Source organism: Martes martes, assembly GCF_963455335.1.
Source record: "Martes martes genome assembly, chromosome: 1".
NCBI lineage: Eukaryota > Metazoa > Chordata > Mammalia > Carnivora > Mustelidae > Martes > Martes martes.
The window spans coordinates 200034453-200095400 of record NC_137888.1 but is presented as its reverse complement, the minus strand read 5'-3'; the positions used below and the strand labels follow the sequence as shown (position 1 = coordinate 200095400).

General features: G+C 46.7%; 2 protein-coding genes across 2 annotated transcripts in view; both read right to left on the bottom strand.

The window, feature by feature from the left end:
- Positions 1-4066: 4066 nt before the first annotated feature.
- ELP6 (elongator acetyltransferase complex subunit 6) lies at positions 4067-15719 on the bottom strand. The gene is made up of 7 exons (XM_080824870.1): positions 15538-15719; positions 13939-14017; positions 12472-12542; positions 10093-10211; positions 8277-8478; positions 6402-6548; positions 4067-5287 (listed from the first exon to the last, which is right to left on the bottom strand). Exons 1-7 carry the CDS (start codon positions 15589-15591, stop codon positions 5159-5161), a joined length of 801 nt encoding a protein of 266 aa, XP_080680996.1. The 5' UTR covers positions 15592-15719; the 3' UTR covers positions 4067-5158.
- A 40261-nt stretch (positions 15720-55980) lies between these two features.
- The window catches only part of CSPG5 (chondroitin sulfate proteoglycan 5), a 12498-nt gene continuing 7530 nt past the window's right edge, over positions 55981-60948 (bottom strand). Inside the window, exon 5 of the mRNA XM_080826787.1 lies at positions 55981-56495. Coding sequence (XP_080682913.1) covers positions 56334-56495 — 162 coding nt within the window. The 3' untranslated portion in view covers positions 55981-56333. The remainder of the gene's footprint in view (positions 56496-60948) is intronic.

Here is a 60948-nt window from a genome sequence, read left to right as displayed (position 1 = left end):
AAAAAAATTTTTCCCTATTTAAAGGAAAAATAAGCAAGGTTGGCATTATTTGCAGATGTTAATATCTGAAAAAAGGAAAACACGAAAAAATATCTAAAAATTCAGGAATCTCAATTAGAGATTAGTTTAGAAAAACTAAAATAAGTTATACCTTTTAAAAAGTCAACTACGGGGGCACCTGGGTGGCTCAGTGGGTTAAGCGTCTGCCTTCAGCTCAGGTCATGGTCTCAGGGTCCTGGGATCCAGCCCCGCATCGCCCCATGTCTGGCTCTCTGCTCAGCAGGGAGCCTGCCTCCCCCTCCCCCTCTGCCTGCCTCTCTGCCTCCTTGTGATTTCTCTGTCAAATAAATAAATAAAATCTTGGGGCGCCTCGGTGGCTCAGTGGGTTAAAGTCTCTGCCTTCGGCTCAGGTCATGGTCCCGGGGTCCTGGGATCGAGCCCTGCATCGGGCTCTCTGCTCAGCGGGGAGCCTGCTTCCCTCTCTCTCTGCCTGCCTCTCTGCCTACTTGTGATCTCTGTCTGTCAAATAAATAAATAAAATATCTTTTTAAATAAATAAATAAAATCTTAAAAAAAAAAGTCAACTACATCCCTATGTCAAAGACACCATAGAAAAATCCACAAAATTGGGGGCACTTGGGTGGCTCAGTTGGTTAGGCATCCAGCCCTTCTCAGGTCTTGATCTCAGAATCATGGGTTCAGGCCCCATGTTGGGCTCCATGCGGGTGTGGAGCCTACTTAAAACAAAACAAAAAACCTAAAAAACTCTATAAAACCAGATCATTTCTTTTCCAATAATAAAAAGCACTTAATAAGAGAGTATTAATTTCTTCACTAATTTTTTAAATAAAATGATACAACTGCAATTTTAAAAATGAGAACAAAATATCCTTGAAGGATACTTTACAGAGTTTGATACCATGCTGGTGAAATTCATCTGGATAAATAAGTGGGGCTGGTACCCTTTTAATAAAGGCTCTTGAGAGCAGACATATACTAACATTTCAATACCTGGTAAAAACAAATTTCAGAAAAGCTCAATTTTAAGAACTTTACGTATAAATAAACCTAAACTACGTAATGAAAAAGGATTACTACTTTTCAGTAAATACTGTTGGGCTATTTAGTTAGCATGGAGACAAATTATAATACTGTAGCAAATTCCTTTTTTTTTTTTTTTTTAAGATTTTGTTTATTTGACGGACAGAGATCACAAGTTAGCAGAGAGGCAGGCAGAGAGAGAGGGGAAGCAGGCTCCCTGTTGAGCAGAGAGTCCGATGGCAGGCTCGATCCCAGGATGCTGGGATCACAACCGGAGCTGAATGCAGAGGCTTTAACCCACTGAGCCACCCAGGCGCCCCAATACTGTAGCAAAGTCTAAATCAGTTAACTTGAAGGATATTTTTTAAAATTATTTTAAGCTAGAAACAACAACAACAACAACAACGAAGCACAGCACCTTCATCCCACTCGGGAAGGAAAATACCACTCCCAAATCCTGAAGAACTAAGGTACCATCAGAGACAAAACAGGAGTAATTCCAAGGTCTTGTTCAAAAAGTATTGCCTCCATAACTTCTTCCCCAATTCTCTGCTCCCTCAACAAAAGCAAAAAAGTGACGAGGAAATAATCGCTCTTTCCTGTGACGATCAGCCTGTCACCGTCCATTACTTGAGTTGTTTTGATAGCCCTCAACATCTTCTCCTCTGGGTCACATTACTTAGACGCCTGTTTCCTAGCTCCCATCAGAGCACAGCAGGTGCCTTTAGGACTGTCTTTATCTTAATGGTCCCTTAAATAAAACTGGTAGTCCACAAATATTTCTTGAACTAATGCATATTGGAACAGAAAACAAATCTTTCTGAATATAAAGTGTTTTTAAAAGTAGAAAAATACATACATGAACAAATGATAAAATCCTTTCCAAAATATTACAAGGAATGGATAAAACAAGGTTGACCCCAGATTCTAATTGATAAGTGATTAAGGGTGAGGAATACATTCTCCACACATGGGAAAATAGAGAGAGAAAATCAGCCTAGTTAAAGAAGTGTCCATTTTCACACAACTCTACACAACTATTGAACTAGTAAAAGATAAGTTAAACCCAGTGTTGGTGGAGGAAAACTTGTAGATCACTGTTAACTGGCTCCATCATTCTGAAGGACAATATGATACCACGTGAGTGCTGGTCCATGTTTTGTTTTGCCTTTTTAATTAGGTCGGCTCCACGCCCACCATGAGGCTTGAACTCACAACTGGAAGCCAAGAGTCACATGTTCTACCAACTGAACCATCCAGGTGCCCCAATCCATGCTTTAATTAAAAAACTCCACTTCAGGGAGAAGACTAAAATTTCATCATCCCTCACTTTCATAGGCCCCTTCCCCCTGCTCTTTTTTTTTATTTTTTAAAGTTCATTTTCTTTTTAGTAATCTCTACACCCAGTGTGGGGCTTGAACTCACAACCCTGAGATCAAGAGTCACATGCTCTTTCAACAGAGCCAGCCAAGTGCCCCTTCCTGTTTTATTCATAGCACTTAGCACAGTCTAACTCTACAAAGATTACTTCTCAATTTCTTGCAGGCAGGGACCTGCTTTGTCATGGTCATACCCTCAGTGCCTACAGCAGCCTGCCATATAGAAGGTGCTTAATATTTGTTGAACGACTGTATGAATGTTCTCAGGAAACAAGTATTTGCCCCACCTTCAAATAGGTATAGCATATAAAATTCCTAGGGCAACCTGCCTGGCTCAGTTGGTGGAGCATGTGACTCTCAATCTCAGGGTTTTGAGTTCGAGCCCCATGTTGGGGATAGAGACTGCTTAAAAACAAAATCTTTATAATTTTTTAAAAAAGATTTTATTTACTTATTTGACAGAGAGATCACAAGTAGGCAGAGGGAGAGAGAGAAAGGAGAGGAAGCAGGCTCCCTGCCAAGCAGAGAGCCCGATGTGGGACTCGATCCCAGGACCCCGAGATCACTACCTGAGCTGAAGGCAGAGGCTTAACCCACTGAGCCACCCAGGTGCCCAATATAATTTTTTTTTAAAGATTTTATTTATTTGAAGAGGGTAGAGATAAAGTACAAGCAGTGGGGAAGGGCAGAAGGAAAGGGAGCAGCAGACTTGCCACTGAGCAGGGAGCCCGATGTGGGGCTTGATCCCAAGACCCTGGCATCATGACCTGAGTTGAAGGCAGACGCTTAACCAATTGAGCACCCAGATACCCCCAAAATAACATCTCTAATGAGATTAAAAATAATAAAAGAGTATTTGTAACACAATTTATAATTACAAATCCCAGAACCTACCCTCAGAGAATAGCTGAGCAAATTAGAATAATGACACCATAAAATGCTCAATAACCATTAAACATTAAAATATAGTGAACTCAGGGACACCTGGGTGGCTCTGTCAGTTAAGCATCTACCTTTGGCTCAGGTCATGATCCTGGGGTCCTGGGACAGAGGCCCGAGTCGGGCTCCCTGCTAAGTGGGGAGTCTGCTTCTCCCTCTCCCTCCACCCCTCCCCTCGACTTGTGCTCCCTCTCTCTCTCTCAAATGAATAAATAAAATCTTATATAAAAAACTTAATTAATTTACAAATTAACTAAGTGAATTAAGTAAATTTGTGAATTTAAATTGTAAATTAAGTGAAAAAACAGAATAACAACATTCATATAAAAAATGATTCGGGGTGCCATGCCCATTCAGAACTGTAGGTCAGATGAAGCTGGTATTAATACTGAAGAGTATTCATAAAAGAATCATTAGATTCTTCAATAGCCATAATTTTCAAATATTCTATCAGGTCTGTGATATTTTGGGAAGAAAAGCAGCTACTATTACTGGTTATCAGTAGGATAACCAACACAATGGTATGACTTGAAGGGAGGAGTAATGAATTGTTCCCTTTTACAAAAAATAAGAAATGTGAGAAGTGAAATTTTAAAAACGGATATAAATTTCCTCAGTCCCTGAAGAGCAGTGTTCTTGTTTCATTTTATTTATTTTTATTTTTTTATTTTTATTTTTTAAAATCTTTTATTTTATTTTATTTATTTGACAGAGATCACAAGTAGGCAGAGAGGGAGGCAGAGAGAGAGGGGGAAGCAGGCTCCCCGCTGAGCGGAGAGCCCGATGCGGGGCTCGATCCCAGGACCCTGAGATCATGACCGGAGCCAAAGGCAGAGGCTTTAACCCACTGAGCCACCCAGGTGCCCCTCATTTTATTTATTTTTAAAATCAAATTCATTGCGGTATAATCTGCATACAATAAAAATGTACCCACTTTAAGGAAATGCCCCTGGGGTCTACCCTGAGCCGATCTTGACTGACAGGCGGTGTGTGGCATCTATGGGACACTGGGGCTAGAGCTCACCTTTTTGGTCTTCACAGGTGAGGGAGGCAGCAACTTGCCAAGGCCCCATCCCTCCTGGAAGCAAGACACTCCTTACCCCTCTCACCAAGCCAGGAAGCATCACGTGCCAGGGACCCCAGAACCAGGAGGGAGTGAAGCCGTGAACCGAGTGGGGAGCCTGCCCCTGGTTTCTGGGAGGCTCGGTCAGCAAGTGCGGACTTCAGTCAGGTTCTGGTGCCTATAGCTGCTCTCCAGCCTTGAATGCGCTGCCAAGCCTCTTTAAGCTGGTTTTCTTACCCGACTGAACGGCAAATACCTCTGCAGGACGCAGGTAAAAATGAAATGAGACAGCCCATCACGAGGAAGCCAAGATATGGGGCTCTCCTCATGCCAGCCACGACTACCCACGGCATCCCTTGGGTGCCTGCCACCCGGGATCATCTCCTAGCTGACACATTCATACCCACTCTGGGTCTGAAAGGCACAACGGCCAAAAACGGGCGGTTGAGGCAAAAGTGTATTTAAGGGAAGGCTCCCAGCACCACTTTCACCCGGGTTCGACAAGTGGCGTCTCTCTCCGCAGAGGCCAGGTTACCACTCCCTCTGCATCTTCTGCCCAGGGCCCAGGGGAACGAGGGCATCCATCACGGCCCCATTCCACTGCCCGGCACCGCGATGGGGCTGCCGGTCCAGGCTGAAATGCCACTTCAAAGGTGTACAGGTCCATTCTGACCCATCGCTCTATCTTTCACATCTGAAAATGGTCCAAGGTCGTTCCATGTGCTCCTCAGTCAGGTCACAGAACAGCAGGAGACATTCCTTTGGCAAAAAAGGACACACTTTTGTCCTGTATCTTGTACTGGTAAGTGAGGCTCCGGTCCCGCTGGGCTGTAGGCTGTGATGGTGTCCGCCAGAGGATCCTCAGCTACAGGGACAAGGAGAAGAATGAAAGAAAAGCAGAGCTCCCACGTCCCTGCCTCCTCCATCACCTGCGACTGAGGCCTCTAGGGGGTCCCAGTCACCTGCCACGCAGCCATGCGACCCACTTCGGAAACAAAGCTTATTACCAGCTGACTAAAACTAACCCTTCGGTCTAGGAGTGGTATCTGCTCGTTACAGAAAATGTGTAAGAGATGGAAAAAGAAAAACAGCCATCCAGGGAAAAACCGCTTAAGTGCTTTTATGTTCTCTTTCGGTCTTTTTTCTGTGTGTGGTTTTGTTGGCTACACTGATTCTGAAAATCAACTCGTGAGAGTCAGTACATTCAATCAGGCTCAGGAAGGCTAGAAGTTTATTCTGATGATGTCTCAATGCTAGGCATGTGAGAACGCTCCGGGGGCCTGGCCTCAGAGAACCCCCTCTGAACCCTTTCTTCACACGGTGCACACAGGCGCCACCAACACAGCATCCCTGGGCTTGCCCTTTTGTTTTCTTTTCTAACTCTGGGCCAAAACTCTCACCCATGCTTAATGGGTCAAGAGTGGTCAATGTCAAGGTAACCTGGAAGCCGTGGCAGGGGCTTTGGGGGATATTCCGAGAGAGAAGTTCTAGAAGGCAGAGAACCCCTTGGGTGGGGGTAGAACCTGACCTCCTTCCCAAGACAGGACTCTAAGCTTCTGCTCGAGTTCTCAAACATTCTGGTCAGAGGCAGCAGCGGGGGCGGCAGCAACCCCAGCCATGGGTATGGTCCTCCCAGGTCTGTAGTTTAAAAGGAGCAGCACTGCCGAGTATACCAAGCCTGCTGTGGCCCTGCAGAGGCCTTCCGCTGCTGGACAGCAGAATTCTGCTCCAGATGGCGGTTTCCTTTTTAGAAGTCCTACCTCGGGCACAAATGGGACCACTGTGGAAAACATGCACTGCTGCACGAGGCTAGCCCCATCTGGAGCAGACTCTATTTTGCATTCACACAACTCCTGAAGTTTCCCTTGTACCCGAAGGAACGCCCCAACCTAACAACCCCTAGGGCCTGACACCATCCCACGTAAGGTCTCGGCTCAGGCACAGAAGCAGCAACTTGTGCCCCATGAGCCCCTGCACACCTGTCCGTGCACATCCCTGCAGAAGCCCGTAGCCAGGCCCTCGGCCCGCAGGATCAGGTGGCTCTGGTGACTAAGGCCATTCAAGAGGATGTCACTCTCCTCATCCTCGGCGTCTCCACTGTCGTGTACCAGGGCCACGATGTTTCCCTGCAACAGAGAGTCAAGTTGAGAAGCTGCTCCTCCAGGCAGGGCCATCAGGGGGCACTGGGGTTTCAGGGCCTCCAATCCTCTGCACGCTACTGCTGTGGCTAGGAAGGATGCCTGCTTATGCTCCAAGACCCTAATTCCAGCCTCGCGAGCACATACAACCAGCTCAGTCCCTCTTAAACCAAGCTCAGCTTGGCCTGTGGTCCTCCATGTTAGCAGAAAGTACCACCTTTCCGCCAGGCTCCCGTTCTTCCAGTCTGCGGCTCCTGAATGCTCAGCACGTGCCAGACCACAGTGGGGATCAGAGGGCAGTGGTGTAGGCCTGGAGACAACACAGGACACAGGCCAGGAGAAAAGGCAGCATGGGGGACTGAGGGAGCCCAGGAAGAGGCATCCTATCTGGCCCAGGGGAGAGGGTCAGGAGATGGACGCACATGAGCAGAGGCAGAAGGGCAGGTAGGAGTTGGCCAACCAGAACCACAGGGGGAGGTTGACCCGCTGAAGGGGATACCCTGTAAGTCCTTTCAGAGGCACACTGTCCAGTCATTAAAAAGAAGAAAGCAGACCTGAGTGTTCTGTTCTTAGGCAACGGACACCAAGATACAGATGTGATATGAAATGGCATGGCAGGTGACCAGCGACGTGAAGAAAAACACAGACACACACTACATAAAACACGTTCACAATTGCACAGACTCTCGGGAAAGATATCCACATGCGGAAAGAGACTGCTACTTTGTACCACTCTTTGTGCTATTTACTTTTTTCTTTCTTAAACTATTCTCAAGTTTTACTTTTTCAACTGAAAGAGGTATTTTTACAAAACGAGGGTAGCAGCAGGCCACAGAACAAGCTAAGCTGCAGGCAGTATGCCTGCCTCCGTGTGGCTGATCACTCCCTCCACACCGTTTCTGTTCCCTCCTCCTCCCATTCTCTCTGTCGCCCAGCTCCCGGCCCCATGACTGCAGCCCCGTGGCCCCTGGAGTTCCCCCGAGCCTAGCTGCCAGGCAGGCCCTTGCACAGGAGGGTTCAACATGCCTTGCGGGGAACATGCAGCCCCAGCTGACTCCACTAGCTCACCCCAACCTCTGCCCAGCACCACAGCCTGACCACGGCACTGAGGGCCACAGGCTCCTGCCAGGGGCACCATCACATGCTAAAGAACAGTCGCCGGGGGCCAGATGCTGTGTGGGTGTGTTGCAAGCTTCGTATCACTAAACTCCTGCCATTGGGTTCCCGTGAGGCAGGCACCGAAGCCATTCCTATATCGTATAGATGGGTCTACTCCCATGGCTCTGTGTCGGCAAAATCCCCATTTTTGCCTCATCATTTGACACTAACAGTTATATCCTATACTTGCATCACATCTCACAATGTTTTTACAGCAGCTTATACCTCAACTGATCTTCAAATCCCATGCAGAGTGACAATGACTTCTCTCAGGACACGAGGCAATGTGTGCCAGAGCTAGGACTACTGTAGTACCACACACGACTGACTATCGTCAAGACAGTACCAGTCAACCTTTTCATTTGGAGGCCTTTATTTTTTAGCAGTGGCAAGTAGGGGAGTGGAGGATGGCAGACCAAAAGATTTCTGGGCCTACCAGCATAAAGCCAAACCCCAAGGCGAATCCACAAGAAAGAGCACTGCAAGCAAGGGAGGTGTGGACCCGCCTGGGCCCATGGAGGTCAGAGGCGGGAGCACAGAGAGCAGGCCGATCAATACCTTTTGTTCCCAGCACACGGCAACTCTGCAGTAGTGCATGAAGTCCAACACAGCCACTGCCCCCAGGCCCAGGCTCAGCAGCACACTGAGGTCGTCCACCAGCAGGACCGGGTACCTCCATGCGGCCTGTCCGTCCTCCAGGGGCTTCAGAGCCTCTCGGACAAACTCATACAGGGGCTGCAGGTTCCCCGCATCAGCCTCCCTGGAACATCAAGCACGGCGCATCAGAGAGTTCTCTCTCTACGAATGTTTACTGGGACCGAGCAGCCTCACAGGAACGGGCTGGGAGGAGGCCAAGAACTGGATCGCAGGCCTTGGCCGAAGGGGTTCCTGATTTGGTTGGAAAGAAAAGGTATGCATGCGTACACGAGCGAGCTGTGCTTCAAACATTCCTTGAGGCCTAGGAGGTACAAAGCACCGGGGGACACAAAATAAACAGCCTCCCTGACCCTCAAGAGACACCATGCCACCCCTCCACCTAACAGCTAAAGCATCGGAAGATTAACCTGGATTAGGCAGGCAGGAGAAGCCTTCCCGGGAGGCCATCATGGGGACAAAAAGCTAAACAGCAATTCAGGTGACCTAGCGGTGAGGGACCAAGGTCTAAGGGCTGTTTGTGTACCGAACAGATTCCTCCTGTTTCTGAATAAGCCTCCCCAGTGACTACCCTGGGCGGCCACCTCCCAGCAACAGAGGCTCAAAAAGCACCAGAGCACAAGGCCTAGGCACCAGCCCACACCCCAGGTCTGAGCTCCGCTAACAGCAAGGACAGCAACTTCCCACAGCCTGGGGGTGAAGTGTAACCAGGCCCGTCGCTCAGACGAAGACACCCAGGTTCGGAGATGGTAAAGGCTACGTGCAAGATCACACGCACAGGGTCGGGGCACGGGGCCTTCTGACTCTACACCGCCTTCCAGCCACTGCATAAGGCCCAGTCTTGTGGGAGGCGGGGAGAGCTCCCGCAGGGACTCTCTTGTGGAGCAAAGGAGAGCAGCCACGTTGGGGGGCTACACAGAGCTGTGTTTACGTCTGACACTCATAAAGGACAAGAAACAGGAAAACCAGTCTCAGAATAGCAAACCCAGGATCAACAGATTTTTTCTTAAAGGGCCAACAGTAAAATTTGAGGCTTGTGGGTCCTATGGTCTCTGTCTCAACAACTTAGCCCTGCCGCTGGAGTGCAAAACAGCCAGGACAATATGCAAACAAGGGAATGCAGCTATCCTAATAAAACTTTATCTACAGGGGTACCTGGTTGGCTCAGTGGGTTAAGCCTCTGCCTTTGGCTTAGGTCATGATCTCAGGGTCCTGGGATCGAGCCCCGCATCAGGCTCTCTGCTCAGCAGGGAGCCTGCTTCCCCTCCCCCCGCCCCCCGCCTGCCTCTCTGCCTACTTGTGATCTCTCTCTCTCAAATAAATAAATAAATATATATTTAAAAAAAAAAAAACTTTATCTACAAAAACAGGTAGCTGACCCACAGGCCGTACTTTGCTGAGCCCTGTACATCGAGCCAAAAACAGAACAAAGGTGTGTGCTAGGGCTCTGAGCCAGGGCTGGAAAAAACATACTGTTCTGCCAAACTCCCAGCAAATAATGCTTTCTATAGCTTTTGGGTCAGCCATACGCCCTCTGGCCCATGAGGCCCATGAGCCAAGGGCTGTCTGATGAAGCCACAACACCAGGGAAGCGTCTGCCTTCTGGAGCCAGCTCCATCGACTCACACGCCACATGCCAGGGACAAGGAATCACAGGGCAAGCCTGATCTGGGTCCCCCACCCAGTGGGTACTTCTGGGCAGGGCTGCGGGCTGACTGACCTGAGGAACTGCAGGGGGTGTGGCTCTGCCTGAGACCGGAAGAAGACATCCACCGAAGACTTAAGTCCCTCGAGGAACACAAGCTGCCCACATTCCCGGGCTGCAGTCAGGCTGACACCCTAAACAACACGGGAGAGTGAATCACGGTGCCTTGCAGGCGAACCCACCCCAGCAGCCAGACTCCAGCTCACAAGAGGGCACAGGACACATTCTAAGCCCCGTAACCGTGCACCTGCCCATCTTCGGTTGGGGCCCATGCCTTCTTTCCTCTGGGTGTTCCCATCCCACTAGCCCCACTGTGCTCAGGTCTGCCTTTATATTTAATGGTCACTTCGCAAAGAACTAACATTTTGCTTACACGTCCGTTTGCATGACGGCTCAATACTTGGCTTTAATTTGCAATAGTATCGTGAAGTGTATCATAAACTCTTCAAATGTACATATTTACCAAGTTAAGCACATTTAGAAACGATAATAATGACAGTAAAATGGTGGGAGAATGACCAAGGTCTGAAAAACGCTGGCTGCAGAAGAAAGGGCCAGACGTTGGCTCTGGACCTCACAAACCCTGTCAGGTGCGCCTCAGCGGCACAGGACCTCAGTGGGGCTCTGAAGTTCTCAGTGATATAGCTCCCTGACCGAGCCACAGAGGACGATCTCATCAGCAGCAGGCTCTCCTTCTCCCTCTTCTTCAGAGGCGGCACTCCCACGAGAGCTAGGGCGACACGAACTCCTGACGCACTAGTTCGCAGGTGGACAATGTTTCTCTGCGAAGGGCAAGATAGGCTTCGCAGGCCACGATCTGTGCTGTTACTCCTCAGCTCTGTAGAGTGAGGGCAGCCACACACAATTCATAAACAGATGGGTCAACCCCTTCTCTAGTTCAGGCCTTTTTTTTTTTTTTAAGTTTATTTATTTATTTTTAAAAATAATCTCTACACTCGATATGGGGCTCAAACTCATGATCTCAAGATCAAGAGTCGCATGCTCTTTGGACTGAGCCATCCAGGGGCCCCTAGACCAGAACTTCTCAATAGGGCTCTTCATGACCTAGCCGACTGAGAAGCTCTTGAGTCCCCCGATTATAAGGCAGATCCCAAAGCGCCACTCCAGACTTCCAGAACCAGAAGATCTGCGGGCAGCGCCCAACGATCTGCATTTCGACAAACTCCCAAAGATAGATACAATCTAGATAGGCAGCCCGCTGCTCTATCTGTGCAGAAACAGGTCACATGGAACTCTCTAGACTCCTCATGCCCCTAGGCCAAGTCTCAAGTGTTCATTCACATCCCTGTGTCCTCCACTGGGCAGCGCCATCAGCCCCACAGTGACCCCTGGCAGACAGAAAGACTCCTGCTCGTCATCTTTGCTCTCGCTCATTACCGTTCCGCTAACAGCAGTTCAGTAACACACCCAGAGTATGGAGGCTCACACTCCAGCCCTCCACGTGCCCAAGGCTGTGTGTGCCAGTCCTGCTGTGTCGACGACGACTCAAAGGTGCCAATCTGGACATGAGCGAACACTGATTTCTCATCCAGAAACACAGATGCTGGGTCACAGAGACATGCTTCACAGACATGGAACGTAACGTGTTCTTAACATGACTGCTCTCTCTGAGCTCATGCTCTGACCTCTAACAAAGGAACTTCTTCCTTCTCTGCAGAGGATGGGAAAGAGTCTACCCTCCTCTCATCCTCTCATTTGTTTCTCCCCATCATAGTGACGTGGGCCAAGAGGAAAACTGACATTTCAATACATCACTGCTAATGAGTGGCCTGCTTCTTTCCCTCACTGAGGCGGGCCTACTAAAAATGAAACAAGACCAAAAACAAAAACAAAAACACAAAACAGTAAGCCCCCCCGGTCACAGGTCAGGGATGATGGCCTAGGCTAGGCCAGAAAGTTCACTAGCCTCTTGGCCATCTTATTCTTGCCTGCCTGCACCGATTAAGATGAAGGACAGGCCAAGATGAGATAAGGAACAGGTGACCAAAGCACCTCTCCCCGCATCTGGGGAGATGTAAGCTCTAAACTTAGAGAGTAGGAGGCACTCGGTTTGGTGGTAGACTAAGCTGTGATCTCCAACTCAGCAAAACTAAGATTAAAGCCCACACTGAGAAAGAGAAAATCGTAACTGGTCCAGAGTCAGTAGAGCTGCATTGGATTAACAACAGATGTGGTTCTATAAACTAAATTAATAAAACAGGAAGAGATGCTGCCTTAGCCCTTCAGATAAGGGGTTCAGTACCCTGTGATTTCCTTAGTCACTCTCTTGCTAAGTTCTCTACAACCCAGAGAGGGGACACCAGCCTTGGCCCCACTCACACCGGCGTGACCCACATACTCAGGGACTGCACCTCAGAGGTCTACAATATTTACCAGCTTCCTTCCCACGATATTGTAGTGACTGAAGGACTGGACGAGTGCCACAAAGCAGACTTTACAATTAGCTAGAAAACAAAACAAACAGATTTTTAGTGAAGTCTTCACTTACAATCACTCTCATACAGTTCACACTTCTGGATACAAAAGCACTGGGGCAGGTCTAGACAGACTCAAGGCCTTGCAATATGACATACCCAATTTCATTCTAAGATGCACATTTTCTCATATATGATAATAATGTCTTATTTCATCGAACCTGAGATGTAATTCTGTTCCATGTACTACTAGGTATACCTTACTTTGTTCTATTGTAAACCAATGGTGGTTTTTTTTTTTAAGATTTTTATTTATTTGATAGAGAGAATGATCATAAGTAGGCAGAGAGGCAGGCAGAGAGAGAGGGGGAAGCAGGCTCCCCACTGAGCAGAGAGCACGATGTGGGGTTCGATCCTAGGACCCCAAGATCATGACCTGAGCTGAAGGCAGAGGCCTAACCCACTGAGCCACCCAGGTGCCTCATCCAACTGTGATTTTTAAAAAACATTATTTGAGACGCGTGGGTGGCTTAGTCGGTTAGGAGTCTGCCTTTGACTCAGGTCTTGATCCCAGGGTCCTGGGGTCGAGTCCTACATCAGGTTCCTTGCTCAGCAAGGAGCCCGCTTCTCCCTCTGCCTGCCACTCCCCCTGCTTATGCTTGTGCTCTCCAATCTCTCCTTGAAAAATAAATAAATAAAATATTTAAAAATAAATAAATAAATAAATAAAATTTTCTGTTTACTGTTGGCATACAGAAATACAACTGATTTTTTAAAAAACTGGTCTTATATCCAAGAAGTTATAAGAGGAACACAAAGAGGCCCTAGCTACCTTACAGAACACAATTAGTTCTAATAATTTATCTGTAGATTCTCTTGCTCTTTCAGTGCTGACGATAACATCATCTGGAAAAGAAAACAATTTTCAAAGCTGTAAATTATTACAGCTAAGAGTGCCAAACGTCTACCCTCTATCCTGGCCTGGCTCAGCAGGGGCTCAAGAAGCAATCAGTTGATAAATGAGTCTCTTTTTCATCGGCTGTTTTCTTCTTCTAATCTGCTTCTGTCTATAAATTGCAGTGGCCCTACAGTTTCCCTCCCTATGTTCTTTAGGAAGCAACTTGTCAATGGATCCAGGGCCCAAGGACCTCAAGTACACAAGGACCAAGGAGCAACTAAATCAGGAGGCCACAAGAGTCTCTGTGAGACTGCACACACTGTTGGTGGAGAAGAGAAGATACGACATGGATACAGAGAGCACGTACCACCCTTTGGGAGGATGGGCAGGGAGCAAGACGGTCAAGTAACCTATGACCTAATAAACAGCCATCTGGCTACCCAAACACCAAAGCCCTGGTTGGTTAATACTATTCCCATTGCGTTTTACCTTAGGTTTCTTTTTCTACAACATCAATGAATCCTGTACCTTTGAGGTAGAAGGAGAGAAAGTGGTGCACAAGGAAGCTGCCGTCTGTCTTGGCATCACAGAGTAGAGTCAGTTTCCCCTAAAAGTTAAGAGGAACACAAAAAGGTGAATTAGACTCCCTGGAAAGAGGTCAGTATCTTACACGCACAGAGACACACACATGGATCACCAAAAAGAAGGAAATAAGTCAAAACAAGGCAAAGAAACAATACTTGAAGTGATTGCTTAAAGTGATTGATTAAATCACTTGTTATAGGTAAGCATATCTCGGCTTCTACTTCTCCAAGGCAAACAGAATGAAGTGCCTCATCTTCCTCATTCACCATGGTACCTCAGGGACCAGTCCTGGGGAGAACAAGATCCTGAACAAAAGAAGCTTTTACTGTCAGAATCCAATAAAAATCACAGCCTGCCAAGATGGGAACGGGCGTTCAAAAAACTAATCTGATCCAACTTAATTCCTATTTCTAATTCTGATACCAATTCTGACCAATAGGGTGGGGGAGAGGGGAGAAGTAGCAGTTGGCAGACCTCCAGTAACAAGGTTCTCATCCCAGTGGCCCTGGATGAGAGCTCTGGTCATGGAAAGTCCTGGAAAAGACTATATCTAAAGAGGGACTCCACAGGGGCTGGCTGCCTTGCTCCAGCCACCTCTAGTTCCCTGTCAAAGGGGAGGCTGGGATCAAATGGTATCTGATAGGACACTTTCATGTTGTGAGTCTTCTTTCACTTATAAAACTTGAAAAATTGCACTATCAGACCTTAAGGGTTACCTCCAGTGCCGTCATTTCCTGGTGTCCACTCTGACCCCCCATTCCTCCACTCCCGCCCTGGGCTGAGCACTCTGGAGGTGCCCGAGGTAACTAGGAAGGTCGCCAGTGCCATCTGCAGGCTTGGGCAACTGACACCACAGGTTCATAAAAAGGTCCGACTGGTACACATGGTGTCTTGGCTGCCTGGTGGAGCTTTCCATTTTCTTGGGAGGACAGAGTTTGTAAAACAAATCAGGTTGGGTTCCCGGAAGAAGGCAGGCCCGGGCTAAAATGTGAAAAATTTCGGGATGCCCCGGAGTACGGAGAAAACAAAGTGGCGGAGCTGTCGTGCCCCAGGCCGACTTGACAGAAGCCTACGCTGGCTGAGAGCAACTCGGAAGAGCAGGACTCAAGACCATGAGGAGGAAAAGGAGCAGCGTTCACTGAGACCTGCACAATGCCGCTGGGACAGAGAGAGAAACTCAGTGCGAATGAGAAGCTAGTCTGCTGGGGAACGGGGAGAATCAAACTCCCGACTCTCAGACAACCTCCTCCTCTGGGCGCCGGGAGCCAGTGACCACGCACAGGGCCCCCGGGTACAGGTCTGGGAACGTAAGCCAATGCAGAGGCAACCAAGCTTCCAGGGCACTTTGAGGGACGCCCAGCCTCCGTAAGCGCCCGCGCCGAGCCCAGGTCCCCTGTCGGCCCTCCCCGGACTACAACTCCCAGGCGCCTCGGTGCCCGCGGACGTCGCATCTTTCCCAAGAATCCACGTGCGCTTCATCCGGGGATGCGGTCGTCCGCCACGCTCCGGGACCCGCCCCCTTCCCGCCGCGCGGCGTTTTACCTGCTCCGCCCTGTCAGGGGTGGTGTTGAGAAGGTTATTGAGTTCTGGGAACATCCCGAGCTCCGGACACAACTGTCCCAGACCGGGAGTCCGGGCTGCGGCGGGGACGATGGAGACCAAAGAGCTGCACACCACTCGGGCCCGCGCGGCGGAAGCGCGCACGCGCAACACCGCTTCCTGGCGCCGCCGCAGCCAATCAGGCAGGCGCCTGGACCTGGGCGCTGCCGGCGCACGCGCGATGGTGCGCTTCCGGCTGGGGTAGGGGCGGGGGCGCAGGTCCTCCGGTGACTTCTTGAGGATCCGCCCGCCAGGCGGTGGTCCCCGAGTACCTGCGCGACGTGTCTCTTCTGCCTTCCCTTGGCCTCGCTCTCTTCCCAGCCCCGGGCCTCGGGACAGTACAGTCCGCCCCTCCACCCGTACCTGTCGAGCTCCTGCTGTGTGTCCCCCAAGTCTCCAAGTTCAGGCTACTTAGGGAGCGGGATGGGTGGGGAGGCCCGCGCTTTCTCGCAAAGCAGAAAACAAACGTAATAATCACGGAATTGTGTATGGAAAAGTTCTTGGGGGAAAAAAAAAGCAGAAGCTGGGTAAGGGAGTAACGGTGGGGTAAGGATAGGTTAGGAATTAAAGAGGTTATCTAGGTAGGCTCACTATGAAAATGTGATCGGAGCACACCTTGCATGCTGCCACTCACGACTTTTGCACCAACTGTGCCTCCCTCCTGGAATGCTGTTCTCCCAGACACTCAGAAGATTTTAAAAATCCCCCACTTGTTCCAGGTCTTTGCTCAGATATCACTAATCTTCGAGGCCTTCTCTGACGATTCTGTTTAAATTGCAAACTGTCCTTTCCCCTTTCCCCTGCTTTCTTTTTTCCATAGCATTTATAGCTAACTTACTATGTATAGTTCTCTTGTACCACAGTGAGCCTCAGAGCACCAAGGACAATCCTATAGTTCGACAAAATCACATTTATTGACTCATTGCAAGGAGAGAAGTAGCATACCAGCATAGAGTCCTGGGACCTCGGGGAGCAAAGGAAAGGTAGTTGTTTCAGGATTTGGGAAAGGATGGAGTTCAGGTGAAATTTAAATGAAGTGGTGTTTGTCGATAGATTGGAAGCAGAGCATAGCTGTGTGTACGGGGTCAACATCTGGCCAGGACTGTAAAGAGGAGCAAGGTTTCCAGTGCTTACCACAAGGTTAAGATACATGTGGATGGGGAGGTTGGGGGGGTGGGTAAAATAGATAAAGGAGGTAACAGTACACTTACATTTTTTTTTTCATATTAAAACACTCATAATTGAAATATTTTTAGGTGCCTGGGTGGCTCGGTCTTTAAATGTCTGCCTTTGGCTCAGGTCATGATCCTGGGGTCCTGGGATCGAGCCCCACACCGGGCTCCCTGCTACACGGGAAGCCTGCTTCTCCCTCTCCCACTACTTGTCCTTCTCTCGCTGTATCTTTCTCTGTCAAATAAATAAAAATCTTTAAAAAATATTTTAATTTTATGTACAATGAGTTGGCATTAAGGTAGGTATTTTGGATGACCCATTCAAGGAAGTTCACTTAATCCCGCTTAATAAAGCCTGTACCCTTCGCATATTGACGGAAACACTGGCAGCAAATATTGAGGCCATTTTTCTGGATCAGACCTTGCTGGTTTGAGCAGATGTGGCCAGAACCCTGGCCATCTTTCCTCAGATGGCTCCAGTAGAGCTCCTGGTGAGCCATCTTGTTCTCTCGGATGCAACAAGGCAGAAGGGAGTGTACGCTTACCTTGACGAGCAGTGAGAAATGTATAGTGAATCATTATATTGGTGAATCATTATATTGTACACCTGAAACTACTATAACATTGTATGTTTATACTTCAATTAAAAAAAAGCTTTTGGGGACACGTAGGTGGCTTAGTTCGTTAAGCATCTACCTTTGGCTCAGGTCATGATCTCGGGGTCCTGGGATCGAGCCCCATATTGGGTTCCCTGCTCAGCTGGAAGTCTGCTTCTCCCTCTCCCTCTGCCTGCCTCTCTGCCTACTTGTGATCCCTCTCTCTCTGTCAAATACATAAATGAAATAATTAAAAATAAATAAATTTCATGTATGTAATTACTCACTTATTTGAAATTCCCCACCTGGGCTGGAAATCTCCGTGTCAAAATTACTTAGATCATCCAGCCAGGAATGGGGCATTATATGCTTACTAGTATGTGAAAGAAGAGCAGCCCCCAGCATCCAGGGGCTAGTTCTTGGTGTTGTCCTGTTTGGCATAAACAATTTCATAAAACAACATCAGGCTGATTATGATGGGTCACGACAAAACTAGTCCACTCCATAGTTACGTTGAACACAAAACAAGAGCAAGTCCAAGCTGCAAACAACCAGACATCCCCGCTCCCAGCTAATGACTACTGCTACTTTACCATCACAGCTTTAGCCTCACTCTTGTCTGCCCTCCCTGTAGATGAGATTAAGGTACCTGATCATAGAATTAACCCTGTTTTGACAGCATCCAAAATCTTCCTCTCAATCACCTAACAAGCCAAATCCTGTAATTATGTTCTAACACTTTTTAAAAAAATATTTTATTTATTTATTTGACAGAGAGAGAGAAAGAGAGAGAGATCACAAGTAGGCAGAGAGGCAGGCAAAGAGAGAGGGGGAAGCAGACACCCTGCTGAGCAGAGAGCCTGATGCGGGGCTCGATCCCAGGACCCTGAGATCACGACCTGAGCTGAAGGCAGAGGCTTAACCCACTGAGCCACCCAGGCGCCCCAATGTTCTAACACTTTTTTAATTAAAAATTTTTTAAAAATTTATTTATTTGATAGAGAGAGAGAAACTGAGAGAGTATGAGAGGGGAGAAGGTCAGAGGGAGTATTAGACTCCCCACAGAGCTGGGAGCCCTATGTGGGACTTGATCCCAGGACTCCGGGATCATGACCTGAGCTGAAGGCAGTCAATTAACCAAATGAGCCACCCAGGCGCCCTTTAATTAAAAAAAGTTTTTAAAGATTTTATTTATTTATTTGAGAGAGAGAGAACAGGAGCCAGGGGTTGGGGCAGAAGGAGAGAGGGAAAGAAGTAGACCCCCAATGAGCAGGGAGCCCAACATGGGGCTCCACCCCAGGACCCTGGGATCATGACCTGAGCCATTTAACTGACTTAGCCACCCAGGTGCCCCTGTCCTAACACTCTTAATGATACACCCCATGATTTCCCATGGTGTACATTCTCTTTCATAGCAATGAATAATAAACCCAACTTTTCAACAATCCATGAATTCCTGGTGGCTGTTGCCTGGAAGGAAATGACAGGATTTCACAGTTTCAACTTCAGAAACTTTAGCAGTTTCTCAGTAAGAAAACAGGAGTCATGGGTGTCTGGGGCTCAGTGGGTTAAACCCCTCTCTGCTCAACAGGGAGCCTGCTTCCCCCTGCCCCGCCTCTCTGCCTGCCTCTCAACCTACTTCTGATCTCTCTCTGTCAAATGATAAATAAAATCTTTTTTAAAAAATTAGTTAAAAAAAAAAAAAGAAAACAGGAGTCACTCAAAGAAATGGGTTACTATCAGACTGCAGCGGCAGCATATCCTTGAGGGAAATACTGTTTCTGGTGACTGCTGGCTTTATCTGTGTTGACAATGGACCCTGGACAGGTTTTTAGAGTCTGAGCTAATGGTTCCTTTCTTAATATCCTTATTTGAATCATCACATTAGAAGGCAGAAGAGGGGTTTTTGTCTGGCCTATTCAATCTCATTCCTCAGCACCTGCTACATGCTCATTTGTATTTTTCTGTAATGATGGGCTGTCTTTTCACTTTCTTAATGGTGTCCTTTGAAGCAAAAAAGTTTTTAGCTTCAGTGAAATCCAACTTAGCTTCTTCTCTCCTTGTTTGCTTGCGTTTTTGGTGTCATCTAAGAATCCATGGCAAAATCCAAGGGACATTTACCCTTGAGTTGTCTTCTAAGAATTTTATAGGTTTAGCTCTTAGAGTTAGGTCATTGATCTGTTTTGACTTAATTTTTGTACATGGTGTGAGGTAAGGATCCCTTCAGCTGGGACTCTGATAGGGACTGTGTTGAATGTATAGATCAATTTGAAGAGTATTGCCATCTTAATAATGTTAGGTTTTCCTGTTCATGAACATTGGATATTTTTACATCTACTTGGATCTTTCATTTCCTTCAGCAATATTTTGTAGCTTTTGGACTTTGGTTAAATTTACTCCCATGTCTTTTTTTTTCGTTGCTGTGCTCTCGTGAATGGAATTTTTTCTTCGTCATTCTTCACGTCGTTCGTTGCAAATGTGTAAAAATACAATCGATTCTATATATTCAGTTGGTATCCTGCAACCTTGCAGAATTTGTTTATTCTAGGGTTTTTTTTTAGTGGGTTCTTTAGGATTTTCTGTATATAAGGTCTTGTCACCTACAAATAGAGATAGTTTTACTTCTTCTTTTCCTATCTGGATGCCCCTTATTTCATCTTCTTGCCTAAATGCCCTAGCTAGAACCTCTAGTACGATGTGGAATAGTAAAGGTGAGGGCAGACACCCTTATTTTGTTCTTGCTCTTAGTGGGAAAGCATCCAATCTTTCACCTCTGAGTATGATGTGAACCTGGGTTTTTCATGGGTGTCCTGTATCAGGTTGAGGACGTTCCCTCATCTTCCCAGCATGTTTAGCCCTTTTCTTCTTTGTGTTGCTTCTTTCCCCAGTCCTGGGCAGTTCCTCACACACTGAATACTTGAGGGTAACCCCCTGCAGGTCTTGAGGATCTCTCTCTGTGCAACTCTCTCTCTTTGCTGGTCCTCTGTCCTGTCTATGAACCCAGGCAACCTCAGTCTCCCCAGGCTCTTAGCGCCATCTTTCTTTCTTTTTTTTTTTTTTTTAAGATTTATTTATTTATTTGACAGACAGAGATCACAAGCAGACAGAAAGGCAGGCAGAGAGAGAAGGAGGGAAAGCAGGTTCCCTGCTGAGCAGAGAGCCCGATGTGGGGCTTGATCCCAGGACTCTGAGATCATGACCTGAGCCAAAGGCAGAAGGTTTAACCCACTGAGCCACCCAGGCGACTCTTAGCTCTGTCTTTTTAACTCAAAGAGTATTTCACCTTAGTTCCTCCTCCCTATTTGGAAACAAGGCAGTCAGCTTGGACAACCCCAAGGGTCACCTTATTCTTTGCGCATTTCTCAAGGATGCTGTCCTTGGTCACCTGATGTCCAATGTCTTTCAAGTTGCTGTTGCATGTATTTGTATACATCATCTTTTCCTTTTTTTCTTAAACAAGAAAGAAAACCTCGTCCTTTCTACCCCACTTTGGATGGAAGTAGAAGTTTGTGAATTATCTAGATGAACCAGAATTTAGAAAACTTTTCTTTTTGTTTGAGGCTTTTTTTTTTTTTTTCAGTTTGACAGAGATCACAAGTAGGCAGAGAGAGGGGAAAGCAGGCTCCCTGCTGAGCAGAGAGCCTGACCAGGGCTCAATCCCAGGACCCTGAGATCATGACCTGGGCTCAAGGCAGAGGCTTAACCCACTGAGCCACCCAGGTGCCTCTTTAAAATTTTTAAAAAGATTTCATTTATTTGTTCATGAGAGACAGAGAGAGAGAGAGAGGCAGAGGGAGAAATAGGTTCCCCACTGAGCAGGGAGCCCGATGCGGGACTTGGTCCCAGGACCCCAGGATCATGACCTGAGCCAAAGGCAGACACTTAACCATCTGAGCCACTGACGCGCCCTCATGTTTAAATCTTTAATCCGTCTGTAACTGATTTTTGTGTTTGGTGTGAAGTAAGGGATACACATCAGTTTTGGAAGTAGTATGTTCTATTCAATCTTGCTGTAATTTGATTGGTATTGTACTGAATCATTAGATACAGTTTGAGAATAGGTATCTTTTCAATATAAAATGTTGACTCCTCTTGTATTTGTCCATTTTTCTATCAATAGCGATGGGTTAAATCCAGCATTTTCTTTTGACAAAGAGTACCTCTGTGAACATACTCAGTCCTGTCTTTTGGTACCTCGCGAGGGTATGTATCTGGAGAGAAATGGTTGGGTCAGAGGAAAGGTGAACTTACCATGAAGCTTATAAATCTCATATTTTATTTACAATGTTGTCTTTTCTTTCTTTCTTTCTTTCTTTCTTTCTTTCTTTCTTTCTCTTTCCTTCCTTCCTTCCTTCCTCCCTTCCATTTGCTCGTTCTTTTCAATAGGCTCCATGCCCAGCATGGAGCCCAACGCTGGGCTTGAATTCAGGAACCTGAGATACAGACCCGAGCTGAGATCAAGAGCTGGACGCCTGGGGCGCCTGGGTGGTTCGGTTGGTTAACCGTCTGGGTGGTTCGGTTGGTTAACCGTCTGCCTCCAGCTCAAGTCATGGTCCCAGGGTCCCGGGATCGAGCTCAGTGGGGAGTCTGCTTCTCCCTCTCTTTCTCCATGTGTGTTCTCTCACTCTCTCTCAGATGAATAAGAAAAATTAAAAAAAAAAAAAGAGCTGGATGCCTAACCCCTGAGCCACCCAGGCGCCCCTCTATTTCTTTCCTTAATGAGAATTCCTCTCTCCCATTGTATAAGGTTCGGGTCCCCAGAGAGCTGGATTTGCTCCCAGTCATGGTTTATGCACATGTTGAACAAACCAACGCAAATCTGGAAAATTCAAACCGAAGGATTTGATGCAGGAAATTGAGTCAAGGGTGTGGAAAGGACTGGAGAAACAAAAGGGAGAAAATAGATGCACCCTTCTACCCCACTTCTGTCTCTGACCACCCCTGGTAGAAAACATCACACAGCCCTGCTCCAGCTCCACTCCAAATATTGTTGCAACCACACCGTAGCTTCCCTTTGCCTTCCTGTGTCTAACCTGATGAATTGTTTCTGCCAAGTGCTGCCTGGCGCTTCCAGGACCTGTGACAAGAGAGTTTTTACAGCCCTGAGTTGAAGATGAACCCGCAGGACCCATAGACCGACCTCCCGCTAAAGCAAAACTCGAAGTGGGCTTGGGCAATCCCGCACGTCCACCAGAGGGCAGCAGACACTGTCTAAAGAGGCAGGGCGACCGAGTCCCTGGCGATCCCGAAACCGCTGCGTTCCGGAGCCTTTTCAGGGTGCCGGCAGGCTGACAGTCCTTAGCTCCTCTCCCTGGAAGCCTGGCGGTGGACTCTTCATGGGCTCTCCTGCTCCAGAATCGCCCTCCCTCAGTAATGTCCTCGCTGCCCTACCCCTCCCCCGGCCATAGCGCCCCTCCTGCTCTGAGTAAGAGGGGGAGTCCTCACACCCCCGCGGAGCTGGCCCATTCCTGCCCTGACGTCCTCTCCCGCGGCTCCCTCCGTCCAGCCAGCCCACCCTGCTTCTGGAGGCCTCAGAGGCAGGCCCGCGCAGGGCCTGTGCTTCTCTGTTCCCTGTATGTAGGGCTCATTCTCCACACGTCTCAGCTCCTCGTCCCTGAGCTTGGCCCGTGTGTTTACGGAGCTGCACTAGGCAGACCCCGTTTCCAGAAAGATCTGCAGGAAGAGCCATCAGGTGACGACCTCCGGCGCTCAGATGCACCAGGCTCCGCCTGGGCTGCACAGGGCCTCCCCCAGAGATACAGTAGGTGCTAAATGAATGGGATGAATGAATGAATGAATGGGGAAGAGAGGGAGAAGCAGGCTCCCCGCTGAGCAGAGAGCCTGAGGTGAGGGCTTGATCTCAGGACCCTGGCGCCTGTGCCTGTGGCCTAGACTTCTCACGGTTCCCCACTCGTCATTCCTCCAGCCTGCATGGCATTTTAAGATTTCCCCCTCTCAGGAACCTGGGTGGCTCAGTGGGTTAAAGCCTCTGCTTTCGGCTCAGGTCATGATCTCAGGGTCCTGGGATCGAGCCCCACATCGGGCTCTCTGCTCAGCAGGGAGCCTGCTTCCCCCTCTCTCTCTGCCTGCCTCTCTGCCTACTTGTGATCTCTGTCTGTCAAATAAATAAATAAAATCTTAAAAAAAAAAAAAAAAAGATTTCCCCCTCTCCTGGTCCTCACGGTCAGGCCTGGTTCAGCCCCCGCTGGCCTCCTGCCCCCTCCCTCTAAGGCAGCTGCACCCCATGCCCTCCGAAGCCACACTTGGAGGGCATCACTCCCACCTCCTGGCCAGCGTGGCTCTTGAAGTCCCTGCCTTCAGCCCTCAGCTCAGCTGTCACAGCACCTCACAGACGCTCCTCCAGCTTCGGACTCCCTCTGTGTGCTCAGCCTCTCACCCCAAGCAGTCTCACATGCCCTGGGGCCCCTCCAATTTCAAGAAGGCTCAGCAGAGGGCTCAAGGATGCAGGCAACGTGCACTCCCCCCCCCCCCCGCCCTGATCCTCAACCAGTGAGGACAGAAACCGATGGAAAAAGGTTCCAGTCCCCTGTCCAGCAGGTGCACACTTCTGGGGAGGGGGCACTCTGCATGCTTTTCCCTGCAGACTCCTGACCTTAGACCACACAGCCCTGCCCAGGCTCCCCCACTTCTGTGTCTCCCTGCTCCGGGTCCCCTTCCCAGTAAGCGACCTCATCTCAGCTCAGTTTTTAGGGAAGCCCGGCGAAGAACGCTCCTCCTTCATCTTCTGCAACCTTCTAGAAAGCATATCATCCAGCTATACAAATGAGCTACAGGTCCTCTTCCCTGCCTGTGCTCTCTCTCTCTCACTGTCTCTGTCTCTCAAATAAATAATAAAATCTTTTTAAAAAGTAAAAATAAATGAAAGACACACGTGTACACACAAAGGTTTAGAAATAAGAGTTGGCTGGTCAGCTTGAGCATGTTCCTGACAAAAGCTGATTGGGATTATTTTCTGGTGGGACCAGCATGTCACTAAAGTGGGCCTTTTGATATATTAACAATTAAAACAAAAACAAGAACAACCAAAAAAAAAACCTGAGTCAGACCATAGCACTCCTCTGCTGCAAATCCCTCTATGGGTCCCCTCACGTTCTGAGAAAAGCTGGGCCCCTGCAGTGACCTGAAGGCTCAGGTTACATTCCTTCTCCTTCTTTTTTTAATTAAAAAAAAAAAAAAAGATTTTTATTTATTTATTTGTCAGAGAGAGAGAGAGAGAGAGCAAGCACCACAGGGGGAGTGGCAGGCAGAGGGAGAAGCAGGCTCCCCACTGAGCAGGGAGCCTGATGCAGGACTCGATCCCAGAACCCTGGGGTCATGACCTGAGCCAAAGGCAGATACTCAACCGACTGAACCACCCAGGCGCCCCCCAGGTTGCATTTCTGACCTCGCCTCTCCTACCAGCCTCCCCATCACTCACTCCTCTCCACCCAATTAGCCTTCTTGCTGGTTCTTGAACACGCCAGACAGTTACCTCCAACTCTTGCTTGTTCCCTCTGCCTGGAACGTGCTTCGCTCAGGAGTGTGATCTGCCTTTGCTTGCCCCTCACCTCCTTCGGGCCCCCCTACACAGGCTGTCTTCTGGGGCAGGCGGGAGCTCTCACACACCAGTAGAGATCCCATTCTGTGTGATCTTACAACACGATGCTGACACTCCACAGGGGGGACAGGGGCGATGCCTGTGTTTCCGTCACTTGAACCCAGATGGAGTTCTGTAATGGCCTTGACCAAGGTGATGGCAGAAGTGACCCTGATTTCCAAAGCTGGGTCCAATAAGGCAATTCCGTTTCCTCCTGGCTCTCTCCCACTCACATGCTTCTGGAGCCCTGACTGTTGGAGGGAACAGGACGACAGACCACAGAGAGACAGAGATGCCCAGAGAGCCCGGGTCTGTGAGTGAAGGAGCCCTCAAGGTGATGGTCCCAGCCCACCCACCGCCTGACTGCAACCTCATAAGACACCCTAAGTCAGAGCCACCCAGCTGGGCTGCTCTCGAGTTCCTGACCCACAGAAGCCAGGAGAGGTGGTGTAGGATTCTTATGCATAAGCCACTTGGTTTGGGGGTGGGGTTATTTCTTACACAGCCATAGAAACTGGTGGGGCCTTCTCTAACGACCCAATTTAAAATTTCAAGTCACTCCCCTACCTCCTCACTTTGTTTCCCTTCTCTTGATTTTTCTCCCCAGCCCTTACCACGAACATGACATATGATATATTTTAATTAGTTAATGTCTCCCAAAGGCAGGGATTTTTGCCTGTCGGGTTCATGGCTGCACCACCAGGGGCTAGATTGGGGTTTTGCATATGGTAGGTGCTCAATATTTGTTAAGAGGAATGAATGACTGTAAAACTAGTAAAACTGCCAGCTGTGTACACAGGAAATAAAGCTGAAGTCTGGCTGGTAGTTATCTCTGGGGGAGGGGGCAAAAGGGAGGACATATCAGGGGCCTTCACTATATGCGTATTTTCTGCTTAAAAGAAAAAAAAACAGAAGCAAATGTGACGAGATGTTTACGCTTGATTAAAAAAAATGTGTTTGTGAGGCACCTGGGTGACTCAGTGGGTTAGGCCTCTGCCTTCGGCTCAGGTCATGATCTCCAGGTCCTGAGATCGAGCCCCGCATCGGGCTCTCTGCTCAGCAGGGAGCCTGCTTCCTCCTCTCTCTCTGCCTGCCTCTCTGCCTACTTGTGATCTCTGTCTGTCAAATAAATAAATAAAATCTTTAAAAAAAAATACGTTTGCCACAATAGTCTCTATCCTTTCTGTGACAATTTTTTTTATAAAAATAAGACTTGTACGTAAATGTTCATAACAGCTTCCTTTGTAAGAGAAAGAAGCTGGAAACAAACCAAGTGCCCATCAGCTGGTGAGTAGATAAACTGTGGGATATACTCAGCAATAAGAAGAACAAAATACCATCCACACCCGAAACCATCATGCTGAGAGAAGGAAGTCTTCTCCAAAAGAGGACGTACTGCCGGATTACATTTATAAGCAATTCTAGAGCGGGCAAAACTGACCAGTGGTGGGAAGACACTGGCCTCAGTGCCTTTCTGGAGGGCAAGGCCTTCTTCCAGGCCCAGCTCCCACCTTCCCTCACTGAGTGACCCTGGGCAAGTCACAGCCTCTCTCTGGGCCTCAGTTTCCTCCCTGTAAGTTTTAGCAGAGGCTGGGACAGGTGTCTGTTGCTTCCTCCTATGCTGACGTTCCAGGATTCTGGGATTCCCTTGCGAGCTGGGGCTGCCTCGGGGAAATCTCCTGTGCCAGCCTGTAGCCGGACATGTCCCTCGGGCTCTGGAGCTCCTGGATGGAGCTGGAGGCTAGGCACCCACCACAAGTGGCGCTGGGACCCCCTGTACTCCGCAGGGCACAGGGCTTGGAGGGCGACAGACCTGGCAGGGCCTCCTTGGCTTTTGTTCCTGTCTCCAGGGCTCTGCAAGCCAATGACGACGTAGTTCTGAGAATAAAAGCCCATTGTTGAGAGTTCTGAACCCTAATACCCTTCCATGTCACCAGTGGAAAGCCGGAGCCAGGGGCAGAAGGGCCGCTCTGATTTCCCTGCCAGCCGCCCCTCGAGTCCCACACTCTGATGCCAGCCCGGTCCCCACCACACAGCTCTGGCGCTCTGGCCAGCAACTGCGCAGCTGAATGTAATCATCCCTCGTGTCTCTAATGCTGGAGCTGTCAGACTGGCCGGCCCAGGGAGGGTGGCCCAGGGTTTCCTGGCCCAAGGGTCTACCTCCCTCCCCTGGGGGCCCAGACGGCTCCTTGACCTTGATTAGGTTGTCACAGGGTCTCTCTGGGCTCACCGGTCCCTTCAGGAAGCACAGTCAGAGGCCCTGTCGGGGGAGCAGAGGGGCAGACACGTCCAACCAGGCAAGAAGTGCCACAGCACTGGTATGGCCGCCAGCAGGTGTCTGCCACCTGCCGGACCCCAGGGAAGCTCGGCAAGATCGTGCTTACTCTGAAGGGAAAGGAGGAGGCAGGCAGGGCACTGGGATCAGGCTGGGAGAAGAGAAGGAGATGGTTTGGGAGGACGGCTGTCTGAGGATGTGAGGAGGGCAGCTGGAGTTCACAGCAATGGTCACAGGGACATAGTAAAATGTAACCCGTGCCGGAGGCCAGGGCATCTGTCATGGGGCACATATACCCCAGGAAGACAGGACTTCAGGAGGCCAGGGGATGACCTGGGCATTGGTTTTACTTAAATATTTAGTTGGGGGAGAAGAATTTAACATGTGAGCGCTGCAAAAGTCAATCCTTTAAAATTGAAATCAACAGAGTCATGTAATAAATGAAGTCCAAGGCAAATTTCATGTGAATTTTAAAGATGAAAGGAAGAGACTTAAAAAAAAAATACATGTTTGTGGAGACACTTCAGCCTCTGCTAGCAGACCCAGGACCCTGGGCAGGGTGGGACATGACTTAGGTTTACACTTGGACAGACCATCGTGCCAACCAAGTCCGTCGGACCAGACTCCCACCCGCAAGGTGCCGCTGGGACAGGGGCATGACTGCGGGCAGGTATTTCAATGTGTATTGGTAAGGGGAGAGTCAGGATGCTGTATGTGTGTCCTCCGAGTCCGGGACAAGGCAGGAGCCGTGTGAGTCCTGGGAACCTGGTCTGAAGGAAGGCCCCTCAAAGTACTGCAGGCCTGTGGGCAGGAAGGACTGGGAATGGAGTCCACAGCAGGCAGGAGACTGCAGCAGCCAGGAGAGGGGCTGAGATGGGAGGGGTGATGCTCTGGGAGCGAAGCCAGCGTGGAGCTGGGGGCAGTCGAGGCCTCATGCCCTGACATGTACATGTGCAGCTTCTGACCCCCAGCCTGCTCTGCCATATTCCTTTGCTGCAGACAATGGTTGGGTAGGCGGGGAGGCTACGTGTTGGGGGCAACCCGGGACAGGAGTGCAATGAGGTCCCTCCTGACCGGGGTGCCAGATTCAGTCTTGCCCGGTCCTGGAGGTGATCCTTAGTGAGGGCAGGGTGCTCCACCACAGGGTGGGGGGGGGGAGGATTGGGGGGGATTCTATTTCAACATTATTTTGGCTGTTTGGGGTCCTTTCTGGTTCCATACAAATTAGGGGCTTATTTGCTCCAGCTCTGTGAAAAATGCTGGTGGTATTTTGGTAAGGATCGCACTGAATTTGTAGATTGCTTTGGGTAGCATAAAAATTTTAGCAATATTTGTTCTTCCAATCCATGGGCATAGAGTGTTTTTCCATTTCTTTGTGTCTTCCTCAATTTCTTTCATGAGTGTGCTGTAGTTTTCAGAGTATAGATCCTTTCCCTCTTTGGTCAGGTTTATTCCTTGGTATCTTATGGTTCTTGGTGCAATTACAGAGGGTATCGACTCCTTGATTTTTCCTTCTTCTGCTTCATTGTTGGTGTATAGAAATGCAACTGACTTCTGTGCATAGATTTTATATCCTATGACTTTGCTGAGTTCCTGTGTCAGTTCTAGCAATTTTTTTGGTGGATCTTAATCCCCAAACCTGTGGCTTAGAGCTGAAAGATCCAGATAGCTATCCAAAGATTTCCCACTCTACCTGACACTTGTCATACATTTGACACCCCTGCTGGTCCGTTCAGTAACTCCTCCATCGTTCCTTCACCCCCCAAGGACTCACTTCTCCTGGGCTCCTCGGGAAACATGGGAAGCATGATGAGGAAGAAAACTGTTTCACCGAGAAACCAGAAAATAAACACTGCGCCCTTAGATTTTTTTTAAATGGAAATCTCAAAATAGCTTTCCCTAAAGAATTAATAAAAGCATAAAGATATTTGAATGACTATATAAGACAGTTAAGAGATTAAAAAAAATACTGGTCTGAAAAAAGCTTGCAGAAATACACTATTAAACATTATATGTCCCTCTCTCCGTATACTTTGTTAAAAAAAAAGTATAAGTCATATTGGGATGAGGGGCATTATTGTAATTGAGAATAATGTGACTTAGTGAAGGTTTTTTTTTCTTTCCTTTGAAAGTAGGCTCTGAGCCCAATGTGGGGCTCGAACTCATGATCTTGATTTCAAAAGTCACATGCTTTTCCCATTGAGCCAGACAGGCATCTCAGTTAAGGGGTTTTCTTAAGAAAAAATGCACAGTTAAAAAAAAAAAAAGCACAGTTGTGGCAAACTAATAAACATCAAAAGATGGGGCGGGGAGAAAATCAGTCTGGCCCTATGCTCCCATCCTTGATGATTAATTTCACTGAGCTTCCGGTAGCTCCTTTTGAAGAACAGAGTAATGCCTACGTGTATTTGAGTGTTGTCACAAGAATTAAATGAAGTAATGCTCTTTGAGCACCTTGCCTGGTACCTGACTTGAGGGTAGCTAATATTGAGTTTACTAATCACAACTCAGTAAAGCGTAAGGAATTGAGGGTTATGGCAACCTGCCGCCCACAGCCCTACTGATGGCTGGACAAAGCAGCCAGCACCCAGGAAGTGGAGCTCATGTGGGAGCTTTACCGTTTCCAGAGTGCTGTTCATGATCCCTGTTCACCACCACCCCCCACCCCCAGCCATCAGCAGCTGGCCTTCAGCGCCACTAACCCTACACCGTGGGACCCCCAGAGACAGAGAGGGATTGACCCCAGGGGAGAAAGCCAGGCTCTGGGGCTGTGGGCTGCGCGATGACCTACAAAGGGCTTGCTTGGGGTGCTGGTGGCACATTCAGCCTACATGGGTGGCAGAGACATGGGCAGTTAGCGCATCTGTATCTCTGGAGGACAGAACTGTGGGGCTCAAAACAAGCCGAACAAGTTAGAAACACGAAACTCTGTTCTGACAAAGGTCAAGTCCAGGACACGGGTCCTCCAAACCAACTGAACAGATACAGCCGTTACATCCCTCAGGACAGGAAAATGACATAAGGGAATGCATGGGTATCGGTTCCGGCTGACTGTCACTGAGGCCCTCAGACCCAGGCAAGAAGGATCCTCAGGGCCAAAGTCATGCCTGCTCAGGATCCATACTGTCCCCTTCCAGACCACACTTAGTACCTGGAGCCTCAGAATCTCTTGCCCAAATGGCCCCCCAGCCTGCTTCCCTGGACCTCTCCCTGAAGGATGGGGCTGCAGCAGTCAGTGGCTGTGGGCAAACCTGGACCACGAGGACTCAGGTGTCCTCATGCATGTTGCTGGCATATCTTGCTTTGAAGGTGGGGCAGACCTACTGAGAAGAGGACTAGGCTGCAGGACCAGGCAGCCGGGCTGCTCCCCCAGCCCTGCCACGTTCTGGGGCAGAACTCCAAGTTTAGGAATCCTAAATGCAAGCTTAGCCTTCCAGGACATCAGGAAGGTACGGAGATCAAAGTAGAGCTTATTGAAATCCTAGCTCGAATGGTGACTTGTAAACTTGCAGACATGGATCCACATTGGCACTCCAGCTCTGGCCCTCCGGGTGCTGGGGTGGGCCTGGAGCAAGCATGTCCTCTGGGTTCACACCTAGAGTACAGGGACCCCTTCTGGACACACCTGGATGTCCTGAGAAGGCCACGCAGGAAACCAGGGGCCGGGAGAGCAGTCACAGGCAGGATGGCAGAAGGGCTGAAGACGCTCAGCCGGGAGAAGAGAAGTTCAGGGACAGCATTCGGGCTGTCCTTGGGTCCTGAAAAGACTGTCAAAGCAGAAAAGAGACTTGCTGAGTCATTCTAAGTGCTCAGTGAGTGGAACGAGGCCCGGGGGGTGACTCGGGAGGCCAGAGGGCTCAACAGGAAATGACCCGTTTAGCCGGAAGGTCGGGAAGGTGTCAGAAGAAGAAAAATGGGTAGGAGGTCATGAGAGCCTTCTTGCTGGACCTGCAGGATTTTCTGGAGGTGATTTAAGCCACAGAGAGGTGACCAGGACTTGCCAATAACGAAGCTCTTCCCTGGCCTGAGTCTGGCCGATGAAAGGCACTTTGCAGGTCTCTCTTGGACAAGGCCTCCCCTGGTCCTGCCGTCAAGTGTCTGAAAACTCTTTCCGTTTTCCAGGCAGGGCGAATTTCGAAGTACAGAGCAGGAAGTCACAGTAACTTCCTCCAGGTCCAAAGGAGGACGTAGAACTGGGACTTGGACCACAGGCACCCATGTGGGCAGCCCAGCTTTGCCCCACGATGCGTCACAGGGGACCTGCCATCTTCTTCCTTTGGCTGTGCTCTCGTCTGTTTCTTGCGGGTTTGGCAGGGTCTCCGGGGGGCGGGGGGGCAACAATTCTCACATAGACACATCTTCACGGATGCCGCTTGGCAGGGCCTGGGTGGCCCTAGGAGCCGAAGGGAGGTCTTTTTTCCTGTGGGAACTCATTCCACTTGCCAGCGGAGTGAGGAACAGAGCTGTGTCCCTTGGCTCTCTGGTGGTTACTCCTGGCAACCTTGTTTGGCCTTGCCTTGGCCTTGGGCAGGGACCCAGTCTACCCCAGGGCTTCTATTTCTCCATTTGTAGAACAAGGGTGAACTTCGGCCCTGGCTGGCCGCAGAGCCAGCCAGACCAGGAAGCGTGCTGTCCTCCTTGAGAGGGTGAGGCAGCAGCCAGGGCAAAGACAAGTGAGAAGCAGGACCTGCCGCCTCCCGAGAGAAGCCCAATTAGGACAGTGAGCAGTTCCCACCAGAGTCTCTGGCCAACCCTCAAAGCCGGCCGCGTGGGCAGCCAGCCGCAGGCCGTGTGATTAATGATGGCCGCTCGGGCCGCCCCCTGGGCCTGGGCCTCAGGAACTTCAAATGAGCGCGTGTGGTGCCAAGGGGGAAGCTGGCCAGCTCCCCTCCCTCTGCAGGGAAGGGATGGGGGGGGGGCGCAAGAGCACCCCCGTAACAAGGCAATGCCAAAGAAAGGGCCATGCTTTTGAGGCCTATTGGGACTTCTGCACAGGCTCTCCCTGGGGCCCCTGAAGATGGGGCATCCATCAGGGATCCAGAGATGGGTTCGCTCCCCCAGGCCCCGGGTAATAAACCCTGAGACGGCTCAGCCCTATTCCAGGCCTGGGGCTCCGTGACTGTGAACAAGGAGCTAGTCTACAGTCCGTGTACTCACACACACGCAGGAAAGCCTGCTGCCGGCCTGCAGGGCCCTGGAGCCACTGTTGTGAACAAGAAAGACTCTCTGCTCTCAGAAAACAATTATTCCTTGTAAGTCGGACAGAAAACAAGTCCCCAATAATGGCAAACCAGAGAGGTGACAGTGGTGATGAGCACTGAGTCTGGAGTCGGAGGGCCTAGGTTCAAGTCCCAGTGCTAGGTCTGCCTTCGGACCTGGAGGAAGCCATTTAACCTCTGTTCCTCAGCTTTCTCCTCTGGAAAGTGGGGACAATAAAAGCCTCTATCGTATGGCGTGGTTACAAGGGTTAAAAGAGTTAAAGAGTTAACATTTGTAACGTACTTCAAACTAGGTATGGCAGACAGTAAATACCCAAAAATATTTGTTAAGTAAAAATTAAGAATAATGTCCAACAGTGATAAATATTACGAGGACCCTAAAGGGGTCCTCAGGCTAGTGACCCTCACGGTCTCAAGGTGGCTGCTGCAGGGCTAGGCATCACATTCAGGCACGACGTATTCACTAAAGAGATCATCGTTTCCTGGCGGTAGGAAATTTCCCCCAGAACTCCTCCAGCAAACTTCCCTCATTTACCAGAGCAGCATCACAGGCTCAAGCTTAAAGCCAACCAGTGGCAAGGTGGCACGGATCACCTTGTCTGGCTTGCCAGTCAGGAGCTACCCTGAAGCACGGGGTCTCTCAGAGGAAGCATAACGATGAAGGTTCTTAGGAATGGGATCCCACATGGTAGTGGGATGGGCAGTCAGCAAACTATGCAGTACAGTGTAGGGAAGGCCTCAAGAGCGTCCGGCTGAGCGGGGACCTGAACATGAGGAGGAGCCAAGCTTACAACCACTTCGGGGAGGGCCGTCTAGGGCAAGCGTCGTAGCAGAACAGCAAGTGCAAAGACTCTGAGGTGAAATGAGCTTGCAATTCAAGGAAATTCGAGGAAAGAAAGGCCAGAGTGGCTAAGAAATGGACTGAACAAAGGGACACAGTGTAAGGTGATAACAATAATGTCTTTGGAAATTGCAAATATTTGGAGATACTGTTAAAATATTGACTGCAGCATGTATGTTAGGAGAAGAACAGATGAGTTCATGTTCTAAGGTTTCCGCGTGGTCTGGGAGAAGGGTGAGAACAATACCAGTACCGGACTTTGAAGAGAAAGTAATGCGTGTTGCAATTGTGAGAGCTGTGCTACCTGACATGGTAGCTGCCAGCCATGTATGGGTGTTTAATTAGGTAAAACTAAAATACGATTTGAAATTTGGTTTCTCAGTTGTTGTTTTTTAAGACTCTTTTCTTTTTTAAGTTTTTTTTTTAAGATTTTATTTATTTATTTAACAGACAGAGAGCACAAGTAGGCAGAGAGGCAGGCAGAGAGAGAGAGGGAAACAGGCTCCCCGCTGAGCAGAGAGCCTGATGCGGGGCTCGATCCCAGGACCCTGGGATCATGACCTAAGCCGAAAGCAGAGGCTTAACCCACTGAGCCACCCAGGTGCCCCTCTTTTTTTTTTTTTTTTAAGATTTTATTTATTTATTTGACAGATAGAGCTCACAAGTAAGCAGAGAGGCAGGCAGAGGGTTGGGGGGAAGCAGGCTTCCCACAGAGCAGAGAGCCCGATGCGGGGCTCCATCCCAGGACCCTGAGATCATGACCTGAGCCGAAGGCAGAGGCTCAACCCACTGAGCCACCCAGGTGCCCCTTTAAGATTTTTTTTGTGTCTAAGTAAGCCCCTAACACGGGGCTTGAACTCACAACCCAGAGACCGAGAGTCAGGTGCTCCACCCACTGTGCCAGCCAGGTGCTCCCAGCTCCTCAGTTTTATTAAGCTGCATTTCAAACGTTCAATAGCCACTTGTAGCCAGTGGCTACTACAGGGCAGCATAAATGTAGAACACTTCCAGTGATCACAAGGTGGGAAATTGGTCAGGAGTGTTCTAGAGAAGCCACTAAATAAATAGAAAAAGAGTTAATAACTTTCATACTGAGAGTGGCAAAACATGGAATGATAAAAATAACCATTTCATTTTGCAAACTGGGCAAATGGTAATGAAGAAAAGTTTGAAGCTCCAATTCAACACACAGATTTTGAGAGGAGATTGTTTAAAAACATCTTGTCAGGGGTGCCTGTCTGGTTCAGTTGGTAGAGCATGTGACTCTTGATCTCAGGGTTGTGAGTTCAAGCCCCACGATGGGTGTAGAGTTTAAAGAAAAAAGAAAAATACATATTTTGTTAGGTATTAGAAAGAAGCATAGAGTGTTTTGATGCAAAAAAAATTACAAATTGGGAAAATCTAAAAGATGAAAAGAAGAAAAAAGAACAGAGAATAAAGATAAAGTTCATAGTAAAGTGGGAGGCTTAAATCCAAGTTTATCAGTAATTGCAAGTGGACTAAATCTTTCAGTTGAAAAAGAAAATATTTCCAGCCTGGTAAAACCACCCATATGCTGTTTACAAGATAAATAGCTAAAACAAAAGGATACAGGAAGGTTGAAAGTGAAAAAGAAAGAAAAGAAAAGGAAAAGAAAATAAAAGAAATATACATTCTGTAAGCACTAACCAAAGGAAAGCTGATGTAACTATGGTACCATCAGATAAAATGGCCAAAGTCATTACAACAGATAGAGATGGTCACCCCATGATGCTATATAGGTTCAATTCAGCAGGATATAATCGTTCTAAATCTGAATGCATCCCGTAACATGGTCTTGTATTTTGCAAAACAAAAATTGATATAGCTATAAGGAGAAACAGACAAACCCACTATCACATTGGAAAAATTTTAACCCATTTCTCACAATCAATAGAAAAAGCAGGCAAAAAATCATTAAGATATAGAAAATGTAAGTAACAGGGGCACCTGGGTGGCTCAGTTAAGCATCTGCCTTCGGCTCAGGTCATGATCTCGGGGTCCTGGGATCGAGCTCCACGGCCGGCTCCCTGCTCAGTGGGGAGTCTGCTTCTCCCTCTGCCTTCCACTTTTCCTGCTTGGGCTCTCTCTCTCTGTCAAATAAATAAATATAATCTTTTTTAAAAAGACAGATAATATGTATCGTTAAGCATGTGAAGAAATTGGAACCCACATAAACTGCTGGTGGAAATATAAAATGGTGCAGCCGCCTTGAAAAACAGTCGGACAGTTCATGAAAAGTTTAAACATGCAGTTACCATATGACTCAATGATTTTACTCTATTTAAGAGACATGAAAACATAGGTCCACACAAAAACCTTAGGCATGAATGTTTACAGTGGCATATTCATAATAGCCAAAAAAATGGAAAAAACCCAAATGTGCCTATCAATTGATACATGGATAAATAAGTAAATATTATGTGGTCATAAAAATATTGAAATACTGAGACACGCTACAACATGGGGGACGCTAGAGAACATATGGTAAGTGAAAGAAGTCGGTCAGCAAAGGATTGTGTATTTTGTGATTCCATTTACATGAACTATCCAGAATAGGCAAATCCACAGAGACAGGAAATAAATGAATGGCTGCTCGGGACAGGGTGAAATAAAAAAAGGGAAATAGGTGTGGAGTGTCTTTTTGGGGTAATGGATATGTTCTAAAATTGAGGTGAGTGTTCACAGCTCTGAGTTTATACTAAACACCACTGCATTTTACTCCCTAAATAGGTAAGTAGCATGGCTTATGAATTACATCTCGGTGAAGCTCTTATAAAGAAACTAAGGAAAGAAGAGAAAGTAGAATCATAGAAAATGTTCAATGAAATAAAAGGCAGAAAAGGAGAGGAAGACAAAAGTAAGAACAAAGAACAAAGGCCACTAACAGAAAACAATACTGAAGTAGTAAACATTAATCCATGTCTATCAATAATCCTGATAGACCTGATAGACCACTGAATGACAGTGGTCTAAATGCAGCAATTACAAGAGAATGCAGGGGCGCCCGGGTGGCTCATCGGTTAAGCGTCTGCCTTCAGCTCAGGTCATGACTTCGGGGTCTTGGGATGGAGTCCTGCGTCAGGCTCCCTGCTCAGTGGGGAGTCTGCTTCTGCCTCTCCCTGTGCCTGTTGCTCCCCCTGCTTGTGCTCCCTCTCTCAATCTGGCAGGTAAATTGATAAAATCTTTAAAAAATATAATAAAATAGAAGAGACTTTCAGAATGGATCAAAACATAAGACCTGGGGCACCTGGGTGTCTCAGTCCGTTAAATGTCTGACTCTTGGTTTCACCTTAGGTCCTGGTTTCAGGGTCGTGAGATCGAGCCCCGTGTTGGGCTCTGCGCTGTATGTGGAGTCTCTTTGAGATTCTTTCCCCCTCTGCTCCTTCCCCTGCTCTGTCTCTTAAATAAATACATAAATAAATAAGTAAATAAAATATTGCAAAAGAACCCCATAGGACCCAACTATATGTTGTGTATAAACAATCTACTTTATTTTTTTTAATTTTTTAAAAGATTTTATTTATTTATTTGACAGACAAAGATCACAAGTAGGCAGAGAGGCAGGCAGAGAGAGAGGGGGAAGCAGGCTCCCTGCTGAGCAGAGAGCCCAATGTGGGGCTTGATCCCAGGACCCTGGGATCATGACCTGAGCCAAAGGCAGAGGCTTTAACCCACTGAGCCACCCAGGTGCCCCAACAATCTATTTTAAATATAAAGAAACATATAGATTAAAAGTAAGTGGATGGAGAAAAATATACTATGCTAACAGTAACCAAAATAAAGCAAGTGTAGCTGCTTTAATTTCAGAATCAGCAGGTTTCAAAGTATGGAAAGTTTTTATGTACAAAGTAAGTCATTACATAATGACAAAGAGATCAATTCTAAAAGACATAAAATTATTTTTTTAAAAAAATTTTATTTATTTATGAGAGAGAGAGAGAGAGTGCATGAGAAGGGGGGAGGGGCAGAGGGAGAAGAAGAAGCAGGGACCCTGCCGAGTAGGGAGCCTAACACAGGGCTTGATCCCAGGATCCTGGGATCACGACCTGAGCCCAAGGTATACACTTAACCAACTGAGTCACCCAGGTTCTTCAACGTAAAAATTCCTATAATGTATGCACCTAACAACACAGCACCAAACTGTATAAGGCAGCAACTGAGAACAGCAGAATACACATTTTTTTTTCAGGTTCACATTAAACATTCACCAAGATAGACCGCATTCTGGGCCAGAAAACATACTTTAACAAATTTAAAAGAATAGAAAGTACACAATGTCTGCTCTCATGCTACAACGAAATTAAATTAGAAATGAATAATTGAAAGAAAACTGGAAAATCTCAAAATACATGGAGATTAAACAATACATTTCTAAATAACACATGTCAAAGAAGAAATCTCAATAGAAATTTTAAAATATTTTAAACTAGATGAAAATTAAAACATAAGTTACTAAAATTTAGGGGATTCAGTGAAAGTAGTGTTTAGAGGGAAATTTATATCATTGAATGCATTTATTAGAAGAGATGAATCAATCACCTAAAATCGATCATCTAAGCTTCCACCTTAGGAAACTAGACAAAGAAGAGCAAATTAAATCCAAAGTAAGCAGGGAGGTCTGGGTGGTTAAGCATTCGTTGGTTAAGCGTCTGCCTTCGGCTCAAGTCATGATCCCTGGGTCCTGGGATCGAGCCCCACATCAGGCTTCCTGCTCAACAAGGAGCCTGCTTCTTCCTCTGCCTGTTGCTCCCTCTGCTTGTGCTCTATCTCTCTCTCTCTTTCAAATAAATAAATAAATAAATAAATAAAATCTTTAAAAAAAAAGTTTAGGGATGCCTGGGTGGCTCAGTAGGTTAAGCCTCTGCCTTCAGCTCAGGTCATGATCTCAGGGTCCTGAGATCGAGCCCCACATCAGGCGCTCTGCTCAGCAGGGAGCCTGCTTCTCCCTCTCTCTCTGCCTGCCTCTCTGCCTACTTCTGCCTACTTGTGATTTCTCTCTGTCAAATAAAATAAATTTTAAAATCTTTAAAAAATAAAATAAAATAATAAAAAGTTTTTAAAAGTTCAAAGTAAGCAAAAAAAAAGGAGAATTAGAGCAGAAGTCAATGAAATTGAAAACAGGAAAACAACAGGAAAAAATATCAGTTAAACCAAAAGCTGGATCTTTTAGAATACCAATAAAATAAACAAGCTTTTAGCAAGGCTAACTAAGAAAAAAAGGACACAAATTACTGATATTAGAAATGAAAGAGAGGACATCACTACAGATCCCATGGAAATTAAAAGGATAATAAGGGAATAATCTAGATGACAGGGAACAATTCCTTGAAAGATACAATCTGCCAAAACTCACACAAGAAGAAATAGGTGACCTGAATCAGCCAACATCTACTAAAGAAATTGAGTCAATAATCAATAACCTTCCAAAACAGAAAACACCAGGCCCAGATGTGGTCACTGGTGAATATCGCCAAACACTTAAAAAAGAAATGATACAAATTCTCTACAATTTCTTTCAGAGTATAGAAACAATGAGAATACTGCCTAGCTCATTTTATGAGGCCAGCATTGTCCTGATACCAAACCCAGATACAGTCATTACAAGGAAAGAAAACTACAGACCAAGATCTCTTATGAACATAGATACAAAAGTCCTCAATAAAAATTAGCAAATTAAATCCAACAATGTATAAAGAAAATTATATATACCATGACCAACTGGGATTCATCCCACACATGCAAGTCTGTTTCAACATTTGAAAATCGATTAATGTAATCCATCACATCAACAGACTAAAAAAGAAAAATCATACAATCATATCAATGGATACAGAAAAAGCATTTGTCAAAATCTAATAACTATTCTTTTTATTTTTTTTAATTTTTATTTATTTATTTTTAAAGATTTTATTTATCTGACAGACAGAGATCACAAGTAGGCAGAGGCAGGCAGAGAGAGAGGAGGAAGCAGGCTCCCTGCTGAGCAGAGAGCCCGATGCAGGGCTTGATCCCAGGACCCTGGGATCATGACCCAAGCTGAAGGCAGAGGCTTAACCCACTGAGCCACCCAGGTGCCCCATAATAACTATTCTTTTTAAAATAATTTCTATTTTATTAAAGTTTTAGAAATATAATTGAACATTTTATAACTTAGTAAAAGAGAACTAAAATTCTCCATACCACCCTTTCATAATACCTAGTTTGTCTCTTTCTATTAACTTGTTTGTTTCAAGTTTTTATTTAAATTCCAGTTAGTTAACATTAGTGTACATTAGTATTACAATAGTGTAATATTAGTTTCAGGAGTAGAATTTAGTGATTTATCACTTATATATTACAACACCCAGTACTTACCACAACAAAATGTTCTCCTTAATACCCATAACCTGTTTAACCTATCACCCTACCCACCTCCCCTCTAGCAGCTCTCAGTTTGTTCTCCATAGTTAAGAGTCTCTGTTTAATGGTTTGCTTCTCTCTCTTTAAAAAATTTCCCCTATGTTCATCTGTTTCATTTCTTAAATTCCACATGAGTGAAATCATATGGTATTTGTCATTCTCTGACTGACTCATTCTCCAATAACTCTTCTTGATAAAAACTCTTAGTAAACTACAAAAAGAGAACTTCCACAACTTGATAATCTACACAAATTCTACAGCTAACATCTTTTTAATGTTGAGACACTTGAAGCTTTTCCACTAAGACCAGAAACAAGACAAGGCTATCCCCTCTCACCGCTCCTTTTCAACATCATACTGGAAGTCCTTGCTAAGGCAATAAGGCAAGAAAATGAAAGGTATACTGATTGGGGAACCTGGATGACTCGGTTGGGTAAGCAACTGACTCTTGGTTTTGGCTCAGGTCATGATCTCAGGGTCCTGGGATTGAGCCCCAAGTCAGGCTCTGTGCTCAGAGGGGAGTCTACTTGAAGATTCTCTCTTTTTCTCTCTCCTTCTTCCCCTCCCCCGACTCATATGTGCACCCCCTCTCTCAAATAAATAAAATATTTTTTTAAAAAAGATACACTGGAGCACCTGGGTGGCTCAGTGGGTTAAAGCCTCTGCCTTCAACTCGGGTCATGATCCCAGGGTCCTGGGATCGAGCCCCACATCGGGCTCTCTGCTCAGCAGGGAGCCTGCTTCCCCTTCTCTCTCTCTGTCTTCCTCTCTGCCTACCTGTGATTTCTGTCTGTCAAATAAATAGATAAATAAATAAATAAATAAATAAAATCTTAAAAAAAAAATACACTGATGGAAAGGAAGATATACAACTGTCTTTGTTCGTAGATAATGTAATCACGTCTGTAGAAAATCTGAATCAACAAAAAAGCTTTTGAGACTAATAAACTATAGCAAGGTTGCAGGATAAAAGGTTAATGTACAAAAGTCAATCACTTTCCTATATAGTAACAATGAACAAGTGGAATTTGAAATTAAAAACATAATACTATTTATATTAGCACCCCCCAAAATGAAATACTTAGGTATAAATCTAACAAAATACATGATATCTATATGAGAAAAATTATAAAACTTTGATGAATAAAATCAAAGAAAAACTGAGTAAGGAGCACCTCGGTTGCTCAGTCAATTAAGCATTCTGCCTTTGGCTCAGGTTGTGATCTCAGGGTCCCTGGCCTTGGGCTCCTGCTTAGTGGGGAGCCTGCCTCTTCCTCTCCCTCTGTCCTGTCTCTCTCTCAAATAAATAAAAAAATAAAATCTTAAAAAAAAAAAAAGAAAAGAAAAACTCAGTAAATGGAGAGATAGTCCATGCTCATGACAGAAAGGCTCAATAGGGGTGCCTGGGTGGCTCAGAGGGTTAAGCCTCTGCCTTTGGCTCAGGTCATGATCCCAGGGTCCTGGGATCGAGACCCACATCAGGTTCCCTGCTCAGCGGGGAGCCTGCTTCCCCCGCTCTCTCTGCCTGCCTCTCTGCCTACTTGTGAAATAAATAAATGAAATCTTAAAAAAAAAAAAAAAGAAAGGCTCAATATTGTCAAGATGTCAGTTTTTCCCAACTTGATTTATAGATTCAATGTAATCCCACCAAGTTATTTCACAGATATTAATAAACTGATTCCAAACTTCATATGGAGAGACAAAAGCCCCAGAATAACCAACACCATATTGCTGGAGAAGCACGAAGTTAAAGAACAGATGTTATTCAACTTCAAGAATTATTATAAAGCTACAGTAATCAAGGCAGTGAGATATTGGCCAAATAACAGGTAGATCAATGAAACAGAATAGAGATCCTCAAAATAGACCCACATAAATATAATATCTCTGACAAAGGAGCAAAGGCAATACAAGAGAACAAAGTCAACTTCTTTAACAAATGGTACTGAACCACTGGACACACGCATGCAACAAAAAAGAACCCAGATGCAGATCTTACATGCTTCATAAAAATTAACTCAAAATGGATCATAAACTGAAATGTAAAACAAAACTATAAAACTTCTAGAAGATGGGGCAACTGGCTGGCTGGCTCAGTTGGAAGAGTGTGTGACTCTTGGTCTCGGGATCATGAGTTTGAGCCTCATGTTGGGTGGAGAGATTACTTAAAAATAAAATCTTAAAAAAAATCTCCTAGAAGATAACATAAGTGAAAACCTAGATGACTTTGGGCATGGTGATGCCTTTTTAAATACAATACTAAAGACATGATCTCTGAAGGAAATAATCCATAAGCTGGGTTTCACTGACATGGAAAACTTCTGCTCCGCAACTGACAATATCAGAAGAATCAGAAGATAAGCCACAAACTGGGAGAAATTATCTGCAAAAAACATGAATGATAAAGGACTGTTACCAGAAATATATAAAGAGTTCTTAAAACTCAATAGTAATAGGGGTTGGGGGCTAGGGGGAGTTAAAAAAAAAACTCAAAAATAATTTTTAAAAACCTGATTAAAAAATGGGCCAAAACCTTAACAGACACCTTCATCAAAGATGTACAGATGGCAAATAAGCATATGAAACGATGGCCCATGTCATGTGCCATCAGGGAGAGGTGAACTGAAACAACGAGATACCAGCACACATCTATTAGAATGGCCAGAATCCAAAGCACAGGCAATGCCAAGAATCGACAAGGATGTGGAACACCAGGAACTCCCATACATTGCTGGTGGGAATGCAAAAATGGTCCAGCCACTTTGAAGACAGCTTGGCAGTTTCTTACAAAACTCAACATTCTCTTACCAGATGATCCAGCAATAGCACTTCTGGAGACTTACACAAAGGAGTTGAAAACTTATGTCCGCACAAAACCGTACACAAGCTTGTTTATAGCAACAGGAGAGAGGGGTGCTGGAGATTGGATCAGCCAATGGCCAGTGACTTAGTCCATCACGATTATGTCATAAAGTCTCCATAAAAAAGAGAACAGCTTTTTGGTACTTTTTTGGAGAGCGTCCATGCTTGGGGAAGAGGAACACTTCCACATGCCACCAAGCCAGGGGCCGCGAGCTCCACTGAGGACAGAAGCACCTTTGTGTGGGACTTTGCCCAGTGTATCTCTTCATCTGGCTAGTGATTCATATCCTTTATCATACCGTTTAATAAACTGGTAAACTTAAGTGTTTCCCTGAGTTCTGTGAGCACCTCTATCTAGCAAACCAGTCAAACCTAAGGAGAATGTCGTTGGAACCTCCAATCTGTAGCCAATAACCAAAGCACAGGTGACAGCCTGAGACTTGTGACTGATACCTGAAGTGGAGGTTGGGGGTTAGCCTCATAGGCCTGAACTCTTAACCTGTGGGATCTGATGCTATCGGCCAGTAGATTCTGTCAGAATTGAGTTGAATTCTGGGATGCCCTGCTGGTGGTTGAGAATGCTTGGTGTTTTGTGGGAGTCCGTGATCCTCACATTAGAATTGGGCCTGGGGGTGCCTGGGTGGCTCAGTGAGTTAAGCATCTGCCTTCGGCTCCCATCATTGTCTCAGAGTCCCGGGATCGAGTCCTGCATCGGGCTCTCTGCTCAACAGGGAGCCTGCTTCCCCCTCTCTCTGCCTGCCTCTCTGCCTATTGTGTTCTCTCTCTCTCTCTGTCAAATAAATAAATAAAATCTTTAAAAAAACAAAAGAATTGGGTCTGGGAACTCTAGAAGACTACCCAATACATTTTATAAGGCTGAAATTACCCTGATAGCAAACACCTAACAAAGATAGTACAGGAAAGGAAAGTTACAAGCCAATCTAACTCAGGAATCTATATGTGAAACTTCTAAAAATATGTTAGAAAAGACAGCCTGGCAACAAATTGAAAGGTTAATGCATCCAACCAAGTTTTAGTTACTCCAAAATTCCAAAATTGGTTCGACCTTTGAAAAGTCAATGTAATTTTATGTATTAAGAGGATAAAAGACAAAAATTACATGATTATCTCAATAGATGCCAAAAAGCTTTTGATAAAATTTAACATCCATTCAACGTAAAAACTCCCAGCAAAATATAAATGTAAGGAATCTTCTTTAATTTGGTAAATGATGTCTGCAAAAAGCCTATGGAAAACATTATCTTTTTAAATATTTAATTTATTTATTTGAGAGAGACAGAGACAGAGATAAAGAGAGCATGAGCAGGGAGAGGGGCAGAAGGAGAACAGACAGACTCCCCACTGAGTGGGAAGCCTAAGGACTGTCCATGTTTAGTGAGTTCCATGGTGTAAATACTCCAACCCCGGCTGACACTAAGTAACCAATGTAAGGTCACTGAATGCAGACAAGGAGGAGGGGTGCCTGGGTGGCTCATCGGGTTAAGCCTCTGCCTTTGGCTTGGGTCATGATCTCAGGGTCCTGGGATCAAGCTCCGCATTGGGCTCTCTGCTCAGTGGGGAGCCTGCTTCCCCCTCTCTCTGCCTGCCTCTCTGCCTACTTGTGATCTCTCTCTCTGTCAAATAAAAAAATAAAATCTTTAAAAAAGAAAAGAGGAGGAAAGAAAATGTGCAGTAGCAGTACAGATGGTATTTCTGACATGTAGAGTCAATTGACACTAATAACCTCAAGAGCAGAGATAATAGTAAGGTGAGTAGGGAGTGATGAATTTTGAGTATTTGGGTTTTTTTTAAATTACATTTGTGGTTTTTTAAAAGATTTTATTTATTTATTTGACAGACAGAGATCACAAGTAGGCAGAAAGGCAGGCAGAGAGAGAGAGAGGAGGAAGCAGGCTCCCTGCCGAGCGGAGAGCCCGATTTGGGGCTCGATCCAGGACCTGGGATCATGACCCGAGCCGAAGGCAGAGGCCCTAACCCACTGAACCACCCAGGCGCCCCTACATTTGTTTTTTTTAAAAATTTTATTTATTTGAGAGAGAAAGAGTGAGAGAGAGCATGAGAGGGGAGAAGGTCAGAAGGAGAATCAGACTCCCCCTGGAGCTGGGAGCCCGATGCGGGACTCCATCCCAGGACTCCGGGATCATGACCTGAGCCGAAGGCAGTTGCTCAACCAACTGAGCCACCCAGGCGCTCTGTTATTACAGTTTTTTTTTTTAAAGATTTTATTTCTTTATTTGACAGACAGATATCACAAGTAGGCAGAGAGCCAGGCAGAGAGCCAGGCAGAGAGGGAGAGAGGAGGAAGCAGGCTCCCCGCCAAGCAGAGAGCCCGATGCAGGGCTCGATCCCAGGACCCTGGGATCATGCCCTGAGCCGAAGGCAGAGGCTTTAACCCACTGAGCCACCCAGGTGCCCCTATTACAGTTGTTTTTAACATAATCTATTTAATTGAAGTTTATACAGGTTAATTTTTTAAAAAGATTTTATTTATTTCTTTGACAGAGACAGATCAGAAGTAGGCAGAGAGGAAGGCAGAGAGAAGAGGAAGCAGGCTCCCTGCTGAGCAGAGAGCCCCAGCGGGACTCCATCCCAGGACCCTGAGATCATGACCTGAGCCGAAGGCAGAGGCTTTAACCCACTGAGCCACCCAGGCGCCCCTATACAGGTTAATTTTTAATAGTCGCTGTATTTAACAATTGGCTCACAAAATACATGAAAAGTGAAGCGCTTTCTTCCAAACTAGTATCAGTCACCTCTGGCATACCACTGATTACAGACCTGGATGTGAAAGACAACACAGTTTTTATTTAAAAATATGGAATTATTCCATAATTCTAAAAAGCTTTTTTAAAAAAATTTTATTTATTTATTTGACAGAGAGATCACAAGTAGGCAGAGAGGCAGGCAGAGAGAGAGGGAGAGAGGGAAACAGGCTCCCTGCTGAGCAGAGAGCCCGACTTGGGGCTCGACCCCAGGACCCCAGGGTCATGACCCAAGCCGAAGGCAGAGGCTTAACCCACTGAGCCACCCAGGCACCCTTAAAAAGTTTTTCTTAAGATTTACTTTTAAGTAATCTCTACACTCGACAGGGGGCTCGAACTCACCACCCCTGAGATCAAGAGTCACATGTTTCACCTGCTGAGCCAGCCCGCACCCCAGGAAAGTGCTTTCATCATCTCAAGGAAGAGAACAATTTTTTTCTTTTTTTTTCTTTCTTTCTTGGGGTTAGGTTTGTTGAGATATGTGTAGAAAAGAGTTAATATAGCCGTGCCAGGAAAGGACTGCTTACAGGGTTGGTCCGTGGCGGGCATCTCGGAGTTCCAGATTTCAGAAGGGTTCTTAGTACGCCCTCCAGTAAGTGGCTCACTGTGCCTACAGGGTTTCTGCAAACAATGAGGTTTACGCTGAACACCTGCTTGCCTTCTGGGAGACTGGAATCTTGGTATGTGCTAAGCAGTGGGTGTCTACATAACCAGTTCTCGGTAACAACTCTGGCCACTGAATCTCTTTGAGCATCCCTGATAGATGACGTTTCAAATCTGTTGTCAAAATTCATTGCCGGAGGAATTTAGTATGTGCTCTGTTGACTCCACTGGGAAAGGATTCTTGGAAGCTTGCTGCTTGTTCTCTCTGGACCTCTCTTCCCATGCCTTTCCTCTTGGCTGATTTTGCTTTGTAAGCTATCACTGTCATAAATCTTAGCTGTGGGTAGGACTACCTGCCGAGTCTTAGAAATCCTGCTAGTGAATCCTTATGACTGGGTGTGATCTTGGGGACACCCGACACACGGTGTAAAATTAACCTTTTTAAGATTTTTTAAAAATTAAAAAAAATTTTTTTTTATTTGACAGAGATCACAAGTAGGCAGAGAGGCAGGCATAGACAGAGAGAGGGGGAAGCAGGCTCCCCGCTGAGCAGAGAGCCCGATGAGGGGCTCGATCCCAGGACCCTGGGATCATGACCTGAGCCGAAGGCAGAGGCTTATAACCCACTGAGCCACCCAGATGCCCCTCACCTTTTTAAAATATACAGTTTTATGGGATTTAACGCATGTGCAAGTTGTGTGGCCACCAGCACAAGCAAATTACAGAACATTTCCATCGGGGTGAGTTTCCTTATTCCTGGGCGGTCAGTTCTCTCCCTCTATCCTCAGATCTGTCCCTACAGTGTTGCCTTTCCCAGAATGTAAAATAAGCAGATCAAATAGTATGTAGCCTCTTTTTTTTTTTTTTTTTTTAAGTGAACTCTACCCTCAGGGTGGGCTCAAACTCACAATCCTGAGATCAAGAGTCACGTGCTCTACTGGTTGAGCCACCAGGTGCCCTAGGAGGTAGCCTTTTGATTCCAGCTTCAACTCAGCCTGTTGTTTTTCACATTGATCCATGCTGTGTGTATGAGTAGTTCATTCCTTTCCGTGGCTGAAGAGTATCCCACTGTATGTCAGTTAATCTGTTCACGGTGGGTGTACATTCTTGTTGTTTTCTAGTTTTGGTGATTGTCAATAAAGCTGCTATGTACATACATACAGAGGTCTTTCTACGGACATATATTTTATTTCTGTTGAGTATCTAGGAATGAAATTCATAGGTTGTAAGTATGCTTACCTTTATAAGAAACCGCCACCCTGTTTTCCAGAGTGCTTTTCCAGAATCAATGTTTGAGAGTTCTAGTGGTTCCAACAGCCTCTCCTGCACTTGGTATTGACAGTCTTTTAAATTTAGTTTAATTTAATTTCATATTTTTAAAAGATTTTATTTATTTATTTGAGAGAGAGAGTGTGTGTGCAGAGAGCACAAGTGGGGAGGGGGCGGCAGAGGGAGAGAAAGAAGCAGGCTCCCTGATAAGCAGAGAGCCAGACACAGGGGCTTGACAGGACACAGGCGCCTGGGTGGCTCAGTGGGCTAAAGCCTCTGCCTTTGGCTCAGGTCATGATCCCAGGGTCCTGGGATCAAGCACTGCATTGGGCTCTCCATTCAGCAGGGAGCCTGCTTCCCCTCCTCTCTCTCTGCCTGCCTCTCTGCCTACTTGTGATCTCTGTCAAATAAATAAAATCTTTAAAAAAAAGTAAAACAAAACTCCCTCTAAGTACTGCTTTACCTGTGCTCCCCAAATTTTGATCTGCTATGTTTTCATTTTCATTCAATTAAAAATATTTTATTTCACTTGTGATTTTGAATGGTGGGTCAAAATGTGGGGTTTAATTTTCAAATGCTTGGACCTGGGGGTTTCCAGATATCTTATTATTGATTATTAGTTTAATTCTATTTTAGTCAGGACATGCTTTGTATGATTTCAATATGTTTATATTTTAAGATTTATTTTATGGCCCAGAATATCATCTTAAAAGCTTTTATTTCTTTTTTAAATATATATATAATTTTAAGTAATCTCTACATCCAGCATGGGTCTTGAAATTATAACATGGAGATCAAGAGTTGTATGCTCTACCAGCTGAGCTAGCCAGGAACCCCTATAGCCCAGAATATCATCTATCTTGACTATGAACATTATCTATGCACTATCTATGCACACTTGAAATATTGTGTATTTGGGGCGCCTGGGTGGCTCAGTGGGTTGAAGCCTCTGCCTTCGGCTCCAGTCATGGTCTCAGGGTCCTGGGATCGAGCCCCGCATCGGGCTCTCTGCTCAGCAGGGAGCCTGCTTGTTCCTCTCTCTCTCCCTGCATCTCTGCCTATGTGTAATCTCTATCAAATAAATAAAATCTTCAAAAAAATATTGTGTATTGTGCTGTTGTGGGGAGGACTATAGAAAGGCCAATTAGATCAAGTTGATAGTGTTATTTATGTCTTTCGTACCTTCAGTGATTTTGGTTTCCACATATTGAGGGAGGAGTGCTGAAAACTCCAACTATAAGTGGAGTTTAGTTATTTCTTCTTTGGTTTCAATCAGGTTTTTTTTTTTTTTATACATTTTGAAGCTGTCATTAGGTTTATACACTTTTAAAATTGTCATGTCTTCTTGATAAACCATCTTTGTCATCATGTAATGTCCCTCTTTATCCCTGTAAAATTCCTTGTTCTGAAGCTTATTTTCTATGTTATTAATAATATACACGAAGGGACTCTTCATTTCTGGTTTTGTGGTGATCTTTTTGCTGTTTACTACTAGCATTTTTATGACTCCTTTTTTTTTTTTTTTGGTCGTATCCATGTTCCTGCTTAAATTCTCCATCTGTTTATGCATACTGTTCACCTTTTCCACCAGATCCTTTAACAGATTAGTCTCCCATAGTTCCATTACCTGGGTCATCTCTGGGTCTGGTTGTTTAGACCCCTTTATCATTTGACAGTGGCTTGTTTCTCTTTTCTTCTTTTTGTTTCTAGGTGGGGAATAAATGCCAGATATTGTGTGAAAGAATGGTAGAGATTTAAGTAAATAGTGTTGATGCCCAAAGATGGGCATGTCTCTTTTTCTGTGGGGTTGTCCGTAGAGGGACTGGGGCAGTCAACTCAGTAGTAGAGCTGAGTTCGAATTTTGCTTTTGCTCTACCTTCTTCAACAGCAAGCTGCTGCTACCTTTTGATTCATGTGAAGCTTGGGATGCTAGAATGTTTTTCTCAGCATTTCTATGTTCCACTTTCAGCAGGCCCTGTGTGCCTAAACCTCAGAGAAGGAGGGTCTCTTCATGCTTTTCCCATTTCGTCAGCAGCAAACTGCTGTGGCTTAATCACAGACCCATGATGGGGGCAGTTTTTCTCATTTTTCCCAGTTCAGCGGCACTCTTAGATCTTGCAACTCCTGAGTCTCAGGGTGGGGTTTCCTTCCCTTTTCCCTCGACAGGTATCAGAAATGAGGCTTATAGTGGGGAAAAGGGCTTCCTGCCCCACCTGCCCAGGCAGGTGGCTTTGCTTTTACCCTCTCTCAGAGGCAGTTCATTTTTCCTGGCTGTGGGAACAGCAAGATTTCCAGAAGCTTAAAGCTTTGCTTTGAGTGATAGAGGAGTCTGGGAAGTGGGTGTCGTTTTGTTCCTGTGCACCACGAACTGGGGTGCTCTCAGGTCTCGTGCTTCCCGCCCTCAGTTTTTCTTGTGAGCACCCAATTGAGGCTTGTGGAAAAGAGCGCGTGAATGGCCACAGACAACCCTTGTGTCTAGAGCTTTCTGAGATTCTGAACTGTCAGACTGGCTAAACTGTGCCTTTGTGAATTCATTAACATATGGCTGTCTCCTTTCCCATTTTTATGGCGCTGCCTCCCCCTCCAGGGCTCTCTGTGCTGTGTCTCTTGGAAGGGGCTTGTCGCTCTTTGGAATTCAATTTATCTGGCTTCCTTGTGACCTCAGCTCCCAGATGAGGCCAAGAAGTTGCGGTTGTGCAGGTTATCTGACGTTTTTCTTGCTATTAAGATGTAAGGGGTGTCTTCGTGTGACTTTGAGCACCCTAGGTAGCAACAACTCTTTGGGAAGGATTTTGTAACAGGACAGGAGGATTGATAAGTTTGACTACTTAAAAATTAAGTTTAATGTTACTTTAACATCAGGTGTACGAAATTGCAAGCCACAGAGGATAAAAACATATCTGTGACACATATGACCTATAAAACAGCTCATAAATGTGATAGAAGATAGTCAAATAGAAAAACGGGCTAAAGAGTTAAGCAGATGCTTCACAAAAGTAGAAATGTAGATGACTAATAAACATATGGGGAGGGACGTAATCACTGATCACTAGAGAATGCCAATTAAAATCACAATTATATGCCATTACATGCCTAAAGAATGGCTAGAATTGAAAATGTGAGAAAATCTCTCTCTCTCTCTCTCTCTCTCTTTTTTTTAAAGATTTTATTTATTTATTTGACAGAGAGTGATTACAAGTAGGCAGAGAGGCAGGGGGAAGCAGGCTCCCCATTGAGCAGAGAGCCCGATGTGGGGCTTGATCCCAGGACCCTGAGATCATGACCTGAGCCAAAGGCAGAAGCTTAACCCACTGAGCCACCCAGGCACCCTTTCTTTCTTTCTTTCTTCTTTTTCTTTCTTTCTTTTTTTCCCTCCTTCCTTCCTTCCTTCTTTTTTTTTTTAGATTTTAAGTAATTTCTATTCCTAACGTGGGGCTCTATTTCACAACCCCAAGATCAATGGTCACGTGTTCTACCGATTGAGCCGGCCCGGGTGCTCCAAAAATGGGTGAGATTATCAAGTGCTGATGAGGAGACGCAGCAAAAGCAACTCTCATCCGTTGTTGGTGGGAGCTGTTCATTGACTGAGCCACTTGGGACATTATCTTGGGAAGCTCGAGATAGGCTGAATTACATCCTAGCAATTCTGCTCCTTGATACAGACCTCTGCACTGCACACAGTGTAGGTGCAGGGGCCGACCTTTGTGACTGACGCATTTCTGCCTTTGGCTTTGATAAGCCCTTGGCCAAGGTGTTGCTGAGGCTGGCTGGCCATCAGATCCCTCAGGGTAACTTTGCCTATCTTCTTCACTCCCACGTACTTTGTGTCATCTCATGGTTACACACTCAGGAGGCATTATAACTTCCACGTTCAAATTGGTAGAGACCCTCACTTCCCCCAAAGCCTTTCACGTACCTGTGGGAGTCCCGGAGCTGAGGGGAGAGGCTCTGCTGTCATTCTCAGCAGTGGTGGTGTTCACACAACTCACTGCTTGCTTGACCAATAAAGTGGCCTTGATACCCCTTTCCCTTGGGTTTGGAGGGTGAGTTGGTACAGCCCCTTCCACTTCTCAGAATATGTTCACATACCTTGTATGAATATCATGACACTGGAAAGTAAGCTCCATCAGGCTGGGCTTTTGGTCCATTCTGTTCTTCGCTTTATCCCTGGTGCCTAGGTAGTCCTGTGAAGAGGTAAGGATTTTTACAGATAAAGAACCTGAGGTTCCAAGAGTTCTTTTGATTCCCTCAATGGAGAGGCCTTCTAGCTCTGAGTCCAGTGTTAGGGCTGCTTTTCAGAGCCCAGACTAACCTTTCATTCCTATAAATTATATGAGAAAGGACAAGAGACTGTGTCTGTGGTGTGATGTCACACAGAGGAAAGGACACTGAAATAGAAGTTTAAAGTCTGGGTTCTTTTTTTTTTTAATTTTATTTTTTTATTTGACAGAGAGAGAGATCACAAGTAGGCAGAGAGACAGGCAGAGATGGAGGGGGGGAAGCAGGTTCCCCACCAAGCAGAGAGCCCGATGCAGGGCTCGATCCCAGGACCCTGAGATCATGATCCGAGCCGAAGGCAGAGGCTTAACCCACCGAGCCACCCAGGCGCCCCTAAAGTCTGGGTTCTAATATTGTCACTGATGCTTTCCAGTCTTAAGACTCCAACTCCAGGCTCCAGTGAGCCTGTGAGAAGAGCATGGATATGAAATGTATTCTAAATAGAAAGGTGCGTTTATGGCTGCAACTCACCAAAAACACATATTGAAGTCCTAACTCCCACTATCTGTAAGGATGGTCTCATGTGGAAATAGGGTCCTTGCAGCTGTAATCAAGTTGAGAGGAGGGCCTACTGGATTAGGGTGGGCCTTCAACCCAGTGACTGGGGGTCCTTATAAGAAGGCCTGGTAAAGTCAAGGAGACACAGACACAGGCAAAGGGAAGATGGCTACGTGAAGACAGAGGCAGAAACTAGAGTGATGTAAGTATAAGCCAAAGAATGCTGGGGATTACTGGCAGCCCCCAGAAGCTGGGAAGAGATGAGGAATGATTTTTCCCTGGAGCAGTCAGAGGGAGCTTGGCCCTACTGACACCTCGAGTTTAGAACGGTGGCTTTCGGCACATTTCCGTTGTTTTAGCCATTGAGTCTGGGCTCATTTGTTACGGCAGCCCCAGGACACAAACACAGGTGTGGCGTATGTGTCAAGGAAATGCCTTGTGGAGACAGATGGCTCAGCACCGCATGGACACTTCTCCAAAGTGAAGTGATCCATCAGTGCCGGAAGGCCCCAGACAAATGAACTTTCTTCCACGATGCCTGCGTTTCCCACATTTTCCGTTTGTCCTTTCTTTAGAGAGGAGGACACAAAATGGGCTATGGAGTGGTGTGGAAAAAGCAGACAGAAGAGATCTGGGGACCGTCACCTGATAGTGCTGGGGTGCTGAAGAGGGACCTCTCAAGCATAGATAATCCCTGAGGGGCTGAGCTGAGGTCCCCAGAGAGGATGCTTGCTGGGCTCATGGAGCACAGTCACTGAGAGGCACAAACGCCCTGGCAGGAAAGAGGGCCAGCACAGAGAGACATCGATATATCTGATTCCAACACGGTGGCCTCTTCATAGGGCCAAAGACTCTTGGCAACATCTGGTAACTCCATTCATTAGGCCTGCATTGTCTCCTGCTCCCCTTCCGATATGGGTTTTCCTATCCCTCCTGCATGTGTGGTGAAGATGGGATAGAGCCAAGGGCAGTGATCTGCATCCCATAATACTCTTGTGGGAAAAACAAAACACGATACTAACAAACCCTTAGGTCTGGATGGGATTTAGAACTTACAAAGTACTTTCACATACAATCTCTCTTGATTGGGCCTCCTTGTGAAAGGAGCCAGAGGTGCCTAGCCATGAAAGACGGGTCTGTCCCCTGATTCAGAGAGTACAGGAAATCCTAAGTAAAACCATGCCAAACCCCCCAAAGTGGATAAGCATCAGGTTAGGAAACTGTAATACACACAGGCCATAACCCAACATCCTAATTTGCAGCCCTATCCAATAGCAAAGAGCAGACTGAGCTCACAGAAGCAGCTGAATGTCATCTGGGCAAAAGTCCCAAGATGAAAACAGAGGACTTCTGTTGTCAGGAAATGGGAGACTAGGTAAATTTAGACCAACCCTTTCACTAAGGACACCAAAAGATGTACAAATATCTGAAAAGCATCAAAGAGCTAACAAAATACTGCAGAATTACAAGGCTGACATCCCAGAGAGGACAGTAACTCAGACAGGTGAGCCCAGCATTCAGGGCCACTTCTTCCCTGGAGGCACTTACCCATTTGGAAGAGGGGGCTAGAACACTAAGTTGTGTTTCTGAACGTCTGGGGGCTTGGAGGGGCGGCAGCATTGGAGTACAGGGCCCACCAAAGGTGGAAAACTGGTAAACCACTGCCTGTTTGGGGCTGTGACCCCAGAGAATTGTGCCCTTAAAGGCAAGGATGAACCAAAAGCAAACCAACTCATGCATAGTCTGATAAGTCTATGGACTGGTTTCAGTGACCTGGGACTCTCCAACCTTGATCTGGAATAATAATAATGTGATTCCAGAATTCTAGTGCCCCTGGGCACTTGACAGAGCCAAACAAAAAACGCCTCTCTAAAGGAAGAAATCATCCTAGGCAAAATATTTCAATAAATATGAATATTTCAATAAATAAATAAATAACATATTTTATAAATACAATGTCCAGCACAAAATAAAAAATAATGAGGCACTTGGGAAGACCGATCAGGGAGAACTAGCCAAAATTAGGCAACAGAAACACATTCACAGGGATTCCATTTATTGGAATTATCACAGACTGAACACAAGCAAAGTTCTAGAAAACTCTTCCAGTAGTAATTCTGGCCATTTGGACTCCTAATTTTCTCTCTAATCCATCCTCATTTATTGCCTGCATTTACGATCTCCATTCTGTCTGCATTCACCACTGTATCCAGAGCTATCTTCTTAGAAAACAAATCTGACCTTGCCTTAGCCGTGTTTAATGGTATTCAAGGCCCTTTGCAATCTGTCCTAACTTGCCCTTTCCAACCTCATCACTCAGGACCCCTCCCTCTCACAATTTCTGGTCATATGGCAAGACTTTCTATGAATATCCTCCCTCTACCTTGAACATCCTCTCCTCCCACGTTATCCTGAAAAACGCCTCCTCATCCTTCAAAGTCCAATTTAAAGCTCTTTCCTTGAAGCCTTTCTGAATTCGAAACTCCAACTCCCAGTTTTGTAATATAATGTTGACACAATATATTATATTTATTTTTTTAAAGATTTATTTATTTATTTATTTGAGAGAGAGAGAGAGAGAGATTGTGAACAGAGGGTGGGAGGGGCAGAGGGAGAGGGAGAGGATCCCAAGCTGATCCCCTGCTGAACGTGGAACCCCATGCAGGGCTCCATCCAGGACCCTGAAATTCAGACCTGAGCTGAAACCAAGCGTGGGACGCTCAACCGACTGATCCACTGAGGTGCCCCTATAATTATTTGTTTATAATTCTGTTTCTCAAGTACATTGTTAATTTCCTGAGGTTAGGGTCTGTTTTATTTATCCAGAGTTCCTGGAATTTAGCATAATGCTTGGCTAAGTGCTCAACATCTATTTATGAAAGAAGGGAAAGGTATTCTTTCTCTCTCTCTTTCTTTTTTTTTAAGTAGGCTCTATACCCCTAGTAGGGCTTGAATTCACAACCCTGAGATCAAGAGCCACATATGCTACTGACTGGGCCAGCCAGGCACCCCTAGGAAAGGGTATTCTTTCTTTCTTTTTTTTTTTTTTTAAAGATTTTATGTATTTATTTGACAGAGAGAGAGATCACAAATAGGCAGAGAGGCAGGCAGAGAGAGAGGGGGAATAAGGCTCCCTGCTGAGCAGAGAGCCCGATGCGGGGCTCGATCCCAGGACCCTGATATCATGACCTGAGCTGAAGGCAGAGGCTTAACCCACTGAGCCACCCAGGTGCCCCTAGAAAAGGGTATTCTTAATATATAAGGCACTACAGACTCATGGACTGAATCATGTCACCCCAAAAGTCACATGTTGAAGCCCTAACCCCTAGTGTGACTATATCTGGAGACAAGGGCTTCCTAATCCAATAGGACTGGGGTCCTTCTCAGAAGAGGAAGAGATAACAGAGACCTCTCTCTCTCTTCGCATGTGCACAGAAAAAAGGCAAACAGCAAGAAGGTGGCTGTGTGCAAGCCAGGCAGAGATGCCCCATCAGAAACCAGCTCTGTTGGTACCTTGATCTTGGACGTCCACCCAGACTCCAAAACCATTAGAAAATAAATTTCTATTGTTGAAGCCACCTAGTCTGTGGTGTTTTTGTTATGGCAATCCAAGCCGATGCATAGAGCACCTCTGGGGTTTCAAACATGTATAAATCAGAAGCTATTTATTCTTATTTCTTATTCGTATTAAGAATTCTTATTAAGAAATTCAAAACAGAGGGGCACCTGGGTGGCTCAGTGGGTTAAGCCTCTGCCTTTGGCTCGGGTCACGATCTCAGGGTCCTGGGATCGAGCCCCGAATCGAGCTCTCTGCTCAGCAGGGAGCCTGCTTCCCCCTCTCTCTCTGCCTGCCTCTCTGCCTGCTTGTGATCTCTCTGTCAAATAAATAAATAAAACCTCTAAAAAAAAAACAAAAACTAAACACAGACTGACAAGGATGGGTAGGGAGTGGACACAATGACTTCCAGAAAATGGCTTTTTAAAAAGTTTTATTTCAAGAACTTTGTTGTTTACTCTTATTTCAAAAAAAGGTGGGTCAAAGTACAAAAAAAAAGTCAGTTGAAATAAAAGCGTAGGTTTAGAAATCACAGCGGCAGAAGCAATGTACAGACAGCACAGACAAAACAACCCAACGTATGCGGTTCTGTTCAGGTTCTTTGCTTATTTTGTGTTTTCTCCCTCCTGTACAAAATACATCAAGGCATGCCATGAGACCAGAGAAAGAAAGCGTTTAACAAATGGTTACAAGAAATAGACTCTGTACAAGAGGAGGTCACGTTTCTTCCCCCGCCCCCCGCCCCCCATGCCCTTTCTTCTTGCTCTCCTTCAGGTGAGGTCATTCTGAAGACAGTTCACCTCCAAGTCCGCCTGGTCACCTTTGCCACCCTCGAGCTTGGGTGACATGGAGTTCTGGATGTTAAATGACTCCTCCTCTTTCAGGCAGGACTTGAGAGCTTCCTGGATTTTGTGGGGAGCACTGGGATCATCCTGGAAGAGGGAAAAGGGTGAGGGAGGGGCGGGAAGGAGACGGCGGATAGAGGGGGTCAAAGAACCACCCCCAGGCTTTGGAGATAAGAAAGAAAGAGACTCTAAGACTCGAACGAACCAAACGGATGCCTTTGCAGCCGCTTTCTAGGAAGGTCACCCTGAAAACTGCACGTCCTCTGACGGGAGGCCAGAGGTGTTTGTGCCCCTTACCAGCAGGGGTTTATCTACCAAGAGATGCTAACTTAAAAGGTGTTTCCTCAACCCACACCCGGGTGAGTCCCACTGCCTCAACAGGCCTGTCGTCCTTCGTGTCGGATGGGACTCGCGCTGCTGGTTCACCATCCGTTCCTGACAGGCACCAAGCCCTCCTGCCTACCTGGGTGTGTGTGCTGCCTGCAGCTCTCAGACCAGCTCCGGACCCGGACCTGAATTTGCTTGTTGCAGGCTTTCAGGAAACCCACAGCGGTCCACAGTCCCCCAGTTCTGCATTCTGGGCATTCTGAGCCATGCCCTGCCTTCCCACGGCTCTCTTCCTTCAGGGCCATCCAGGCATTACAGGCACACCTCATTTTCTTGTGCTTCATAGACACTGCATTTTTTTTTAAAAATACAAATTGAAGGTCGGTGGTAACCCTGGGTTGAGCAAGTCTATCGGCATCGTTTTCCAACACCGTTTGCTCATTTCCTGTCTCTGTGTCACACTTGGGTGATTCTCACAATATCTCAAACTTTTTCATTATTATTTTTATGTGATCTGTGATCAGTCATTATGACCCGCTGGAAGCTCAGACGATGGTTAGTCTTTAGCAAGAACGTGGTTTTAAATGAAGGTATGTACACTGTTTTGTTGGCCACTTACTACACTACAGTATGGTGTAAACCTGACTTTTACATGCACCGCGAAACAACTTTCCTTTTATTCGCTTTATTTTGCTATTTATTTATTGTGGTGGTCTGGAATTGAACCCACCGTATCTCGGAGATGGGCCTGCACACCCATGTGATTGGCGGGCCTCGGCTCTTTCTTAGGCACCCCAGATAGCTACTGTAAGTGCTTGGAGGTCTGCTGATCAGAGGCACGGGTGGTGAGAAGGGTAGGGAATGTTGCTCTCTGACCAGCTAGCTCAGATCTTTCTGACTTTGACCACTTCTGAAATCGAAGGGAATCATCATGCTTTGGGAGCAGGGCCTTCTCCGTACAACTGTGGTGAGTTCTTGCCCATGCTGACTGCTACCGAGTTTGACCCATTATGTCACTGGGTTGGGGTAGTGACTGGTTGGAAAGAAAGCAAAGTCTCCAGGCTCACACAGGACACTACAGGTATTCAAAAGGACTGTGTGTATACAAAAATCACTGTCCCCTCTCCTTGTCCCCAGCCTCACTTGGCACTTTTCCAGAAGACTCTCTTGAACCGAGCAGTATAGTAGAGTTTCAAAGCCCTCAGGAATGATTTCCAGACCACAGGGGAACACATGTTCCCCATTCCCAATGCCATAAGGGCCAGAAGAAATGAACTTCATACGGTATTGAGGCAGATTTCAGGCCCTTGGTATTTTCTATCATTGCTGGGAGAGATTTAGAAAAAAAAACTTCAATGACACACATATAGATGTAGTGAGATGGAAAGATCTCCCTGATATGTTAAGTATGTATATGCATTCACACACACACATACACACACATACACAGGCTGTATGGAGAGGAAAGTGGGATGAGGAAGAACTGTACTTTTCATGCCACGTACTTCTGTGCTGTTTGGGGAGAGACAATGGGCTTGGAAGCTTGAGAGCTGAGCCTTTAAAGATCCCAGGCATAGCAGACTTTGCATCACAGCAAATCTGGAGTAGGACAGGATGGCCCGTACTTGCCAAGCCTCTTACAAAGATGGGACTCACTTTCATGTTGTTCAACACCACCTCCCTCTGACTGTCCCACCCACCACCATCACACAGTCTTTGGGGGCAAACAGGCTTCGTGTGAGGAAAAGTAGATTGAGGGATGCCTACAGACATAGGCATCAAAGCTGCGAGGCCATGAAGGTGGGGGCCCAAATTAAGCGTGGCTCCTGGGATCTAGACAGATGAGAAAACGGACTTCTGGGCCCACAGGTGGGATGAGTATATTCTAAAAATAAAGAACACAGGTATCCAAACAATGCTATTAGACAAGCTAAGTACTTCCAACAAACAGGGCAGGTGAGGGAGTGTCTGAACCAAGACAGAGCTATGCTAGCCCAAGCGTCTCTGCCAGAACTGGATCCTAGCAAGCCTAGGGTTGCTGATTCCTTAGCAGAAGGCCCATCTGCCTTTGAAGTGCCAGAAATCCTTGAGGGCAAGGGAGCTGGCCCTCTAGTTGGCCTAAGTCCTGGGAACTGCTCCATGTTCCCCTTCCTGGCATCCCACCCCAGCCAAATGGGTATCCCTCAGGCCAGGAGCGGTGTGGGTTCAGGCCTGGAGTCCCACTTGTCCAGACACAAACCTCCCTCAGAAGGGGGCACGAAAGAAATAGAGCCTCGGAAGGAAGAAAGATTGAAATGGGGAGGGAGTGCAGAGAAGCACTAAGGGACACCACGAGATGTGCTAGTAAGGAATAAACTGAAATCCTGGAAGGTCTGTCGAATCTTGGGAACACCGTGTCACATCCGTGACATTCCATGGACAGCACCGCTGTGAGATCCAACGGGGCAGTGCGTGGCATTTGCCTGTGGATTTCAGGTGACATTAGCCACGCTGCGCTTCCCACACACTGGCCATTGCTCCTGGAGAACTTGCAGGCCTCCATAGCACAGGCAGAGGAGAACAGGCTCTCCCTTCCCTCCTGATGATCCTTTGAGGGGCTGGCTGTTTGGCTGCACACAGGCTCACGCAGCCACTGGCTCGCCTGCTGCAGAGCCCAGGTGAGGAGTAGCACTGGGCGACTGCAGGTGGGGAAGGAAGCGCCCGACAGGGCTTCACTTCGAACTAAAGTGGCAACCACCTGAACCGTCAGTGCCCACAAGGTCTTGAATATGATCAAGTCTGACTTGTAGGCTGGGTGGAGAGAATTAAGAGCTGAAGGGAGGAGATCCAGGGGTACACACCCTGCTGGACAGGAGAGTCATCCCCTCTCACACTCAGAGCTTTGGCAGAGAGGACAGGATGTCCCCTGGGGCACAAGTTGAGGGCAAGATGCCAGGTTGACACAACCTGCAAGATCCAGGAGGGGCGGGAGACCACCAGAGCCTCATCTTGCCCCTCCACTGAGGGATGTCCTGAGCACTACCCAGACCGCCCCTTCTCAGGTCCTTCTCAGGCAGAGTCCCCCATGGTGGACCAGCCCCTGCTCTGCTCCAGTTTTAAGCCTTATGGTATTCTGAACTCAAGGTCAGTGGGAGCCTTACTGGACACACACCGTACTTTCTACAAAGTCGGGTCAGTCAAGGAGAACTGGAAACCTTGGTATTGGCTCATGCCACCGAGACCTTCAAGAGGAGCTATTTCCTTCCCCTCCCTTTTTGGGAAGAGGCAAGTTGTCTGTCCACACCTGGGATGCCAGAACAATGTACGCATCAGAAACTTTCCTAAGGACCCTTGCTCTCTGGATAAGGAATACCGAGTCTGCAGGAACCACCGTACAGGTCTGGCGGGCTGCCCCATGCGTACAGTGGAACCAGGAACCACCACACAGGTCTGGCAGGCGACCTCACACGTACAGTGGAACCAGGAACCACCATACAGGTCTGGTGGGCTGCTGCACGCGTACGGCGGAACCAGAAGGCCCCGCTAGGCCATCTTTTGCCAGCATTCCACAAATGGCGACCACACGTGTACCACCTCGTGTGGCCAAATGAGGTAGGGATGGAGTGTATGGAGACGAGGGAGGCTCTTCCTGCCCTCAAGGTGCCTATCTCGAGGGCTGGTTAAAGTGCTGATCAATCTGAACGTTTATAAGACATCTGGCGTCCTGGGTTATTACATGGTCTTGAACGTATTAGTATCTCGGTGCATACCCAGTAAAATCGTATCTACTTCTCTACCCTTCGTATCAAAGACTTTAACAAATTATCCTAAACGAACCTCTTCGATTTCTTCTTTAAAGTCGACCCCTTTCCTCCTCCTCCACCAGGCCAAGTTCTTCCCTGGGGTTTGGTGAACAAGGTCACCTTTACTGTTATTCTCTCTTCCCCTCCTGGGGCTACACCATCCCCATCTATCAGAGGAAAACAGTGGTCTAGTTCCGTGCCGTCCCCACAGCAGCACAAGCCGCTCTTCTGCGCGCTTCCCAGCTGCAGGCAGCTTGTGAGTCTGAGTTTCGCTCCCTTATCCATGTATCGATGCCTTCACCGTGTGGTACGGGGCCTGTGTCACGTGCCGAAGTCCCGGGCTCGGATGTGACGTGATCTGGAGCTTGGGTGGTTTCTGCTTTATTTATGAAATTTTCTCTCACAGTACCCAGTACTTTCTTTACCGGTTA

Bases quoted from the DNA above. Each gene is read 5' to 3' on its own strand.
- ELP6 (XM_080824870.1), bottom strand. From the start codon at position 15,591: ATGTTCCCAGAACTCAATAACCTTCTCAACACCACCCCTGACAGGGCG. The intron at 8,479-10,092 runs GTCAGTCAGCCC...TTGATGTTCCAG, and splicing joins CACCCCCTGCAGTTCCTCAG to GGAGGCTGATGCGGGGAACC. The intron at 6,549-8,276 runs GTATTGATCGGC...TCTCTGTTGCAG, and splicing joins CCGTGTGCTGGGAACAAAAG to GGAAACATCGTGGCCCTGGT.